The 71,005-nt window shown below is 37.5% G+C and overlaps 2 protein-coding genes across 2 annotated transcripts; both read right to left on the bottom strand.

Moving 5' to 3' along the window:
• Positions 1–31,468: 31,468 nt before the first annotated feature.
• On the bottom strand, positions 31,469–43,000 carry LOC121374750 (acid-sensing ion channel 1B-like). Its single transcript, XM_041501858.1, has 5 exons — positions 42,747–43,000; positions 39,449–39,616; positions 32,764–32,976; positions 31,790–31,905; positions 31,469–31,509 (listed from the first exon to the last, which is right to left on the bottom strand). Exons 1-5 carry the CDS (start codon positions 42,998–43,000, stop codon positions 31,469–31,471), a joined length of 792 nt encoding a protein of 263 aa, XP_041357792.1.
• A 6,989-nt stretch (positions 43,001–49,989) lies between these two features.
• LOC121376262 lies at positions 49,990–67,232 on the bottom strand. Its single transcript, XM_041504090.1, has 6 exons — positions 67,048–67,232; positions 60,565–60,923; positions 54,440–54,568; positions 52,967–53,041; positions 51,956–52,094; positions 49,990–50,520 (listed from the first exon to the last, which is right to left on the bottom strand). The coding sequence occupies exons 1-6, from the start codon at positions 67,201–67,203 to the stop codon at positions 50,224–50,226; spliced, it is 1,155 nt and encodes a 384-aa protein (XP_041360024.1). The 5' UTR covers positions 67,204–67,232; the 3' UTR covers positions 49,990–50,223.
• Between the last annotated feature and the right edge of the window lie 3,773 nt (positions 67,233–71,005).

The following is a 71,005-nucleotide window of genomic DNA, read 5'->3' as shown; positions in this document are numbered from 1 at the left end:
TTACCCATGTACCAAAAACAAACATAAAATGCTGAATTAGTGGAAGCTGTATGCAATTCAGAATAAGTGAGATTGGTACAAAACCAGCTTATTAGGATTTCTGTTGATGAATGGAATTTCACTTTGATATATAATTTATATTTAAAGTGGTGCATAATACAAAACGTAATGTTAAAAGGAACTATTAAGACGTTGGTTGATTTGGTTAACATTTGCATAATCTATAGACAGAAGGATGTTTTCGAAACACCTGAATCTAAAGCTATACACACCACTCAAAATAGATTACAGAAAGACTTACCTCCGATGTATAGAAACCTCGGACCCCAATACATATTTAAAGCCTGAAATTCCAATATTGTTAGCAACATATTCTGTACTTCGCATGCTTTGTTGGACGTATACACACTTCAACAGGCAGGAAAACGTTTAACCAATTCCTGGGGCGTGTCTGCGGTTTGTTTTGTGGTTGCCGTGTTATATACTTGTTAAATGATAGCACTAGACAAAAACAAGTAAAATTAGACAGAAGATGTTTTGATTATTAATTTAGTATAAAATAACACAAAAATATGGAAACAATTGATGTCGTGAAAAGAAAATCTGAAGTGAGTCAGTTGGATTCTGCAGACCTGAAATTTTATCCCTGGCAGACAACTAAGATGTGTGTTCAGGATTTACTTGGCTATCGAGTTAACAACTTCAACAGATTTGGAAGTAATTTAGACCTGTAAAATCGTTAATGGTCCTCTTCTGACAAACGATCAGCAGCAAGCGTTGCGTCGAACGATGGAAAGCTACGTGTGCACTTGCGTAGCATCCTCTATTGTGAACTAAACAAACAAACAAGTCACCCCAGCTGCCAAACCCAATAACCCAGTTAAGTCACCAAGGTCATGATGCTTTTCTCGGACAGCTACCAAAAGCCATTAACCTAGTTAGTACTTACGCCACCCTTAGATGTCAGCGTCCCCAAGCCGTGACATCATTAAGCCACGCCTCTACGCTTAGAGGTCAGCCAATCAGAGCGGTCTCTTGTCCTAGCTATTTTGCATACATGATGCACAAGTGACCAACCTACTACTAGTAGATTGGTAGGTAGATCGGTGAGTGTATTTTGGATGGTGGATGAGTGGATGAATGGATGAATGTCTAGATGGATGGATACATGCTTATGCAGGAGGGATGTAAGTGGAAAATGAGAGAGAAATAGAGTGAATGACATAAAGAGAAAGACAGAAGCGGAGACATTTTTCTTTTTTAAATAACGAATTATTTTAATCAAATGTTCTAGTTATGTTTGCTTGTTACATTTCATTTTCGAGGGACTCCCCTGCGTGTGCTGTAACCTCACCGTGGTGCAGGGGTGTAACATTCTCTTTGAGAATGGCCAATACAGCACAAAATTGAAGTTTTGAGTAAAATTCAGTATCTGTAAAATTCTGTGATATTTGTGTTTTTGCACAGTTCTTTACACTGTTTTTGTCTGTCTTGAATTTTTATATTGATGTTGATCATCACCTTATTTATTTGCATTACCATAGTTTGACACCCAATAGCCGATGTATTTTTCGTGCTGGGGTATCGTTAAACATTCATTCATTCATTCATTCATTCATTTTCGAGGGACTCAGGAAAAAATAACGTTTGCCAAATTGTTTATCCAAATTAAGAAATAATGTATGATTATTATTATTGTTGTTGTGTGTTGTTGTTATTTATTGTTGTTATTATTATTATTAATGTTGTTGTTTTTGTTGTGTTGTTGTTGTTAATAATATTAATATAATTATCATTTCACTTTCATAGTCGTTCACAAATTCATAATCTACAAACAGGATGTTTTGGAGACCCCTAAATCAGCTATACACACAACACAAAATAGATTACAGAAAGACTTACCTCCAAAGTATAGAGACCTCTGACCCCGATCGCAATTAAAATAAAAACTTGTGGAAAAGTAATATTTTTTACACAAACACTGGAAACCATAATATTTTTTTTTCTGAAGAAACCTTGGAAATCATAAACAAATAGTCTACTATTAAATTGATCTTTCTCCAAAAACAGTGGACACCATAGAAAATAAAGCATAACAACAATGTGTGGTCTTTATATTATAAATTTATTAAATATGATTTCACTAGCTAGTAACATTATTACAAATAACTAACAACAAACATAGACATACATACAAACACAAACATAGACATACATACAAACACAAACATAGACATACATACAAACACAAACATAGACATACATACAAACACAAACATAGACATACATACAAATACAAACATACGTACATACATATTGGAAGACTGAGGAAAATAGTTTTGCGAAATATCTATTTATATTATATTATTGTTATCAGGCGATTTAAGAATTCACAATACTATTGTAATAGTACTATCACTATTGCAATACTATCACAATAGTCGATATATCGAAGTCGATATAGGTGAGATGGTTATCATCTATAGTCCGTCCCATCCTTCTACAAAAGTGTTTTTTGTTAACAATTTCAGTTTGGTTTGACGTAAAAAGAAAAGTTAAAGTGGTTTGAAAAAAAACCAGAAAAGAAAAGTAAAGAAGAAGACCCCCCCCCCCCCCCACACACACACACAAACACCCCCACTATTTTTGTGTTGAAGTTACAAAACAGTCGACTCAGAAATAAATAACTTGTAATAAATCCTAAAAGAATCCTCCATCATGTCGAGGGGTTAGTGCCAGAACCCATTATATGGTGAATTATACAAAAATGAGTTAATCACCATGTCAGTATCATAGGAATGTGTACTATCATTTCACAATGTCTCATTCAAATCAACCATTTATTTATGCTTTTATACACCAGAACCCAAACACATTATCTTTTATGTCCATTTCCACAAAAGGCCAAAACCATGTTTTCAGCACTACCTTATTCGCCTCTCTAGAATTTTGTAGTATCACCCATAGCTGACAGACATAACACGTTAGCTTATAACACTGAATTGTGGTAGGCTGTACACTGTCTGAGAAGATTGAATCCCAAGTGCCATAACACATGACTTGCTAATGACACGTACTAGCTCTAAGTGTTTCCATCCAGCGATGGTGTTTTATGTAAACTATCTCTGGCTGGGTGTTTTGACTTACAAAGAAATAACAACTCTGGCAGATGTAGCTAGAATTAATTGTTTACGCATCACCATGACCGGTCCGTTGGTGATAATCTGAGATGGACTGCAGACAATGGTGGTGGGGGGGGGGGGGGGGGGGGGGGCTGGAAGTGTGTAGTGCTTAGACATCTGGAATGTGGTAAAATGTGTGTGTTGTTAACTAGTTGCTGAATAAATGCCAGTTATGTAAATGATTTAATCAGAGAACATAGAGAAAGTAGTTAAAAAGGAAAGTTATTTTCCCTTATTTTAGTTTGAATAGTGTATTTGATAAAAAATAACATAACTAAATTAATTTGCTGGGGGCAGGACGTAGCCCAGTAATAAAGTGCTGGCCTGATGTACAGTCAGTCTAGGATGTCAGTGGAATCATTGGACTATTGGTCGTTCCAGCCAGTGCTTCACAACTGGTGTTACAGACTATGATATGTACTATCCTGTCTGTGTGATGATGCATATATTAAAGATCCCTTAGCGCTAATAAAAAAAATAGTTGGCCATAGTTTCCTCTCTAAAATATATTTGTGGTCATTAACCACATGTCTGACACTACATAACTGTAGTTGTGTTGAGTGTGTCATTAAATATAAAATTCCTTCCTATATTTATTTATTTATTTATTTATTTATTTATTTAAACATGGCTCCCATATGCAACAACCTTAGTTAAACATTATGAACTAGCTATGTCTGTATTGTATAGACAACTTGAATATTATATAAAAAAATAAAGGTAAGTTGCAATTTAAAATGAAAATGCCTGGGATTGTTTATTGTAGTAAGGATGCCGGCCCAAAGATAAATGTTTTAGACCATTCGCAATAAAATATATTAATTTACTTAGCATAGAGGGGAATTAGTTTATATTATTTCGAAGGCATCATCACAGGATTGTAACTTTTCTAGTCATTGTATATTTTATAGATATTATATAATATTTGACATATAGTTGGAAACGAATTAGCAAATTAAGGTCAAGCATTCCGTTCATGGTAGTTCATATTATAACTAATTGATTAGAAGAAGCGACCCCTTTATGTAAATGACATAAAATCAATATTCATACTAATAACAAATATTGTTTATTGTTGTAGTTGAAATGTGTGCACATTCATATTTTCTGGGCTAAAATATCTAGATATTACTACACTAACTGGAATAATTGTAACATTCCAGATGTTCCAATGATGAGGGATCTCTGATAATTATAACAAAGTGGAAACCCTTACTTGCCCAAGCTTAAAAGAAATTGAAATGTTCAAAAATTGCGAAATCTCCCGTGATCTCTTGTTGGGGAATTCTATACTTGTGATAAGCCAATGAAAACCGAGATCGGTACGAGCCCGTCAAAGGTGTCCCACTTTCAAAATACTGGCTTTGTTTTTGACCTGGAGAAGCCAGCGTAGTGAAATCAATGCGTAGTGCGGCGTCATATATGCACCAAACGTAATTGGATTTTCTGTTCTATATGCTTAAATAATAAAACTATTCCGGATATAGCCGCTTTAACAGCATTTACTGTTACCATTATCATAACATCAATCTATTAAATATTTTAATCAACAATCTTTATTCATTGAACAAATTAAAATGTTTTCAAAACATTGACAATCAAAACATGTAACTATACCTGAAAATGAGTCTTATTTTTAATCTACAGTCACCGCAATGTATTTATAATTTATATATGATAAGACTAGTAGAGTAGTTCATTCCTGTACACACATACAGTATATCAACCATGTCAGCATAGTTCAGTGGTACGGGTAGATGCGATAAGATATATGTTTGATTGCCCTTAGTGGACCCATCGGCTTGTATGTACTTTTCTGTCAGTCAATGGGGAAGTGCATATAAATTATACCTTATCGCTGTTTTGTTGGAGTAGCCACTATGCTGATAACAATTTTCCTTTTGCATTTTTACAGAAGAAGTGTCGAAATACCTCACAAAGAGGACATATGATAACCATGGTTTAAAAATATCATGTGCTGGCCTGCCATTAAATATTTCTTTGCCATCCATGCCAATATCCAACTAGTCAACAAACCTTAACGGCGCATATATATATATATATATATATATATATATATATATATATATATATATATATATATATATATATATAGGGTAGCCAGGATATTATATTCGGGGGTGGAGTGGGGATAGAGGGCACTGCTTTTACACGTTATGGGGCGACATGTATTATAAAAGTTGGTGTTGTGAAAAAAGTGGTATATTTGAGAAGGCAAGGTCCTCTTGTGACAAACCCCTGGCTACCCGGATACACCAGTACATATCTGTGCAATTTAAAGTATATCAATCAGTAGATTTTGCTTTCAACACAGTTACCTTTAGTAGTATTACTTGCATATTTAAAATGTACTCAACAAAATGAATTAACGACCAGTAGAATTGTGGTAATTATTTGCTAATGTCATATTATTTTAGTAAGTTTTAATCACAGATAACTTCTAAACATTGTTTCAGTAACATCTGACCCATGTTACATGCAAACATCTTGCACATGATGGATCTTTTGTGAATTTTTTTTGTAAAGCCTACGAAAATGCGCATTCTGCTAGGAATCATTACACGTTGATTGTAAATATATTTGTCATTTTATTTTCTCTAAATTGCTGTTTAAATCATTAAGTTGAAGGATATTTGTTTTAGAACATGCCAAAACGTAGACACATTACAACGGATGAAAACCTTTAAGGAAAAAATGCCGTATATAGTTACTGGTTCTGTATTCATTTTGTTTCGTTAAATTACTGTGTATTAAAAATTTTCATTTTAACTTATCTTAACTGTTGAATTAACAATATTAGTTCAGTCAGTATCTCAACACTACAGATATGGTGCAGTTTACTCTGATAGCTTACATTTTGTGTTTAATTAGTGTAGTAAATATATCTGTAAATATTTCATGTAATAATTAGTGTAACACATATATATATATATATATGTTATAATTGGTTTTAAGGCTTTGCTTTCTTTGACAAATAGTTTTTCTAAAGTTGTTAATTGCTTCTAGCAACCTGCTACAATGCCAGGGAGCCTGATTCATAATCTCAGTGTAGGATAAGGTTATTGTGCACACAGCCGTGGTCTAAATACCCATCTAGGTTTGGTCCTGTTCGATATGGATGTCATGAACTACACATGATACGAGTGAAATAACCGTGTTCTGTTTGTTAAAAAGTATGATTGATAGTGATGGATAATAATGAGTGAATTAATGCATGGATGAACGAACGAACGAACGACGGAATGAACGAACGAACGAACGAACGAACGAATGAATGTTGGCAATTGGTTGTCAAACAAAATACTAAAATGATCGTAGAAAGTGTGGTTTCTTTGTACGTCCGAATATTGTTACATACCCTATATATATATAGCTGGTATTCAAAACTTGTGACACCATGGTTCAACCGTTTCTCAACCGAAATATGCAACAAATGGACACACAAACCAAAAATGTATAATCTATCGTACTCACTAAATCCCAATTGAAGTACTTGCATCATTATCAACAAAATACATTTTCTAACGACAACATACAAAATTTGTCCGCCATTTTAAATTTACTAAACAGAGGGAAGCAAATCGCCCTGCATATTAAGAAAAGTATTAACATAATGTGCGCCTTGCACTAAGATGATATGTGGAAGCAACTAACCAGGAAAATCTTAATATTAAAAAGAAGGTAAAGAAATGTTTTATTATATCTAAATCTTGGTTGGAAAAATAAATCAGGAAACCTGTGGATTCGATCTGGAATGGAGACTTACGGAATTAAAACCCCCAGACTATGAAGGAAGGTGTTAGAAGCCACTTTATATGTCAAGAAATAAAATGTTCACAAGCTATATTAGTGATGTTTCCAGTGATCGATTATAATAACAAATGGATGGGTTTGGCTCCACTGATTATGTAATGGAGAATGTAAGAGGAGAGGTGAGGATTGATTATACAAATCCATAATCAATTGTGTGGAAAACTGTTAACTGTGGGCGGGACATAGCCCAGTGGTAAAGCGCTCGCTCGATGCGCGGTCTGTCTGGGATCGATCCCCGTCGGTAAGCCCACTGGGCTATTTCTCGTTCCAGCCAGTGCACCACGACTGGTATATCAAATGCCGTGGTATGTACTACCCTGTCTGTGGAATGGTGTCTATAAAATAACCTTGCTGCTAATCGAAAAGAGTAGCCCATGAAGAGGCGACAGCGGGTTTCCTCTCTCAATATCTGTGTGGTCCTTAACCATTTGTCTGACGCCGTATAACCGTAAATAAAATGTCTTTAGTGCGTCGTTAAATAAATCATTTCTTTCTTTCTTTCTGTTAACTGTAACTGTTCTTCCAGTTTAGGTGGTGGGAATGATGTGAATATGTTCGGGTTCGTGTTTGTTTTCTAGTGTACATACATTTTTTATTTGTTTAAATTGTATCGTCCTTATATTTCAAATCGTTCTTATGGCTATTAAAAAGTGCATATACAAGTTCTCCTGCTGCTGCTTTTATATGTAGTACAATGTAGTAGCCTAAGAGGCGGCGGCGGGTTTCATCCCGTCCTTAGCAAAATGGACAAATGCGAATTAAAGTTGCATTTGGCGAATATGTTTCTATTTTAATTTGCAAAAAAGAAGAAGAAAAAAAGATTGATACGAAATTGTTTTTATATATAGATCTGTTTATTTTGTCTACACATTTGTTTTGTTTGACTAATTGAAACTGGCACTTATCTGAATACTTTTTGACCAAATTCTCCAAGTACATGTCTGCATGTATGCAATAATACTTAGGTAAATAATGTTTCACGTCAATGCAAATACCTATGTGAATAAATCAGCACAGAGAACGGATATGCATGCACTGTAGGCCCATTGATATAGTATATTTACATCCATATAGTTTTACACTGTGTGTATTGTGTGTTATGTGGACGCGCAGGAAGGTGTAACACTGTGACATGATACCAGATGTTGCCAGATAGCGTCGATATGCTATTGGCAGGTTTCCACTATTTAGAAGTAAAAACCTATTTTGTTTAACGACACGAATATAGCACTTTGATTTAATTAGCATCGTTATTGGATGTCAAACAATCAGTAATTTTGACATATAGTCTTAGTTAGAGAGGAAACCCGCTACATTTTCCATTACTAGCAAGTGATCTTTTATATGAAGCATCCCTCAGACAGGATGACACATAACACGGCCTTTGATATACCAGTCGTGGTGCACTAGCTGGAACGAAAATAGCACATTGTGCCCTTCGACGGAGTTCGATCCATTTTCCCCACTAAAAATCAATAAATGCGTTATGTTCATCTGCTATGGAGGGTGTGTGAACATCCAATACCATCGAGGGTAGTTCCTACGATTAAATTAATACAATGAACTGAACTGAATTTACCTCGCGAACATTTCTTGCATAGTCTTACTAGTACACATTAGCGTTGCCGGTGTGTGGGAGTGTGTGTGTGTGTGTGTGTGTGTGTGTGTGTGTGTGCGTGTGTGTGTGTGTGTGTCTTCTTCTGTCACATCGCTCCCTCGCCCGTCCAATGTGGGTGGCCCCTCAATATAAAATCATAAGTCGACATTGTTTGCCGGAGATCGATGACGCAAAGCAAAGTTTCTAGGGGGTTCAGTGGTATGCTCCCCCGTAAAATTTTGAAAACTAGATGTCCTGAAATACAATATCCTGCATTCTACATGTAAATTTGATCTCTGCCTTAAGATTTACTACCAATAATATTTTTGATTGAGAATTATGGGGATGGGTGGGGGTAGTCTAGACCCCCCTCAGCCCCCCTGCTCCGCCGTGCATGGTAAGCACCTCCAGCTTTGACTTCAACGGTGCTGATAAACAAACAATCGAACAGTCATTGAACACTTACCTCTATTCATGTAGACTATTATCCACTCAGCACTTGTAGAAACCATTGCAACAGAACAGCACAGTAGTTAGCTGTCGACATTAGATCCAGTAGTATTAGATCCATGCACAGGTATTTTACATTTATACACAGGCCTACTTAAATAAATATGATAATAAATGTCAAAACGTGATTCTGTTCGAACATTTCTATATCCAGAAGAATGTACGTAGTATTATGATGGCTGGGAAAGGACATCACATCAAATTATTTTTCTCGATCGATCGATTTAATATCTCGATAAATCGACTTACTATCTCGATCGATCGACTTAGTATCTCGATCGATTGCGATAGTAAGTCAATCGAACTTTCGAACTCGAGGCTTTGCGACTGGGATACCGTTATAGGTTATACTATACCATATAAAATCCCATAAGCAACAACGTTAACGGTTGTGGTTAAAAACACTATATGCAATACATCAACAAAACTATAACATTCATCCATCACATAAATACAAGCCACCACATTTTTCCTTTCTCAAATTGGAGAAGAACTAATCCCCATTCCCTTTGCCCTACCAATTTGGTCGGGATGAGGTGAGGAGGTATGTATACACTGTACTAAAAGCCACCCACGTTCACATCTCTCAAGTACACCCACTGTTGCAATAGCTAAGGCAACTACATCTGTATCTGTAGCAGATAGCATGATCCATATGTAGCTTTGCTGATATGCATCGAATATGGAGGGTCATGTTGAAGCCCAAAATGTCCCAAATGGGATATCTTGGGCAGTGCTCGGCCCAATATGTCCTTGGGACATCTTCTTGGGCCAAGAGATGCCATATACTTTTGTTACATTTGCTTAAATCGTTCAACTTGTTTTTTGTTTAACGACACCTCTAGAGCACATTAATGAATTAATAATCGGCTATTGGATGTCAAACATTTGGCAATTCTAACATGTAGTCTTGAGAGGCAACCTGTCACATTTTGCCATTAGCAGCAAAAGGACGGCACGTACAAAATAGACGTGGGGCTCTGGTTACACCATTTAAAGGCATGTGGACATTTTGAAGCTGTGCCTGCCCAAACGAGTGGGATTTTCGCTCGGTTGCAATCCGTCCGTTTGAAATAGAATACAATGAAGTGTCGATTATCCGGGTGAAGCTATTGAGTTTTCCTATTCGAACCAGTGATTCATGAATGCCATATCATAGAAAATAGTATGAAAAATATGCTGTGTAAATATGTATATATTTTGTATGTACATGTATGTGTGTGCGTGTATCTACTATCTATGTATATGCATGTATGTATGGATGAATGGATGTAGGCAGGCAGGTGGGTGGTTGGTACGTAGTAACGTACGTATGTAGGATGTATACTACCAAATCAAATCCCATAGACGACAATAGTAACATATGTGGCTAAAACTCCTACCTGCAGCGTATCAATCAACATAAACGCCACGGATATAAATACTACCACCCCTCACACTTAAAGTGAATCAGAAAAAATTGGGGGGTCAAGCTGCTCATTTCTGAGATAACGGGTAGCGTCTATGACTACCCTAGTTCCGCACAAAATTCGAGTACTCTTTTTTACAGGCACCCCATACATGTTTCAAGCACATGGCTACTTGACACATTGGCACTAGATGAAATAAAATTGCATATTTGTTTTACCCAGATGAAACTATTATTTTTTATAACCAACACACTCACATTTATAACCAATCACAGGACTTGTGGTGTTCACTTCTCTATCAAAAGTTGGGTGCACCTCGAACTTTGACCCAGCCGGAAGTTATTTGGTTTAGTACTACCTGTATGGATGGGTCGATGGATGGTTTAAAGTTTGTTTTGTTTAACGACACCACAAGAACATATTAATTTATTTATTAATCATCGGCTAGAGTTTTAGAGAGGAAACCCGCTACATTTTTAGTAGCAAAGGATCTTTTGTATGCACTATCCCATAGACTGGATAACACATACCACGGTCTTTGATATACAACTCGTGACGCACTGGCTGGAACGATAAATAGTACAATGGGTCCACCGACTGGGATCGATCCTAGACAGACCGCGTATGAGGCGAACTATTTACCACTGGACTATGTCCTGTCTCGGATGGATGGATGGATGCATGCATATTTGTGTGTTCATGCGTGCCTGTATGTGTATCTGGTTATGTAAATGTGTTTGCGTGTGAATATTTAGCTATGTCCCAGTTATGGCGCTTTATTAATGTTGACTTTCACTTATATTTATAAGTCGTACTTAATTAATTAATAAAGGAATTACAGCTCTATTCCTAACGGGTTAATTTTTAATTAACCCTAACTACTCATTCAGTAACCTTGTGACACAGAATTAATATTGGTACCTATCACAATAAAGACAATAACCTACAGTGTACCTAGGTCCTCTAGGATGACTGGCTAAGCTTTATATTACCAAATACTCATATACTGTTAGAACAAAAAGTCTACGATTTACTTCGTCAGATGACCGAAGACACTGTCTAAAGAATATTGGTATAATACAGTATTAAAATATTTAAAGTCACATCAATCACATCAAGGTTATACACAGAGCAGAAATGATATTTACCAAGGTCCAAACGGACTAACGTTCCCTCGGAGCCTTCCTATTCGTTCTCCTCGATATCTCTAAAACACTAGCTATTTATTATAAATCAGGATTTTGCCTGGGGGTACAAGGCGGTACCTCACGTATCATCTCATATTCTACCTCTACTAGAGTCGGTATATTTCTCTCTGATCGTCAGTCTGGTTGTCGCCAACCGCGAGCAATCTCCTGGCCATAAACAGCACTACCGGAGATATTACGTAACTACTAGCCACATGGCCTCCACACCTGGACTAAGTGCATATTGGAATGCCCGATCGCGCGAAGTATTACGTAACAAGTTGCCCACCTGGGCTACGGGCAATGAAACTGCACACGGTCCTCTAACACAATTAAAATCGCCACAGGCGAAACAAATTTAAGAGCATGTACCGTCACAGTCATGTACAGTCGACATTTAAGGCTTTGCTCAATAACCATTCACACACCCCTTTTCAAAAGTCTGTCTCGTCACAGGCATGCTGGTAACCTAATATAACTAGTTTGTATAAACCAGGAAGTTGCCCGACAGACTAGGTAGCTGTGATAAGCGATACGGCTGACGGACAATTATAGCTGGGAGTACAATGAGCACTCAGTTTCCATCTATATTTACTCGTATTCATGTCTTGCTCGTCTACGTTTGGTGACTCCACTGTCCAACGGAAACCAAGCGAGACCTAACTGAAAGAAAGAAGAACTGTTTTCTTTAACGACGCACACAACACATTCTATTGGGGGTTATATGGCGTCGCAAATGATGAAAGAGAAAACTCGCCGACATCACGCCTTGAGCTATTCTTTTCGATTAGCAGCAAGGGACCATTCATACAGACAACATCCTACATATAGGATAGCACATACCACGGCCTTTGTCACACCAGTTGTGGATCACTGGCTGGAAAGAAATAGCCCAATGGGCCCACCGACATAAAAAATATGTCACCTCATAATAGTTTTAATCTACCTGCAACAAAACAAGGTGTCACATGGTATTTATGATTTAAAGAGTTTTTATGTTATAACCTTCATATGAAATGTAGACATCGGGGGGGGGGGGGGGGGGGGGGGGGTGATTGAGTAGACATAAAAGTATATTAACTTAGTGGGAATAGATAATAGTACAAATAATTAGTGTCGCATGTTACTACCAATTAGACCTGCATTTTTGTAAGACAATGTCTTTGTCTCTATGTTAAATGTTTGTGGCATTTTTTTTGTCACAAATGTAGGAATTTACACAATAGAAACAAACGAACAAACAAACAAACACAAAATAAAACAAAACAAACAGAAAACAATACAACCGCAATTTAGTGTAAAAGAATTTTTGATTCATTGAAACGGTAAACATTTCATATCATGTAATTCAATTACATTTTTGTTTTTACTCCAAAGATGTATACTAATTATATTTAGTTGGATAATAAACCAAATTTAATATCAATGTGTGTGTGTGTGTGTGTGTGTGTGTGTGTGTGTGTGTGTGTGTGTGTATGTGTGTGTGTGTGTGTGTGTGCTCGCGCGTTTGTGTATAATAGGTATACACCAATGAAGCGTGAATAATATGTAATTTATAACTTCCCTTAAAGATATTATGCCAATTATAATAAACATAATATTTGGCTTGATTGGTTTCTTTTTGAAGCGATATTAGTCAATTCGTTTACACCTTTGGCATATTATAACAGTACACAATTACATACACTATTTTTTAAAGTGCTAAACGAAGTAACTAACGGGTTATTCGTTATATAAAATGTGCAAACCAATATAACTATTAACAATAAAGTTTAATATTGTGTGCCTTATTATTATTCAAAATTACAGACAGCAACAAAATATACAGTCATCCACGTAAAACAGAGATGCGTTCAGCGACAACGAACAGCACCAACGTTCAATAACTATTTAACTGGTTCTCGATTCTGTTTAAATTCAAGCTCAACATAAAGTCTGTGATGTTTGTAATTAATTAAGAGGCCATGTAAGTTGAATAAACTGATTGTTGCTAGCAACCGGCCTCAGTGGCGCAATGGTTAAGCTATCAGACTACAGGCTGGTAGGTACAGGGTTTACAGCCCGGTACCGGCTCCAACCCAGAGCGAGTTCTTAAGGTCTCAATGGGTAGGTGTAAGGCCACACCCTCTTCTCTCTCACCAACCACTAACAAACCGTTGACGTCATCTCAAAGGAATATTTCTAGGTTCCAGCCATTTTCGTTACTTTAAGGAAAATGTCAAAATACCATTGAAATGCGCAGCCCAACACCCTTCCCTTGCATGCCCGTAGGAGCCGGGGGAGTGAGGGCGAGGGGACTGTGCACCCATAATCCAAGACAAAAGTACACGTTTTTTTTGTCCTATCCTATATAAATAAAGATACAAATCTGGCTTGTGCTTCCCCCCTCCCGACACAAAAAAAAGAGGAAAAGAACAAACTTTGCCTCCTCCACTACAGTGTACCCCTATTCACATGTTGTCCATACTGGCTTGCCTTGACGCGCACCTGACATGGAAGAAAGGTAGCGCAGAACATGTACAGTAACAATCTATTGTCCGTCAACGGCAGGATCGATGATGCAAAAAGTATAAGGTGGATTAAATAAATATCCATGCCTTGTGCAGTTTTTATGTCAAATTCAAAATATAGTCACCTCTTAAAGGCGTTCAATCACGGATGATTGACATAATTGTTGACCCAACAAAGTATTATATGACAATATATACATTTGATTTGTACCTAAAAGTACTTTATTAAATCATTTACATAATCACCTATCCCACTTATTCTTAATAGTTTATAAAAATAATTGAATTATGTCGACGGTCCATAATTCAGAGAAAAAAATAACGGCTATTTGGAGAGCAGAGGTGTGACGTATTATTTTGAGTCACGTGATGGACATTCCCCGAATAACCACAGTGTCAAAACGATTTACCAAACTCGTGTAACGAGAACGCTTGACCGTCCTCTGCGACGTAGGGTAAATAGAAAAAACAATAATGAAAATAAGTTATTAAAAATTAATAAAAACATGTACTGAATAATAATAAGCTTATACATTAATTTATTTTTGTAAAAGAAGCATGCTAAACGTCGACAATCTCGACTAATTAGGCTTTTACATCTATAGGTACACTAGAGTTTCGAGCATGTCCGTCCCGGGGTCTGTCTCTGGATAGCCAGGGGCTTGTACCGGTACAGACTTTTAATGTTGGGTTTTGTTTTTGGAATATTTTTTTCTCCGTTATTTCTACTATTTTATTAGTAAGTTTAGAAGTGGCGTCGTCGATGTTTAGGTTATCCTCTAGCGTTATTGCCTTACAGTCGCTGGTGAAACCAGCCCAGTCAGCTTTAGAAAATTTAAAGTTTGGAATAAAAATTTCATCTTCAGAGAAGTTAGCGTTACATTTATAACTGGTTAGAATAGGAAAATGGTTGCTATTAAGGGTATCCATTGATTCCCATTGAACATTTGCTCCTATATTTACTGAGGTTAAAATGAGGTCGACGGCAGAAGTACTGTTGTTTATATCAGATATAGAAGTGATACTACCGTCGTTAAGGCATACTAAGTTATTATTATGTGTTATGGCAGTTAAAATCACCGACTAAAATTAGATTATTGTTTTTATTTATGAGATTATTATAGTTCTGAATGGTTAGGCTACTCTAAACAGTTCCAGGAGTGCTATAAACATTAATAACGACAATTGGCATAGTATTATGTTGGAAGTGAGTCCTAAAACTTCTACGTTATTAGTAGGTTGATATTTAATTTCCAAGTGTGGTATATTGTTCTTGATTAATGTAGCTAGTCCACCTCTAGTACTATTTTTCCTATGGGCGTAGTAACTGGTATAACCAGGAATTTTAAATGTTTTGCTAGTTTTAGTTTTATTTGTTTTAGTGTTATCGCCAGCGCCTAGCCAAGGTTTTGAATGCAAATGATATCTGGCTTGTTGTTACTGGTGCTTATCAGTTGGTTGAGCTCAGCACCATGCCCCATTGAATGGAGGCCTCTATCGTTCCATTGGAGAACGCTAAGGCCCTTATTTCCTATGTTAGATTTATTAGTGGGGGCGTATGGAGACTTATCTCCCATGTCACGGTCCCGTAGTTATTTTTAGGTTTACTGTAGGAATTAATTTATATAGTTTTTTGAAAGTCCTACATTATTTTTGATAGTTGAAATGTCTTGAACTAATGATTCAATGAGAGATTTAAGTTCTCTAACTTGGGTTTGATCTGAAGTTTTAAGTTTATCCGCATAGGTTACTGTTTGTGTTACCATAGTTGGTTTATTAAATATAGGCCTAGCTTCTTTGATTTGTTTTTCTTGAGTTTTTTGCTATTGTTTAGTTGCCGAAGCGCTTTCTGATAGTGACGACACTTGGTATCATGTGCCATATGATTGCTCAGACAGTTGGGGCATTGGATCCGGTCAGTACAAGGAGAGTTGCGAGAGCTTCTCGCGTGCCTTTTGCCGCAACGATGGCATGTGGGCGGGTCTCTATGGTTGCGGCACTTGGCAGCGCCGTGCCCTCACTGTTGGTAGTAGTGGCACTTACTGGGCTTCCGTTCAAATGGAAGGAAGGGATACCGGCGACCTTGGAACAATGATGTGATGGTCGTCGGTGGTGTTGATGGTAACTAATATGTACCCGTTAGACAAAGTGGTGGTGTCTCTGATGAGGGTTGTTGGTTTTAAAAGTAGGGGGTGGGGGAGGGGTGGAGTGTTTGGTTGTGGATTTGCGGCTGTTTGTTCAAGTTTCCAGCGGCTTTAATGGGGACCTCTTTGTAGAATGGGGGTGGGTGTGGTAGTGGGGGTAGGAGTAGAGGTAGTTGGAGGAACAGGAGTAAGAGTGGGGGTGGTGATAGAGGTGTGTTGGTTGAAGTAGGCTTGGAGGTAGAGAAAGAAGTAGAAACAGTGGTGTTGGAGCTTTTCAATTTTTTAGGCGCTTCGGCGGGTTTCTTATCTGTTTTAGATTTCTTTGTTGGCTGTACTACTTTTTTGGTTTTATTTTTTATAAAACGTGCTGCTGTTGGGTATTTGATAGTTTTAATAGGGCTCCTGACTTTCCGTTTGTTTGCTCGTTTGTTGACTACTGTTTTGCAGGGTGTAAGGACAGTAGTTTTATTGCCAAAGGTGGTTACAGCTCGTATCCCTAGTCTGTTGAGACAATTTTGCACTTACCGAAGTACTGGTGCCTGATATTTGGCTGTCAGATTTGTCTTAGTAACTAGTTTAACGTGTCCATATACCACTAGGGTTTCGAACACACCCATCCCGAGTCCGGCCTCCGATACGATCGAGGGAGGGGGGGGGGGGGGGGGGGGGGGGGGTCTGACTCGGGATAGGGATAACCTAACAAATACGGTCAATTTTAAAATTTTGAATATTAACACCAAAAGTATAAGAAACGGGACAATTTGGGTTAATAAATTTTGACTGCGCCCTTAAAGAAAAATATTAACATTCCTATCCTATATAAATTATTAATATAATATAATTTCGTCGCAAATTTAGATGGGCTGATCTAAAATTAATAATAATTATTTAACAGTATTCATTAGCTCATGGGAAGTTAGGAGCAAAAGCTATAAAATTGGCACAAGTATGAAAAAAAAAAAAAAAAAATTTGGAAAAGGGGCTGCCAATCATATTCTAAACATTGGTGTGACCAGGTGAGGGTCGGGAGGGAGGGAGTCCGGCTCTACACAAAACCTAAGGCCAAACCGCCTACGGCTATGGCCCCAAAGAGTGCCCTAACTTCCGACATCCCATACCTCCCCCCCCCCTCCCCCCCTCCACCGTGTCCAACCGCAGTTCAGTCCAAATCCTGGCAGCCTAGTGGTTGTTTAAGAAGTTAGTAGAACTTCCTAAACCGGCGTCACTAGGAGAGTGACACTAAAGGGTTATGAATTTCATCGTTCGTGCCACTGGGAGAGTGACGCAAAAGATCCAGCAATGGTTAATTTAGTGGGAAAGAGGCACTATTCATGGGCGTACATGGGGGGGGGGGGGGGGGGGGGGGTCGATGGGTTCGACCGAACCCCCCCCCCCCCCTGAAATCGCTTTTTTTATAATTTAATATATCTGACATTGATATCTGACATTATTATATTTACTCAACATAGAAATATATGCCCAATATCTCTGCAATCTATTTTGGAACCCCCCTTTTCAAAATCCTATGTATTGCAACCCCCCTTTTCAAAATCCTATGTACGCCCATGCTATTAAAGGTACAAACCAGACACCTGCCCTGTTAAATTACATTAGTTTTTTTTTTTAATTAAAAATATAAAAATAATGATTAAAATATGGATAAAATACCAAACCAAAATTAAACGACACATATATTTATAATATGCAATTTTCAGATTTGACAGGTGGCTTCGCGGCGGACGTTGTGCCTTCGGTGGGGTCCGCCGCAGCCATCAGCTTGATAATTTTTACCACCAATCCTATCAGAAGCCGGACTCGGGATAGGCGTGTTCGAAACCCTAGTGGTATATGGACACGTTAAACTAATTACCAAGCTAAGATAATTTTTAGATAGATAGATAATTTTTGCTGATGACATTGCGGCGGACGTTGTGCCTTCGGTTGGGTCCTTTGTTGACTGGTGCGTGACTATCAGTTTGTACCCATGTGTGTGCTGTAACCTCACCGTGGTGCAGGGGTGTAACATTCTCTTTGAGAATGGACAATACAGCACAAAATTGAAGTTTTGTGTAAAATTCAGTATCCGTAAAATTCTGTGATATTTGTGTTTTTGCACAGTTCTTTACACTGATTTTGTTTAAGTCTTGACTTTTTATATTGATGTTGATCATCACTTTATTTGTTTGCATTACCATAGTTTGACACCCAATAGCCGATGTATTGTTCGTGCTGGGGTGTCGTTAAACATTCATTCATTCATTCATTCATCAGTTTGTACCGACTGATCTAAGAAACACTGCTTTTTTTTGGCATGGTGTTGCTTTTGGTAATTTGGCCTTAATGGCGGTGTGGAGATGTTTGCTAGCATCTATGTTTTTTTTTAATGTACTGGCGTTGGTTGTTACCTTAGCTGGGATGGCTCTTGGTTCTGCCAGCATATTCAACGTTCCTGGATGTACCGTAACCGGTAGAAGCTGTACTATGGAGCTATGGTCAGAGTTTGGATCAGCGTTGAGTTGGAATAAAATGTCTAGAGCTTCCTAGCTATGACTTCGCTGCGAGTAGACGTCGCCGAAGTTGCTCTGCAATTCCCCCCCCCCCCCTCCCCCGCCACACACACCCACACCTGGGGGGACTTATGCAGTCCTATGGAATGGTGCTCGAGTATCGCGTCACGTACACCAGGTCACGGGCAACCGTGACTTTGGTGTACAGTGACGCGGTTCCGCAGACAAGAGGAGGAAGAGGAAGGAGGAAGAGGAAACGCGCGCCAGGGGCGGTACAGGGGGAGTAAAGCTGGTGGCTCAACTGCCAGTGGCGGTCCCTTCTGCGTCGCCGCCCCCGCCGACCACTCAGAAAAGGACAACAGAGCCGAAGGCCCAAGAGTCTCCGGAAACGACCTACTCGGTCCTGGATACAGCGATGTACCAGAGGAAGAGGAGGAAGCCACCGACTTCTACTCCGAGGATTGCGTCTCCGGCGCGGCGGTCAACTTTATCGACCGCCCTCGTTGAGTCGCCTGTTGTTGCTGCTGCAGGCAAGAGGAAGGCTACTTCGCCTACCCACCAGCCTGACAAGGCACCGCCGCAATATCCGTCTACCCTCCAGCAGAACCGGCAGGAGACTGGCACTTAGCCATGGATAAGATCAAGCCACAGTACCAGAAACTTCTGCAGGGGGACACTTCTGATCCGAAGAAGCTGAGAGGGAAGTTCCTCAACATGACATGGACCAAGCTGCCCGACGACACGCATTTTGAACTTCACAGCAATAGGTTGGAAGGAGAACCAGGACTTGTGGTCACACAGCGCCGTCAAGACGTCTACAGACAGGCGATACTCATCCCGGAAATGGATAGCCACACCATACACCGGATGGTCAAGGCAGTCTGCGGCGACACTGTGTACCTGCACGTGATACGGACCCTGCTTCACAAGAAACATCTGCTCCCCATCCTGGACAAGGCTGCCCCTCTCAGCCCTTCGTAGACACCAACCTTCCAAGGGCTTAGTCGGACTTTAAAATTTGTGGCCCACATTCAAAATTTTATGTTTATTATTTTTTTGTAAACAGTCCGACGCAGTTTATTTTGGCAGCCCGTCTAAATTACTCAAATCACCTTAAAACCTTTTCGGTCGAGCAGTCTAATTTTTTTTGTTGGGACTTAAATTTGTGTAGCTCAGTCTTCGACCTAACTACTAAATTCGTATTCCAAATTCCGCCCACCTCAAACTTACCCCCACCCCTCCTGCCCGGACCATATAGATCGGACTTTAAACGTTTAGACCTTCGTTCAAAATTTTATGTCGAAATTACTTCTTTTTAAAAATATTATTAAATAGTCCGATCCTCTCTTCTTTCTCTTATTTATTTTTGGACTGTCCTTCTAAAATGCTCCAAATTATATAAATATTCGGCCTAGCAGTCAATTCATTTTATTTTTGGCTTGTAACTTTTTTCCTTTTTTTTTAAATCCTACTAATTTCTTTTACTAATTGCTATTTTTAAAATTCTGTCCATTTTCACCCACACCCCACACCCATCCCAAGTCAGGCCACCGATCGTATCGGAGGTCGGATTCGGGATGGGCGTCTGAAACTTGTTATCTAATTTCTTTTTGACCGCCCGATCTAATCTAGCGACCAAATTTAATGTGTATAATTTTCTTTATTAATTATATTAATTAGAGATGCGCATCAAAATTTTAAAGGCCCACTATTTATATTTTTTGGATATAAATTTCAAAATTGCCCCCTTAATTGTTGTTTTTTCTGTCCAGGAGCAAGTCACTGGCTATCCAGAGACAGGCCCCGGGACGGACATGCTCGAAACTCTAGTGGTATATGAGCATGTTAACATTTTTCGCACTCGCACTCGCATTTTGTGGCATAGGGTTGCTTTTGGTAATTTGGCCTTAATGGCGGTGTGGAGATGTTTGCTATCATCTATGGTTTGTTTGAATGTACTGGCGTTGGTTGTTACTTTAGCTGGGATGGCTCTTGGCTCTGCCAGCATATTCAACGTTGCCCTAATCTGTGTGTTTGTGGAAATGAACTCTACATCCGGGTCGATGTTTAGGTCGTTACCTGGTCCTATAACCGGCACCTTTGAAACGGCGCCACGCGGGTCGGTGGTCTTTACTGCCGCTGCAGTGTTGTTAATGTGAGATGGAGGGGTGGGTGGGAGAGGAGGGGGGGGGGGGGGTGAGGGTGATCTAGGGGAGTCCGTCACTATCCTATCGGTCGCTATCACTGTTTTTATCTCAACTCTAATTTCGGCTATACTCTCTGGTGTGGTCTTTCCTTTCCTGCCTCCCTCCCTCCCCCCTCTCTAACTGATTAATAGATCAATGTGCTCGTTTAAAAACGTATCTAACTCGTTTTCTCTCGTTAGATACGTTTAAAACAAACCCGTAAGAAAAATGGTATATGAAGGCCATTCTTGTTGTATTCTCCATTTATTACCTGTCCGTAAAAATTGTTTCTACATTCTCCTACTTTACCGATAGCTGTACAAATCAATACAGCCATTTAATTAATGATGTCAAAGTACCCACCGAAACGGTGATATTACATTTAGTCATGTCTTCGCATAGACAGTCCCCCGTTTTATTTCATTCCAAATTTATTTGCTTGCTGTTATCCACTTACGTTTCTCAGCACACAGTGAACAGTTATATCTGTCCTGGACAGGTTAATGGGTGGTTTTTATTGGTTAATGAGCGAAAACCCAGTATTGTAGCATTATATATTGAAGAACAATGGAAACGCAAGTATTAAAGGGAAATTCCTGAGTTTGCTGCAATTTTTAAGATGTTATCGACTTTTTAACGATTGTAATTACATATCAAATATATTTTTCTGAATAAAATATTAGTGGATGTATATTAAACGTGTTTCTGATCGTTCTAATATTTGTACTTGGTTAAATTTAATTTTATTTCCTAAAATATATTTTTGGGCTTATTACAAATATTAAGACGACCAGACACACATTGAATATACAGACACTGATATTCTAAACAAGAAAATATATTTAATATGTAAGTCTAATCGTAGAACTATTTTATTAGTCGGAAATGTCGTACAATGCAGCAAACTCAGGAATGTCCCTTTAATTTAGGCCTAGTTTTATTTAATTTATTTTAAATTATTAATTTGGGATCCTATAGGTTTTTGTGTCTATTAAAATTATCATTGTCTTTGGGCCTATATACCTAATTAATTTTATCATCAAAAGGACTATATAGAGGCTCTTTCATGTTTTTTTTCGAATACGATTTTTATTTCATTGAGTGATGTGTGAAAAGCATATTTTCACGAAATGTCTTAATTTTTGACAATATAAAATTATTTTTCTTTTTGTTAATATCTTTCGCTTTTACTATCGAAAACACGTAACCCCATGATATATTTCTTCCGATGGATTTTTTTTCAGAACATTTACTTGACCATAGACTTTTCAAAAGTAATTTGAATAAAAGTTATGTTTATTTAATTATTAAATTAACATTTATTTAGTAATACTGCGGTGCAAACATACCTGACAAAATGATCCTCCCCCCCCCAACCCCCCCCCCCAAAAAAAACCACACCAAAAAACCCCGAACGCCGTTAAATGTTGACTTACACTCAATGACAAGACATTGTTTCATCATTATTTAGCTTCGTATTCAATTCGTTTTAAATATTTTATCGTCATTGCACTTCATGTCCCTTTTTTGTAGGTACAGTTCTGTAAATTACATTGGGGTTTTTTCAAATACGACCAGGTGCATTGGTAATAATCAAACTTAAATAAGAAAAAAAACAAATTAAAAGAAAATAATTTAATCCTGAACGTTTACAAAAAAAGTACATACGATTACTATATTTTCACTGTAGCTAAAATACTTTTATGGTTTCTGTAGATCTATATATTTCATTGCTATGTATATAATAAATTAAAATATTTGCGTTTCTTTTATTATTCAGTATGCATCTCCACTGAGCCACTAAAAGTCACTCTGGCGGGGTTAAGACAGTGTTAGTGCCGGTTACCGGCCTCGGTGGCGTCGTGATTAAGCCATCGGACATAGGGCTGGTAGGTACAGGGTTCGCAGCCCGGTACCGGCTCCAACCCAGAGCGAGTTTTAACGACTCAGTGGGTAGGTTTAAGACCACTGCACTTCTCTCACTAACCACTAACAAACTCAGTGTGAAATTGTTATTGAAATTGTTTTATTTGATGACTATGAATGCATACGTCAATTAGTCAGATAAATTATTAATTAAGGAGTCATTTCAAACTTCCAACACATTGCACTGTACGAACAATGTTCGTGGATGGGATCCGATGTGGGACGAAATATCAGTACCGTTTACGTTTGGATCTTGATAATAATTTGTTAGTTTGAAAAAGTCATGTCTAAACATACTAATTTCAAAGGAATATTCGCTATTGTAACAACATTGGCTAACAATAACAACGATTGTAAGCCGCTATGCTGTATAATCGCGAAGATTATTTTAATTATTGGAATCAGTCAACCGAATTCAATTACAAAACCTTTTATTTCAGAGTGTATTATAAAATGTAAGAAGTTTGAAACATTAATTTACAAGAACGACTGATATAACTTTAAAAAGTATCCCAGTACACACAATACATTTGTATACGGTCCCTAAACAAACATAACCAGTTGCAAACAACCGTTACGTCATTATCATTATGCCTTATATATTTAACATGTTCTTGGTAGTTAACGACGACCTTCAAAATTTAACAATGTCAAAAACATGGATCGCGAAATTACGCGATACGTTTTAGAATTGGGTCGTGATCTCCGAGTCTTGCATAGCGATTCGCCACACGACACTGAACAAAATGTTCCATACAAGAACATGACAATGCTGCCACCAATATCTCCTGATAAACAGAAAACAACATGATATACAGATCATGGTATGGAATCAAACTGTGTAAGAATACTACCACCAAGAACATGCCAACGATGCCACCAATGTCACCTGATAAACAGAAAAACAACCTCAGACACAAAACAGATCATGTTATAGAATCTAACAATGTTAGAATAGTGTATCCAAAACACGGGTTGTATTCTCGACAAAATCTCCTAATACGGAAGTAAACGGTATTATACATTCAAGCTGTGATGGAAACGTTTGCTCTATCCTTCTTTTTTGTGTATCTACAACCGAATAGTTAAATTATTTAACGATTGATACCCTCTCTTTGTTTTTACTCCAGAATATAGCATACACATCTCAGGGTTTAATTTGTATAGTGTTTCATTTGTTTATAAAATGTCATGACGTCATTTTGCGACGTCGAAGTGTTACCTTCCACTTGGCATTCTAGTGGGACGTATCACTTTGATATGTACGAAGATATTTTTAATCATATGGGTAATAAAAACATTTATCCTATAACTTACCCATGATGTTCATGTCATAAACCCATGTTATAATTTAATATATTAACCTGGTTAATAATGGTATGCACATTTGCAAGGTCTCTAGAAAATATGTTGCTGTGGATAGATCATTTGTTTACAAACCAACAAGACCTGTATACATGAGCGTAACGTTTTCAAAGATTTAATTAAAATATGTGACGTCAAACTAATTTGTGCTAATCGTGATGACGTCATATTACCAATGGCGACGACTGTAGTACTGTGATTTACTAAAAATTGAATTAAAATGTTATTTTAGAAGTGCTATTAATCTTCTTATCTGGTTTCTAAACCTATGTTTTCAAGAATCTAGTTTTTAAAACCTGGATGAATTTATGAAAAGGTTATAGTGAGAAATTTCACATTTTCTGCCGGTGGTTTATTCTATCTTGCTGTTGCGGTTATATCGCTGGTAAGCTCTCTGCAATCTTAGTGTTCTTACAACATTAAACACGAATTTAATTACATTTAACACGAATGATAATTATGTTCTACTCACACACCAGTCCTTCAACAGAATACGCCAACGATTTCTTTGATTCTTGTACTGCAAGATCTTAGAAGTACATTTCCAGCTTCAACAAATTAGCACTGCAATAATGTATCAACAGTCATACTAGCAACTATTAATCTTGAACATAATATTTAACTTTCCTCGGGACACAAATTAACGATACAAGTGTGTTTCAAAGCATAAGTTGAAGTGGTTCGCGATATACCTTATTGTAAAGGGATTGTTTCAGGTGTGATGGATCACAGATTCGATCACTAGGGTCGACCTGACAGGTATTTATCCAATCCGAACTATGGCTCACACTGGTACTTGAAGGTTGCTTCCTATAACAACATGCATGCCTTCTGAAATATTCCTTTCTTCTTAATTTTGCATATAATATACACATAAGAAAAATAAAATGTAAGCAAAGAAGCAACTGACACGATGTTACAAAGTTGATATTACGAGGGGATGTGTTGTATGTCTTTATATGCACACACAAACTACAAAATATGTTACAGACTTTATGATGCCAGACAAAATTAGAGAAGACCTGTCGTATAGGAAAGAAACGTTACCTGTTAAAACCAGGAGTGATTGCCTCTATCATTTCGTTTCTTATTTGCCAAACAGTAGCCATGTCGGAAGTATACTGGACGCTTAGGGTCGTCAACTTTTCTTTAACATCCTCATTAAATAGTCTTATATCAGAAACCAGATTGCGTATGTCATTGATTAGTGATGCACCATTCCCAGACTGCCGAAATGCGTCCAGTTATCAGAGAATCATTCACTGTAGAAAAATTCAGACTTTGTATTTGGGCAGTAGCAATGGATGAGAAGTTGAAAAACGTTGGATAGAATTCGTTGTATTTCGTACTCAAAGATTCAAGGTCTTCGACTATTTCTGTTTTTACCCAGTCGTAGCTGCGCATGAGTACACTTTTATTGGCCACGATGTACTCCATGTTCTCAACATTTGTGAGTTGATTCAGTTTGATGAGGCTTTTATGGGCCTTTCTTAATCGGATATTTATTATCTTCATATAAAAAACAATTTTGCCCCAGGTAAAATGAGCGTCCTTTTTCGATTTCATTTCAGTTATCACACGAGTAATTAAGTTGTGTTCAGTAACAAAGTCCATCAAATATTGCACTTCATCACAATACTTCATATTGGCAGACAGCACTCTCTCCCACCGAGTTTTGTAGTCTATCAGCATAAGACCCAAGTCTGCCAGACTCTCTGTTATACTTGCGTTCACAGTGTTCAGCAGACCCCAGACTTGGATCTTGAGTGCAGTTTGGACGGTAGTGATGGGGACCAGACTGTCGGACAAGACAAGACTCTGTTTGAATGAGTCGGAGAACTGGACGAGGGAGAGCGAGGTCATGTAGCTGGTGGAGTGACATGGAGAGCTGCAGTCACAAGTCCTGATTTCATTACTTCTGTAAAACAACTCTGAAACATGGACATATTCTTGATGATTTAATTAAACGTAAACCAAATATTTAAAATGTCTGTGGAGGACATGAAAAACAATTCCGCAATTAGATTTGATCCCTTAGTCTTGATTGTATTTTGAACATTTGTAGACATTTTTAAAATGTTTGATAATGAGATTTAGTGGCCTTTGAGTGAAAATGGCCACGTATCAATGTTTTTAACGAGTTGTTGAATTAGACTCGCGAGCTGTTCACGTGTTCTTATCTTGGTGGGCAGACTTGCTTTGCCTTTAAAGGAGAAAACAGGAATCTTTCAGTTTTCAATAATTGCCCATACGTACATAAATATACATCTTCAAAGTACTTGTGGTACCTTCATTTGGTCTCACACCCAGTAATTGCCCATATGTACATACAGATACATCTTCAAAGTACTCGTCTTAACTTCATTGGGTCTCACACATTGCAGGTTTTCTAACAAGGTGCAGTACCGCACGTCCTTTCCTACAAATCAACCAGTTAATATATCAATCCAATATTGACAAACGAATAAACGTCTTCTTCGTTCATAAATATATACAAAGTAACCACTTTAGAAGAATGTAGGTAATTCTATGAGAAGCTCTCCTCAATTATATTATCTTTTATGATAAGTTTAGAAGGGTGTTGCCACCAGATTCAGATCTTGTAAACGTTTCTTGTACATCTCGATTAAGAATTTAATGAAAATTCATAAGCGTATGAGACGTGGTGTCGAGGGGCAACTGCTCGCCCACCCCCACCATCAACCCACCCCATCTCCACCTATAGATAATCCTTGTATTTCAATAAAACAAGGAAGAGGTTGAGGTAAAACGAGTTGGCCTAAAAACTTTTCACCAACTATTTTCATCATTCTACACACTTATTAGTTGTATTCTGTGTAAAAGTGCGTACTGATTCTTTAACACTATATATAAAGACAAACTTTATTAATGAATCATCGGCTATTGGATGTCAAACTTTTGGTAATTGGTAATGTGATAAACATAATGGGGTGGCAGGTGTAAACAGATTGAATGTAATAGTCATAATGGGGTGTCAGGTGTAAACAAGTTGAATGTAATACACGTAATGGGGCGTCAGGTGTAAACAGGTTGAATGTGATAGACACAATGGGGCGTCAGGTGTAAACAGGTTGAATGTAATAGTCATAATGGGGTGTCAGGTGTAAACAGGTTGAATGTGATAGACATAATGGGGCGTCAGGTGTAAACAGGTTGAATGAGATAGACATAATGGGGCGTCAGGTGTAAACAGGTTGAATGTGATAGACATAATGGGGCGTCAGGTGTAAACAGGTTGAATGTAACTTATAGGATGAGGGGCGGGACATAGCCCAGTGGTAAAGTGCTCGCTCGATGCGCAGTCGATCTGGGATCAATCCCCGTCGGTAGGCCTATTGGGCTATTTTTCGCTCCAGCCAGTGCACCACGACTGGTACATCAAAGGTCGTGGTAAGTGCTATCCTGTCTGGGATGGTGCATATAAAATATCCCTTCCTGCTAGTCAAAGGAGTAGCCCATGAAGTCGCGACAGCGGGTTTCCTCTCTCAATATATGTGTGGTCCTTAACCATATGTCCGAAACGATATAACCATAAACACCACTAGACCACATTGATTTATTAATCATCAGCTATTAGATGTCAAACATTTGGCAATTTTGACATATAGTCTTTGAGAGGAAACCCACTCCCATTTTTCACTAGTAGCAAGAGGTCTTTTATATGACCATCCCACAGACAGGATAGCACATACCACGGTCATGGTACACTGGACGGAACGAGAAATAGCCTAATGGGCCCATTGACGGGATCGATCCCCTACAGACCGCGCATAAAGCGAGCGCTTTACTATTGGGCTACGTCCACTCTATATAGTTGTTTGATAGTGATGGAAATACCACCCTTACGCCCACGCACCCACCTCAACCACGAAAGCCAGTATCCCAATAGGACAATCAATGAATCTTTAGAGGTGGATCCTGTTTACGTTGTTTATTATAGTGTTTTGTGATATTATAAACATGTTACAACTACATTCGTATGGCTTTGATTCAATCAATAATTTGTATAGACAGTGAAAGCTCTCTAAACCGGACATCCACAGTACCAAGTATTTTGTCTGATTTTAGAGATGTCCGGTTTCCTGGGGCTTGCACTGATACAAAAGCTTTTGTTGTACTCTGTCGTTTGTTTCCACTGATACCTATTATATATATATATATATATATATATATATATATATATATATATATATATATATATATATATATATATATATATAATTAGTTATTACAAGAATGTTTTTCGATATCGTCTTTATCAATATAATCTCAAGCTTAGTACAACGTGCTTTTGTAAACTGTACACTCAACTTTAATTCCAGTCCGCCATTACAAGATATTCAAATGACGTAAGAAATGTGGCGCGTGTCTTTGTGAATGGAAATGACGCCAAACTCAAATGACGTCATTTTGGATGTCCTTACATGAAAACAAACTACTGCATAACGTTTTTTCTTTTTCGAACGTTGGACAGCTTTCATTGTGAAATTGCTATTGAAATATTTTTGTTTGATGACTATGAATGCATACGTCAATTAGTCAGTTATGAAGTGTCACCCTAGTACGTTTGCTTAAATGTCAATAAACCTAGTGCCGAGACCTCGATTAATTTACGTCTAATTTGCAAAGTTATCAAAAACGTTATGAAAAATATCACATACTTTGACTGCACTCAAAATGTAAGATATTATATGATACATATAGATAGATAGATATGATGTGATGTGATGTGATGTGATATCTATCTATCACATATCCATGTAGTAATATAGTAATAAGTGTAAAATATATATACTCGCGGAAAAAGGTTCCTGTGCACCAAATAATTGCATATAGAATATAACTGACTTGAAATCTGGTCATACACATTTCGGTAAATGAATGTGTAACCACTCACTTCGATATTCCACAGGAGTCCTGTCAATTGCACGAGCCATTCATGCTTTGTGATCACAGGTTGCATTGCTAGCATTCTTGGTCACATGCTCCTGTTTGACGTTATTTTTCTTATCATTGGACTCTAAAACTTTTGTATGGATTCTCATCACTCAGAAAAATACTTGTGTTGGTATCTCATCAGTGTGATGCCACGCCTCCAAGACAATGATTTTCTTCGAACGATGGGTATTATTGAGGTTAGAATGACACAAACGTTGTTGCTAATCATTTTGGTGTTCATGAGAACACTATGCAGTGTCTGTGTAGATGTTCTCGACAGTTTAGGGATATTAGGGATCTTCCATATGTAAGGAGTCAACACCTAAAGTCACGTTACTAAATTGTCAATATTAAGCGGGTTTACATATGGAATCATTTGGAAATAACAAGTTTAACATCGAAATACATCCCTGAGTTAAGGCCAGATAAATAGTACATCTATGTAAAACGCAATATTTTTAAATTTTAAAAGATAAGTCTCACTGAAATTGTAATGATGCACAGGAACTTTTTTCCGTAAGTAATATATTACCAGGCATATAGACGGTCACACAGCCACACTTCCTCTTGATGAATGACGTCAGACAGTTGAGATGACATTTCTGGTAGGTGTAGGGGACGTCACCAGGGTAGTTTTCCAACTCACTAATTCCACATGAGCCATACGGATAGGGCAGTTCGGTGACCTAAACACAAACACCAACTATAGAAATGTTAAAAAGTAGCAATGATGGTAAAACGCAATCAGACAGGTCAACTATTTACAACTTCAAAAACGTATGTGCACCTGTTTAACATACAACATGATAGGATATTACATATATATTACAACATGAGCTGTAATTAGATACCACATGTATTACAGATCATTTCCAAACGAGCGAAGGCCAGTTGGACACGTTTGTAAACAGTGGGTTACAAGATGGCATTCTATGCCTTACCTATCATCAAAAATATGGTTTAAAACAAGTGTAAATGCCTTTCCCAAAGGAAAACGTATACACCACAGAGCAGTCAGTTTCAGGTTACCGTATGTCACAAAACAAACAGTTTCGATCGTGCTTATTCCATTAAGTGGTATGGTTGTTACTAACGGGTGATCAATCACTTGCTTGGATAAGCCAATCGCATATGTTTAAGTTAATAACATACGTGTGCTATTGCCATGTGATGTCATAAAAAGCATGACGTCCACACCAACGTATGTGTACGAAAGTGTGATACTTAATTAAAATGTGCGAACAAATCTTAATGGAACGTGCCAGTTATTTAAAACAGTTAAATAAAGGTAGTACCCCACAACAAAACAAAAACAGGAGAAAAAAACATGGCTTAATAATAACATTTTTGTTACAGATTTTGTGTCCAAGAAAGCAGGTTCTGTGACATTAACCGACATGAATACAGTTCATAACACCTTTTTCTCGAAAGCACCATAGAGAAGCTAAATGCTGGAGCAGAAACAATATAGTGACCGACTTCACAGCTGTTGTGGCAGTACTCATAATGGGTGCCACCGGGTGGGGAAAGATATGCTGAACTTTCTTCGTGAACACCTGATATCATCACTGTTATGACAGTGATTCACGGGTGCATGTCATCACAGCTGTACATATTCTAATTAGCTCTGATTTAGTAAACTAATTTTAGATTGGCAGACCTCTTTATGGCAGACCTCTTTGTGGCGAAGCAAAAGGGATCAAATATCCAGTAAAGGATCTGTTTGGCCGTGGCTGTCATTTTATAGACGAGTCACTGGATAAATATTTACGGAATCATCTACTATTTTGCCAAATGCCCATTCAACGCTGCACTGTGCGGTTATACGGCCCTGATCATGTGTTACAAGGTTTTGTCGTTGAGAGTTATATTTTACACTGACTCGTTTTGGTTGTTTTTTTCATGAGATATGGACAAAATAATACATAGAGATTGCTGACAAAAAGAAAGGCACTAGATACACACAGACATATTAAAAAAAAAGCAGACAGCAATATGTGTTACGTACTTCACTCTTTTGAAGACCAATAGAAACAGACTGACCGACGTTCACCCCAATGCCCTGTTCCTTTGCTAAAGCCTCGGTTTCGCTTTGGTCAGTGATGACGACAAGAGCCCCAACTGAGGTCTGAGGACCCCGCATGTAGTCATACTAATCAACAAACAGCATCAGGTCTAATCCGCCATCTTTATCTGAAAGACAGAACAGTTCATTAAATCCTTATTCCAGCATCATCTTTTGAAGTGTAGTGCCGGTTGTGTGGCACAGTTGTCAATGGAGGGGACTAGGGAGCCCTCTCTACCCGTAAAACAATTGAAGTGTCCCTTTTTGTAACAATTTGTTCACATTTTCATTGAAGTATTCTTTTCAGGGAGTTGGTCCAGGTGTACGTTTGCCCTTGGTCCCATGAACTATTTCCTGGATCCGCTCTGAGTATGTTCCTGTTTGTAATAAATTCTTAATACTGCTTACTTGCTTTGTCTACGACCATGTCATCTGTACTTGTATTGAACTGGTAACAAACTCCCATGTTAGTGAAAACCTCTATGAAATGTTCTGGACCACACTTTCGACCTTTCCACATGCATCTAAAAATATATCAAGCAGACAGGATATGAGAAATCTCTAGTAATGATGTGGTTCATCTCGGTTACACGTCGTATACCCGATTCCCTCTTCCCTGTCTCGCAATATTAAAACTAATTAAATCTAAAAATATGATTATTAACACAATAAAGATATACTCTAACTGTGAATAATATAATAAATCATCAACATATATGCTGCCTATATCACAGATCTATGAATAGTGAAATAAAACATTGTGACATACATACGAACGAACGAACCATTAGTGGAGTGGGTTAGGGGAATGATCGTGACTTGCTGACCCAAAGCATAAAATTTGGCATAGTTGTACTTGACGACAGTACTAACCTTTTAGATGGGCTACCCAATTTTAGAGGTCACGGTCAAGATCAGGTGAACGTCAAAGGTCAAATTTAGATTTAGACATCCAGAAAAGCTGTTTAAAAGCAGTATATTAGGCATATATTTACCCTAAACATGTAGAAAACTTTTAAGAGGTGCCTCCCCATTTAGACGTCAAGGTCAGGTCACGGTCAAAGGTCAAAATAAAATGGCAATCAGGAAATTTAAACTAGTACTTTGTTTGCCAAACTTTCAATGAGTTTTTTTGTGTGTTTTTGGATGTTTAGAAGATGTTAATTGAAGATTCAGAAAGTACAAAGTTGGCACCCGTGAAAATTTTGAAATATCCAAGATGGCGCCCAAGAAGCCTGTAAAAACAGAACTGGCAATATATATGATATTTTATTACCTATGACAAACTGGTTGATGTCTAGGACCGGCTTTTAGGGGGTCAAGGAATTAATACAACGCACACACATACATACACGCACCAATGCACCAACGCACAAACAAACCTGTTAATGAACGTATTCTTTTGGTGAGCCACACGTCTGTAGAACTCCCTGACGTTCTTATCTGACAGAAGTTCTCCATATCTCTCAATAAATTTCTGTCTCGCAGACTGGTGTCCAGTGTCGTCTTGTAGGACCTGCATGTACCGGTCTATTGCCTCATACAGCGAGGCAGACGTCCGCGGTCCAGTCGTCTCGTTGTACACTTTACTGGATCTGAAAGTGAACCCGTTTGGATTTTTAACGACGCCACTAGAGCACGTTGACTAATGTATCATAGACCATTGGAGGTCAAACATTTTTGTTATTTTGACATATAGTCTTAGAAAGGAAACCCGCTAATTTTGTTCATTAGTAGCAAGGGATCGTTTGTATGCACTATCCCATAGACAGGATATCATATACCACGGCCTTTGATATACCAGTCGTGGTGCACTGGTTAAAGCGAGAAGTAGCCTAATGGGCCCACCGACAGGGATTGATCCTAGACCGACAGCGCATCAAGCGAGCACTTTACCACTGGTAGTGCTGCAACGATAAACCGGTATACCGGTATACCGCGATAATTGATCAGCTCGATACGAACCGCGGTACAGTTTTGCGTACCGCGATTTTTTTTCCTTGTAACTTATTTGAGTTGAAATAGGCAAACAAACAAACAAAAACCACATCATTTTATTAATTGGTGATGACAGGAAATGTAACAATCACGTCAAGCGTAGTCGGCTTACTTGTTGGCATACGAAGTGATAGGTCGGTTATACTTGGTTCTAACTTCTAAACAAAACGTGTCAAAAGTCCAGTGAAAATAACCAGTTAACGATAATTACAAATAAATGTTTTGTTACTTACACATTATCATTCGTTGTTCATTAACGTTGGAATACGGCTACGGCTACGGCTACGGCTATCATCTTCAAAGAAATAAACCAACAAATGAGAATCACACTTCGCTGTTTTTCACTGAACTCGGAATATTTCGGCCGATCGTTCAAAATACCTCGGCTAATAACCGCGGCTCTGGTTCGGTCGATCTGGCGAAACATTGTGACTCAATACGTACATTTCCATGTTAAGCGAGCAGCAACGGAAAAGCCCGATAGTAAGGATTTCCGAATGTGACAATTTATGAATAGTTTGACCATTCACAGTCTGGAGCTCCACGCGGTAAGACGTGTTTGTTTCGCTTGTGCACACTGCGCGTGCTTTCGTGTGCTCGACTTGGGGGGGTCCCTCATTTCGTTGTTTTTGTCAGCGAAATGAAGTTTTCTACTGGAATGTATGCGGCCATTGGAACTGATTGAACGCTGGAACGCTTCTCATTTCGACAGCCTGCACCATCAGGTTGGATTCTTTTTTAGCGAGATTCCTTGCTTTCACGTCATTTCTCCGTCTGACTGTCGACAGGTTTTTTTCGTGACTCGTATGACGGCCATTCTGCAGAACGCCACGGTTGTTCGCGTTTAGTCTCTACATGTCCGAGCCTGTCCTAGCAGTACTGGAAGATTGACCGCCCCACTCTAAGAAGAAATAGGAAGCGGGGTCGGCCCCTACTACTCTTTTTCTAGACTTTACCTTGCTTTATAGTGATACCATCTCGTATCCTCCGGAGTCGGGCCCGTCCGCACCACTATACCAACCCATGACGACTGGACTATAACCTAGTCTGATACTCTCTCTCGTTCAGACAGATCCGGCTTCTCAAGATCTGTATTTCAGCACAGCAGTACACCTTCAACGTCTATCGACTGTCAATCTAGGGGTTTTCTTGACGGGATGCAACCTATCTCGTCCCTTTAAGCTGTGCACCCAAACGGCCTTAACGAGGCCACTCGCGTGGACATATCGATCGGACTTTAAACTTTTAGATCTGCGTTCAAAATTTTATGTCGAAATTACTTTCTTTTTTTTTTAAATATTATTAAATAGTCCAATCCTCTCTTCTTTCTCTTATTTAATTTTGGACTTTCCTTCTAAAATGCTCCAAATTATATAAATATTCGGCCGAGCAGTCAATTCTTTTTTATTTTTGGATTGTAACCTTTTTTTCTTTCTTTTTTTATTCTATTAACTTTTTTACTAATTGCTATTTTCAAAATTCTGCCCATTTTCATCCCCCCCCCCCCCCCCCCCCTCCATCCCGAGTCAGGCCACCGATCTTATCGGAGGTCGGACTCGGGATGGGCGTGTTCGAAACCCTAGTGGTATATGGACACGTTAAATTAGTTATCATCATCATCATCATCATCATCAATAGTTTGACACCGTCACGCCAGTGTTATAGTAGACTAGTATTGTGTTAAAAAATAAAAATATGGCCTAAAACATTTAGCCTGACAGCTGAAACTAATAAAGATCATTAAAAAGTTATGCCTTCTATTTTCATTAAAAAAAAAAAAACCCCATAAATAATATCAATTATATTGCAATACATATTGCAATACAGTTTCTTATATCGCAATATATCGCAATACGGTTTTGACCGTATCGTTGCACCCCTAACCACTGGGCTACGTCCCGCCCTCCTTACACTGATGGAAAGAAATAATGAATGATACCAACATTAACAGAAGGCTATGTACAGAATTCAATCTAGTTGACGTCTGGAGGGAACTTAATATTGAGAAAAAAGAATTCACATGGAGAACTTATAATGGTAATAAACAAGGACGGTTAGATTTTATTCTTGTAACAGATACCTTTCTAACACAAATAGGAGAAGCTTATATTGAAACAGGTTATAGGACTGACCATTCAATGGTTGTTTTTAAACTTATACACTCAAAACCAAATAAAAGAAAAACATTTTGGAAATTTAATAACTCATTATTGAAGGATAAAGAATATGTACAAACTGTAAAACAAGTAATAGAAAATGTCAAAACACAATATACTGTAACAAAAATTGATCAAGACGCTAATACAACTAATACCGACTTGCCAGGTTTATCTATCAATGATCAACTTTTTTTAGAAGTGCTACTTATGGAAATACGAGGCAAAACTATTTCTTACTCTAGCTATATGAAAAAGCTAACAGATAAAACAGAAAGCGAACTAATAGAAGAAATAACAAAATTAGAAAAAGAGCATAACATAGACAGAATTATTTTAGAAGAAAAACGTACTGAACTTAGAAAGATTAGAGACAAAAAGCTACAGGGGCAAATAATAAGATCTCGTAGTAAATAGATAGATGAAGGAGAAAAACCGACAAAATATTTTTGTAATATGGAAAATCGTAACTATATAAGTAAAACTATGCCAAATGTATTCAAATCAAATGGTCTATTAACTAAAACTGAAACTGAAATTACGAAGGAAGTAAAGCTATTTTTTGAAAATCTTTATAAATCCAGACCTATTAATGATGTTAATTTAGAAGAAATATTGAACTTTTCACATGTACCAAAACTTACTGAACAACAAAAGAATAACCTGGAAGGGTTGCTTAAAGAAGATGAAATACTATCTTGTTTAAAAAAACATGACAAATAATAAAAGTCCAGGGTCCGATGGGTTCACAGCAGAATTCTTTTTTTTTTAAATTGGACAGATATAGGTACGTATCTTACTAAAGCAATAAATTATAGTTATCATATAGGTGAACTCTCATCAACTCAAAAAGAAGGCGTTATAACATGTATTCCCAAAAAGGACAAAAATAAACAATATTTTTAAAAATTGGAGACCTATATCTTTGCTAAATGTCTCATATAAAATAGCATCAGGTTGCATAGCCAACAGAATTAAAACTGTTTTACCTTGCTTAATAAATGAAGACCAAACATTAGAAAAACATTAGAAATCTCTATGACTTATTTCATTATACAGAAAAGAATAAAATTCCAGGTCTTCTTTTGTTAATTGATTTTGAGAAAGCATTTGATTCTGTTGCCTGGCCTTTCATTCGAAAGACTTTTGATTTTTTTAAATTTCGGAGATTCTATTAAAAAATGGATAGAAACGTTTTATTTTAATATTAAATCCTGTGTAATTGTAAATGGACAAACAACTGAATGGTTCAAAATATCTAGAGGATGTAGACAAGGAGACCCATTGTCACCATATATTTTCGTACTCGTGCAGAAATTTTAGCTTTGTTAATAAGAACAAATAATCATATTAAAGGGATTTCAATTGGAAATCAAGAGTTTCTTATATCACAATATGCAGATGACACAACAATTACCCTAGATGCAACAGAACAGTATTTACGATATTGCCTTCAAATTTTAAAATTCTATGCAAATGCCTCCGGCCTTCATGCAAACATAGATAAAACTAAGATTATATGGTTTGCTAGTCGGAAAAATAGCAACGAAATACTCTGTCCAGATTTAAAATTGACTTGGGATAAAGGAATGTTCAACTTACTGGGAGTTGATTTTTCTACTAGTCTTACAGATATGGTAACTGTCAATTACAATAAGAAAATAAGAAAATAAAAAACTTATTAATACAGTGGTCTAAAAGACTATTAACTCCATTTGGTAGAATAGTAGTTGTAAATTTAGCAATGGCCAAAATTAACCATTAATTTTAACATTGCCTAACCCGACATATCAAACTATCAACGAACTAAACAATTTATTTTTAAAGTTTATTTGGAATGGTTCAATTGATAGAATAAAGAGTAACATAATAATTAAACAATATGAAGAAGGAGGACTCAAGATGTTTAAAATACATTATTTTATAAATGCATTAAAAGTGTCATGGTTTCGGAGATATATACATAAAGAATCAAAATGGACATATCTTTTAAAACTGACATATCCAAATGTGCATAACTTCGTTAATTTTGGAACGGAATTTGTAAAACAAAAATTAAGAATATTGGATAATATATTTTGGCATGACACATTTCAGGCATGGGCTATCTTTTAAAATAAAATACAAATAACGTCATGGATAGATATTTTACATCAACCTATATGGTATAACGAAGGTGTGAAGGTCGGAGGCAAACACATACTCTATAAAAAATGGTTTGAAAAAGGAATTGTCTTCATATATGATCTAATTGATAATGAAGGTAAGATACAAAAGGTAGACTACATACACAATATACTACAGGACACAAATGTTATAGAAATACAAGGACTTTTAAATGCAGTAAGGGACTTAATAAATAAATATGTTTTCAATAAGTATAACTGTAATATACAAAGACCACCAATACCTATCCCGACAAAAATTCTGTTACAAGACAAGAAAGGTTGTCAGAGAATTTATAACATTCTTTCAAAAAACAACTGCAAACCAATCTCACAAAAGAAATGGATTAATGAACTTTTTCTTACAAATTCGTTTAACTGAAAAAAAAGCATATAGTCTTTACCATAAAATAACTAAGGACACGAATTTGAAGTGGTTGCAGTATAGATTAGAACACCGAATACTATCTACAAACTCATTTCTCTGTAAAATAAAAATTCAACAAGATGACAAATGTTCATTCTGTAAATCTGTTCCAGAAACTCTTATTCATTTATTTTGGTTCTGTCCATTAATACAAACATTTTGGCAAAACCTACAGGGATTGCTAAAAAAAGAATGTACTCATATTACACATCTCCATTTCACTGTTACAGATATAATATTTCAAATACATGATAATCATAGGGCAGATGATATATTAAATTTAATTATATTACTTGCAAAGCAGTATATATACAGGAGGAAGTGTATTGGGGTAGTACCAAATGTACAATCGTTTAAAAAAAAAAAAACTTTTAATTACATTTCGCAATTGTGACTGGACCAAATTTGATCAACGGTGGTCGATCTACAAACATTTCATTAAATAGTTCGTGCTTTGGGTTAAAAAGACGAGACTGGGTTCATATTTTTTAATATATCAAACAAGAATCAACTAAAGTCTTGCATTAATGCAGAGGAAATGCTTTCATTATTTACAAATCTCTCTCTCTCTCTCTCTCTCTCTCTCTCTCTCTCTCTCTCTCTCTCTCTCTCTCTCTCTCTCTCTCTCTCTCTCTCTAGAAACATTAACAGAAGAGAGTGACTGCAACACATTCCCTCATCCATTGTGTCAAGACTTCAGATAACCGCGTTACTGGTATTAAATATCACAGTACTGGTATTCAATCCCATATTACATATTTGTACTTTATACGATGTTAATAGTGATTGCAATGCAGGGCCGTAGCTAGCGGGGAGGGTGTGTGGTGGGATGTCAAGGGACCAGCCCCCCCAAAAAGCTATCTGGTAAAAATAGGAGAAAATCCTCTTCTTAACCGTTTGAGGAGTTACAGTATGCGCAGAATTCGTCTGCCCCCCCCCCCCCCCCCCCCCACCTTCCAAAGAGAAAATCCTAGTTACAGCCCTAGAATGTGGTTTACAATACAAGGTGTATTTCTTTTTCTCGGTTCAAATACGTTCGTGTGTACACACAATCATAGACACATAAACACACAAAACAGCACAGTAATACAACACTAATACTCTAGTCTATTTACTACTATAGTTATAGTTATAGTTGCGTTTATATGTTGATGATTGTAAAAGAAATGTTTGGCAGAAATAACCTGTGGTACTGTTAACGATATGGATGTATAGAGTTTGAGAGAATTAAGCAGTCTACTAATGTCTTACAAACCGTAACGTTATGTGCCACCCACCCCATCAACATCTTGGGTTCAAATCCATAGACATTCTACTTTACCTGAAAGTGTTTTGGTTGCATATCGTGACTTTAGGGAATACCATTTTGTCCTTGAACTTCATTTCTGTTGTGACGGCAGTCGGGCGAGAGAGGAAGTAGATGACACGTCCCTGGATGTTCCAGATCATCCACGTACATGTCAGGAGAATGACAAGAAGCCAGATGAGTCTGTTAGAAAATGATGGCAAGATTGTCCACGATGTATTGTGAACAACCGTGAACCGGGCTACCCCATAAACCGGTATATTTACATTTGACTTATTTTTAAGGAATCTGGATGCGACTGAACCCTGACATAAATATAGTTTTGTTGAATTAAGAAAATCGTCTTCAAAACAAAGTGCACAAATGAGGAAAAGATAAGCAGACATCCACAATACTTTTATACATAGCCAACTGTATACACGACCGCCATTTTGCACTGTGCGCATGTATTAAACGGCGTGTAATATTAAACAAACCTAAATAAACAGTTCCACACCGCTGTTATTGTCAAAGTTTTGGTGACGTCGCATGACACGGGTCACTCTTGAAAAACAATAGCCCGGTTTACGGGAGTAGCTGAAGAATGTCAACATTAGACCACGACATGCTTTTAATCTCTTCACAACAAAAAATGGCATGGATATTAATATTTGTTGGTTGATTTTAACAATAAAGTGAACACGGTAAAACATTATTTTATCAAATCGATCGTACATTACAATGGGCGTGTGCAGAAATCATTTCCCGTTAATAGGCCGGTTAACGGTTACTGGGGGATATACAGCGTAAACGTCTTAGAAGGTTGACGAAATCAATATGAAGCGAAAGGTATATTCTGTACAGAGGAATGTCCGAGTAACTCTCTATTCCTGAAATATAATGGAGACGAGACCCGCTAGGACCGAGTCTCATTATTTTTCAGGAATGGAGAGTTACGAGAATATTCCCCTACTTAAATTACACCAATAAAAATTATTATGTATCAAATATGTAAGTATAGATTTTATTGTTAGTGGTTCTGGAGGGGTAATAAACTTGGTTTTTTTATCCATTACTGAAAGGAAATGCACAGATTTTCAACGGTTTAACAGTGCAGGTCTATTTTAATTACAAATAAGCTTACGTAATAAAGAAAGTAAAGGCGACCTCACACCGCGATAGTTGATGGGTACGACAAACAATACGATGTCCTTCTTTGTTATGCAATCGGTTATTCCCGTGGATATATTCTCGTACGAGGAGCTCGTATCGTGTGGCGTCGCCTTAACCAAGGAATTTGAAAAATCAGGACTGTAGTTAAAAGCGAAATCTGGCTTAAAGTCAACCAAACTAACGCGCGCATGTTTACATATTGGTGAATCTTATTCATGTACCAAACAAAATGTACTATGCTGAATAGTGGAAGATGTATGCAATTCAGAATAAATTAGATTGGTACAAAACCAGCTTATCAGGTTTTCTGATGATAAATGGAATTTCACTTTGATATATAATTTACATTTAAAGTAGTGCATGATACAAAACGAAATGTTAAAAGGAACTATTCAGCATCCACTGAAGGTACTGAAACGATGGTCGGTTTGGTCCATCATTTTCTACCACAGATCAGAAGTTTTTATGTCAAGATAAAATATGCTTCCTTAATTTTCTGTCAATTTTGAAACCATTTCCAGGCTTCTATTTCAAATTCTACTGTAAACGTGTTCGAGAGTAAACGACGTCCTGTAGAAAGTCACAATCATATTGAACAGCCCGTTGAAGAGTTGTAGACATGGAACTTTGAAAGGTTATCTCAAAATGTTGATAACACAACTCAAACAGTGCATGTTTAGCAGCTTGTCGGTGGTATGACATATTTAGCATTACATTCTGTATTATGCACCAGTTTAAAAGAATAGCATGTGTTAAAAATGATAATTCACCCACAGGTATACAACACATTAAACAGTCTATTTCAATGTCCTGTTCTGCATTTGTTTTTCTGCTATTCAACTTCAATATGTTGGATGTTTTTTATTACTTAATCACCGGATATTAGAAGCGCGATTTTTAAACGTAAGGGCGCAACATAGAGAGAGGTAGGTCGGTAGGTAGATAGGTAGGTGAGTTAGTGCATTTTGATTCGTGGCTGAATGAATGGATGTATATATAGATGGATAGATGGATGGATGGATATTATTATTGTTATTAATATAATTGTTCTTGCACTTTGATAGTCGTTAACATTTTCATAATCTATAGGATATTTTCGAAACACCTGAATCTAAAGCTATACACACAACTCAAAATAGATTACAGAAATACTTACCTCCGATGTATAGAAACCTCAGACCCCAATACATATTTAAAGCCTGAAATTCCAATATTGTTAGCAACATATTCTGTACTTCGCATGGCTAGTTGGACGTATACATACTTCAACAGGCAGGAAAATGTATAACCAATTCCTGGGGCGTGTCTGCGGTCTGTTTTGTGGTTGTTGCTTTATATACTTCTTAAATTAATTTAGTATAAAATAACAAAAATATGGAAGTAATTGATGTCTATAAGATTGATGATGTATAATTTTACTGTTTTGTAAACAATTAAAAAGAAATTTGAGTGACAAATTGTTGAATTCAAATATAAAATAAATATGAACAGTGTTTCTTGAGTACAACTGCCTTCACACCGATGTTTAAATTGTCTTGTTTTGTTTTGTATTTCAGAGATGTCAGAAACTGATAATTCTCTTGGCATTATTACTGGATTTCTATTCAGGTCATGTGTTGACACTCACAGAAATCTGGTATAAGAACTCGTGAAAAGAAAATCTGAAGTGAGTTAGTTGGATTCTACAGACCTGATATTTTATCCTTGACAAATAGCTGAGATGTGTGTTCAGGATAACCTGGCTATCGAGATAACAACTTCAATAGATTGGGAAGTAATTTAGACCTATATAATCGTTAAGAGTCCTCATCTGGAAAAAAAATCAGCAGCGAGCGTTGCGTGGAACAGTGGAAAGGTACACATGCACTTGTCATGTCATGTCATGTCATAGGGTTTTACGTGCACATTCAGAACAAGCTGTTGTAGCGCACGCCCATGACAGGAAAGGGGGTGGGGGTGGTGGTGGTGCTATGGAATTGTATGGAGCAGTTAAATGCCAAAGAGAAAAGGGTGCACAATTTTGATTGAGGGAATTTGGCGCAATTTTGAACGGTCGGTCGAAAGGTAAATGGCCGAGCTAATATAGGTTTTGATATTAGTGAATCGAGAGTAGCTCGTTACATGCACTTGTCTTAGCATCGTCTGTTGTAACTAAACAAACAAGGTCATCCCAGCTGCCAAATCCATTAACCCAGTTAGGTCGCCGAGGTCATGCTGCTTTCCTCGGACAGCTGCCAAATCCATTAACCCAGTTAGGTCGCCGAGGTCATGCTGCTTTCCTCGGACAGCCGCCAAATCCATTAACCCAGTTAGGTCGCCGAGGTCACGATGCTTTCCTCGGACAGCTGCCAAAGCCATTAACCCAGTTAGGTCACCGAGGTCATGATGCTTTCCTCTAACAGCTGCCAAAGCCATTAACCTGGTTAGCACCTACACCACCCTTAGAGGTTAGCATCCCTACGCCGTGACGTTATTAGGCCAGGCCCCCACGGTTAAATGTCAGCCAATCGCAAGCGGTCACGTGACCTAGTTCATTTGTATACATGTTGCTCAAGTGACCCACCTATTACTGGTAGTTTGGTAGGTAGATCGGTTAGTGTATTTTCGGTTGAGGATAAATGGATGAATGTATAGATGGATGTATAGATGGATGTATAGATGTGTATGCAGGAGGGATAAAGATGGACAGTGAGAGAGAAATAGATTGAACGACAAAAAGAGAAAGACAGAAAGGGAAACATTAAAAAAACTAATTATTTGAATCAAATGTTCTAATTATGTTTGCTTGTTACATTTCCTATTCGAGGGACTCAGGAAAAAGTAACGTGTGTCAAGTGTTATCCAAATTAAAGGCACAGACCCTAGTTTTAACCCGTAAAAAGTTTAGTTAATTTACATATCTTTCACTCAATTTGAATAAAGTTAAAATAGAGTTAATGAAGAATCTGTGACGTTAAATGTGGGTGTGGGTAATTTTTGGCATGCTTCCACCAGCACGCATATCGTGGGAACAACCTCTGACTTCGCTAGAGTGCTCTGTCCATGACAGGCATGGAGGGGGATTTCGAGCTATGGCTTTAAATTTTGTTTAGTATTAGCAAACTGTATATATATATATATATATATATATATATATATATATATATATATATATATATATAATATATATATATACATACATACATACATACATACATACATACATACATACATACATACATACATACATACATACATACATACATACATACATACATACATACATACATAGATATATATATATATATATATATGTATATGTCACACATAGTTGTTCTCTGCACTAGTTTTACAAGAGTGTTTGATAAGAATAAAGGACTACGGACGTCTCCCACAGTGTACGAGGCTGTAGACCGGTACCTTCATGTCTTACAGAACAATAACGGTAGCCAGTGGTAGAAGCAGAATGTTGTAGAAAACTATGGAACCATCTGATGAGAATGTCACAGAGTTCTACAAGAGAGCTGGTCATCCAGAAACGACCATCGTTCAAAGGTATTCATTTGGTGTCCCCATTTCTCGTTCCAACCAGTGCTCCACAGCTGGTGTAACAAAGGTCGTGGTATGTACTATCCTGTCTGTTGGATGGTGCATATAAAAGATCCCTGTTGCTAATCGAAAAGAGTAGCCCATGAAGTGGCGACAGCGGGTTCCCTCTCTCAATATCTGTGTGGTCCTTAGCCATATGTCTGACGCCATATAACCGTAAATAAAATGTGTTGTGTGCATCGTTAAACAAAACATTTCCTTCCTTCATTTGATGCCCTGTACTATGTTAAATATGTTATGCAAACCTATTAGAGTTTGATCTTAGAATGTTAAAGAAAGGTGGCACAACCACTGGTATTGTCTGGTATAACATTAAAAATCCGCCCTCGAAACTGCATGCTAAATATCATTTTATTGGGGGTGTAAAAAGTTGAAGAAAATAATATAATTGGGAATTAATTTTTGGAATATTTATATAAGTTTATATTATAATTATATTCCTCCTTTTTTGTTTGTCCTTTATTAAAGAGAATACAAACAAAGGTAAACTTTTGCGCATTTTTAACAAAAATGTATATATTTTTAACATAATCCCAAAATATTTTTTTTTATAACTGATCAAATAAAGACTATTTTTAATTGTTTTTCATTAAAAACAATAAATTATTTAGTTATTTCGATGACTAGCAGGGGCAGATCCAGGGGGGGGGTGTAAGGGAAGGGGTGGGGCGCCGGACATGGTAAGAGGTGTTTGAATAGGCTTTTTTATGACGGCCACTCCCGAGATCCTTTACTGAATATTTATATCATGATTTTTCCCGCAATAAAGAGCACTGCTACTTCCAGACTAGTTTGCTAAATCGAACTTCGCACAGGACAGAGCTCATTGGAATAGATACAGCTTTGATGACATGCACTCATGAATCACTGTCAAACAGTCATTAACCACTAACAATTAATAACTAATCCACTGTCCTGGACAGACAGCCCAGTTAGCTGAGGTGTGTGCCCAGGACAGCGTGTTTTAACCTTAATTAGATATAAACACGAAAATAAGTTGAAATCAAATCAATCATTATGTCAACCTCGAAATTATCTCGGAAGAGTTCGAGCCTAATTTTGGAGAACAGAAAGTATATACGAGGTGAATAAACACCACTGAATTTTATTCGGTTCATTCAACAGCAGTATAACCAACAAAGGAAATAATTTTAATATATATATATACTGAAATTCGCCATTGTGGTTTCCTTAGGGCTAATTTAAACTTGTTTTAACTTGTTAAAATTTAATAAGAATTAAAAAATTCATAAATACCTCTCTATTAATTATTTAGCGTTAATTTACGATCGCAGTATTGCAGCCTAAAATAGGTAGAGACTTATTGTAAATATTGATTTTAACTTACGACGGTTGTAAGATAAGATCGCTAAACCTATTGTACATATTGATTGTGACTTACAACAATTGTAAGCTAATGTGGATTAGTAAAAGAGGTTGCCGATCGTAGAAAAACGTTACGAGGGCTTAGGCCCAAAACACACCGAAACTGGGTCTGGGTCTGAGTCTGGGTCTGGTGAGTATGGTTCCAGTCAAAAATGAAGCATACTGAACTGAATGTCACAAAACACCGCGTCTGTGCTGGTGCGAAATACAGATCTAGCAACAGATGACATAAAACATAGAGCCTGTGCAAGTCGTATTTTATTATTATTTTTTAATATTAAAAACACAACAGGAAAGATATAGCTTAATCAATGTATAATTCTCGTAATTATTGTTGGTGTTTATAAAAAATATATATATGTGCGCAATCGATCTAGGATCGATTCCCGTCGGTGATCCCATTGGGCTATTTCTCGTTCCAGCTAGTGCTCCACAACTGGTTAACAACGGCCGTGGTATGTACTGTCACGTATGTGGGTTTGTGCATATAAAATATCATTTGTTGCTAATCGAAAAGAGTAGCGACAGCGAGTTTCCTCTCTCAATATATGTGTGGTTCTTAACCATATGTCCGACGCCATATATCCGTAAATAAAATGTGTTGAGTGCGTCGTTAAATAAAACATTCCATTCCAATGTACTTTTCAGTTTTAAAAGAATGACGTTCGTCCGAACATGCAGCTTTAGGAGGGGGTAATGATCAAACGTACCGAAGGCAGTGGCGGGTCCAGAAAATCCATTTGGGGGGGGGGGGGGGGCAATGACATGAGGCAGAATGCCAAGGGAACTTTGAGGGAGGTTTGGAGAGGGATCGTAAAACAAATTAAAATTATTATTTAATAAAATTATAACTCGCATAATACAATTTTTATTCCTAATATATATTGACGATACCGAAAAACACACTGGTAACAACCTAGAGAGAGAGAGAGAGAGAGAGAGAGAGAGAGAGAGAGAGAGAGAGAGAGAGAGAGAGAGAGAGAGAGAGAGAGAGAGGGGAGAGAGAGGGGGGGGGGGAGAGGGAGGGGAGGGAGGGAGAGAGAGGGACGGAAGGAAGGAGGGACGGAAGGAGGGAGGGACAGACAGACAGACAGAGGATGAAACAGAAGGGGAGAAACGGAGAGAATGAACAATATAAAATAGACAGACAAACATACAAGCTTATTACCAGAGTGTTTTTCGGTATCATCAATATCATATATTTAATATTAGGAATAAAAATTGTATTATAGGAGCCTCTGGCGAGCATAATACATTATTTTTATTCCTGATATATGATATTGACGATACCGAAATACACGAGGGTAATAATCTCTTTATCATATAATCTCAAGCTTAATACAACGTGTTTTTGTAAACTGTACACGCAATTTTAATTCCAGTCCGCCATTACTAGATATTCAAATGACGTAAGAATATGTGGCGCGGTGTATTTTTTAATGGAAATGACGTCAAACTCGAATGACGTCATTTTGGATGTCCTTACATCAAAACAAACTAGGGCTTAACGTGGGGTGTGTTTTTTTCTGAACGCTGGACAGCTTTCAATGTCAAATTGCCATTGAAATGTTTTTATTCGATGACTATGAATGCATACGTCAATTATGGAGTGTCACACAAATACGTTTGCTTAAATGTCAATAAACCTCGTGCCGTGACCTCGATTAATTTACATCTAATTTGCAAAGTTATCAAATTCTTAAAATATGTGATCTTAAAAATATTACATATTTTGATCTTTGATTGCACTGAAAATGTAAGATATTATATGATATATATATATATATATATATATATATACTGTATATATATATATATATATATATATATATATATATATGTATATTTGAATTATCGTCTTAGAGAGAAAACCTGTTGCATGTTTCCGTTAGTAACAAGATATATTTTATATGCACCATCCTACAGACAGGATAGCACATACCACGGTCTTCGATATACCAGTCGTGATGCACTGGATGGAACGAGAAATAGCCTACTTCACCACTGGACGACAACCTGCCCCTATATTATGTATGCAATTATTGGGCTGGGGTTTTTTTTCTAGTCCGAGGCCGACCGGAAAGACACCGAATATACAAACATTGGTATTGTTCTAAAGGCTCTATCACTTAGAAACATGTTATCATGACAAATATTGCAACCAGATAATTTCGTTTTCTTGCAGAAAAGAGCAGATATTTTATTATATTGTTAACTCTCCAATAATCAACTGTAATATTTATAATAATAATTAGCAGTATTGCTATCAAACTCAACCTTTGTTAATCAAACATTTGGAAACAAAATAAGTAACTGACCAAATAATTTAACAAAACATTATCGATAACAACAGCAGGTACTGAAGATGCTGTGAAAACGTCATTCAAAGGTAAGGACAGTCTTGTTTTGTGCTTTTAAAAATAAATAAGTATTTATTAAGTTCTCTGAAAATTTGCATTGATACCAAAAAAAAACGCATTAAATTTTGTTATTATTATATTTTTAACTTCGCACCATTAATTGATTTGTTTACGAAGTAGTTTGAAACAAAACGTTCGTTTTGTTTGACGACACCACTAGAGTACATTGATCCATCGGCTATTGGATGTCAAGCATTCGGTAATTTTGACATATAGTCTTAGAGAGGAAACACGCTACATTTTTCCGTTAGTTGCAAAGGATCTTTTATATACACCATCCCAAAAATAATTATAGCACATCCCACGGCCTTTGATATACCAGTCGTGGTGCACTTGCTTGAACGAGAAATAACCCAAATGGATCCGTAATCAACAGCAAGAGCTTTACCACTAGGCGACATCCCGCTCCTTGTAGTCTAAAAGGTCAACATTCCGTTGCTGGTCATAACTGGGGTAAAAATAGTTCAGTTCCCCAAAAATCTATATTTTTGGTCAGTGACCGAAAATATACAAATTTGTCTAATCATCAACATCATCGTACGATAATATTATCATTATTTTTTATATTGTTTATTTCAATATTTTATTTTTGACACAATGTTACCAATATACAAGTATGCAAACATTCATTTCATGAAACTGACTTATACGTAATGCATATTTCATTTTTTCTCTCATGTTTTTTTTGTGTGTTTTTTTGGTTAAACACAAAACGTCCATAATAGTATGTTCTTTTTCGCTCTTATCCATTGCATTCGTATATTATGTTCAGGACGGAAGGTGTTCGATTCTACTACGTATTCCCACCTGTTGTATGCACAACAACCTTTTCATCCTGTTGCGACATAAATTATGAAGTGGGTATTTTAATTAGTTTGGATCTCGTATGAGGGTCATGGGCGTTTGAAGAAAGTTTGGGAAAAGTGTGGGAGGGAGGTCATGTTCACGAATACATGTATGTTATCGACTTGTGCGTGTACGTGCGTGCGTTGTTTTTTCATACATACATATACGATTAATTAATTTATTTATTTAATATTGCATTGTGTGTGCATTTCGTTTACTTGATCTTAATATTATTTCGCTAGCATAATAATTTTTGTTTTTGAAATGTATCGCTTTTATTCTTATTAAAATACCTTATTTTCTGCTAAGTTTTGTTTTCTGTTGGTTATGTTAATATAGTGTGTGTTCCCCAAAACTACGCGGTTCAGGTTTCTAGGTCCAATTTCGAGCTATTGCATCTGTCTGCTAGTGTACTCGCTGACTTATACAACATGTTTTGTTTCACAAGTATAAAGACGAAGCCTCCAAACACACGCACGCACGCACACACAAACACGCACGCACGCACGCACACACGCACGCACACCTTAGAAAAAGAAAGAAAGAAAAAGAAAGAAAGAAAGAAAAAGAAAGAAAGAAAAAGAGTTATAAGCTTGAGGCATGCTCAGGAAATCGAGCGCTTACTCGCTAGACTGGATTTCAGTTCTCAGTGCGAAGGGACAGTACAACCTTGACACCAGTCTATGCTCTGTCTACAGCATTTCACACAGATAATGTTGTGTTAGAGGCCGTTAGATAATATCTATCTTACAACTAGTTGGTTCAAAACATATCTAACAAGTAAAATGTTGTTGTTGTTTTTTGCTGTAATGAAGCACCAGGTTTCACTTTCAAAAAGTAAAAGTTGTTTGAGACCAATTTGGATAATTTTAAAAACAAGTTGATTCTGGAAAAATCTAAATTTGTATTCACAGATATTTTTTTTTAAAGATGTTATAAACATGATTTCAATAAATATATGCGACATAACCACCAATTCCCGCTTAATTTGTAACGTGAGAACATTGTCAAAATTGTGATAAAAATTATAGATTTTGGGAACATATATTTTTAAATTTTGGGGCACATTATCGTGAAATTAACAAAAGTGAGGCAAATAACAAAAGATTCAAAATTACATTAATTTTAATTTGAAATAAACTAAAACGCCAAAACAAAAATCTGTGTTTTTTATCTTTATACATAATATGCAGTTATTTTAACCAAATTCGATGTAATATATACAAGAAGCATATGTCTATGGTCCATAGTGGATTTGCATAGTATGATAATATAATAGCTACCCTTATAATTGAACAGAAGACATAGATGACGTCACCAATATCACCAACAGTGGATCTAGTATTCATAAATAGTTCGCTCAAAGACAACTTTGTTTTACCATCTTGGATAATTGTTTTATGAATATACGGGAATTCTAAGAAATAAAATCTCTATTTCTGTTGACATCATCTCGTGTAGTCTAGTTGAAAATGTTTCTTTCCTTTCAAAAATGTTGGCAATCCGGAAATTCATGGAGTACATGATCTCAAACATTATCAAGCGTTCCCTGTAGTTTTCCGGAGACGGTTCTGTCGTCGCGTGCATTGCCAATAGCAGCTGCGTCACGTGATTTAGGGCACCACTCTGAACAACTTCCGGTAACGCTTGCCACTCCCATTTATCCAAATCTATTTTTAGTATGTCAATTGTTTTCTGAAACAGACAAGATATTTTGAAATATGGCAGATAAGTTAAAGTTTGTTTGTTTTACGACACCACTAGAGCAGATTGATTTATTCATAATCGGTTACTGGATGTCAAACATTTGGTAATTTTGACATATGGTCTTAGAGAGGAAACACGCTACACTTTTTCATTAGTAGCAAGGGATCTTTTATATGCACCATTTCACAGACAAGATAGCACATACCACGGCCTTTGATAGTGCACTTGCTAGAACGAGAAATAGTCCAACGAGATTATGCACGCATGTTCATTATTTGATAGGGGCGGAACGTAACCCCGTGGTAAAGCGCTCGCCTGATGCGCGGTCGGTTTGGGATCAATCCCCGTCGGTGGGCCCATTGGCTATTTCTCGTTCCAGCCAGTGCACCTCGACTGGTATATCAAAGGCCGTGGTATATGCTATCCTATCTGTGGGATGGTGCATATAAAAGATCCCTTGTTACTAATGAAAAAATGTAGCGGGTTTCCTCATTATGACTATGTGTCAAAATTACCAAATGTTCGACATCCAATAGCCATTTATTAATAAATCAATGTGTTCTAGTGGTTTCGTTAAACAAGAGTAACTTTTTTACTTTCATTGTTTGATAATGAAACTCGTGGATACAATTTCATCCTCTCAAAACTCCTATGACACCCAAAGCCTCAACATGAAAAGTGGAATATGGCGACGATCACATTTTTTAAAATGTATTTATTTACTGTTGCATCTCAAGCGCACACCCAGCCACACTCAACCATAATCCAGTTATAAAATCTTAGAAGTTTTCTTTACCAGAGCTAACGAAGCCATTGATACCTCGTAGCAAGATGACCTTTCACTCAACCAATCAAAACACTGCTGACATAAACCAGACAGCAGCTAAAATAAAGAAGCTGAAGTCTTGATTAAAGAAGAAACACAGGTCTACCCAGAAGCGGATCCAGGGGAGAGACCAGGGGACCTGCTCCCCCAAATATATTCAAGTGACTCTTTTTTCATGTGCCCTTTCCCACCTTAGTTCCATAATTTTTACTGGATCCGCCCCTGCTACCTGGGAAAATATAGTACAAGGTATAATATTATAGCATGGCCTTATGTGTACGGAATCAGCAATGGTGCACTGCTTGGTAAAGGGTAGGTGGGTGCGGGGGTGGGGGTGGGGGTGGGGTGGATGAGTCCATCACGGGCGATCTATCTCGCAACACATCGCTTTTCTAGTTCTAGCCTTATTCTGTTTATATACTAAATGTTCTTTCATATAAAGTGAATACGGCTAGAGGACACTCGATATATTAGCTTCCTCTGATTCCTCATCGAAAAATATTGGTGTGAAATCAGATTTCAAAGAGACCTCTTTGCTACAACTGCATAAATTATGATGATGAGATTGCAGACTATTTAAAACGAAAGTAATCTTACGTTTTGGTGTCCCATTTCCTGAATGATTGTGTTGAGGGTGCGCACCCGCCACCCGTGTTCTGTCCTTCCGTTCTGAGAAGCCAGTCCGAAAGCGTGGACTTGGACACCAAAAACATATTCAGGCTGGTTTTGTTCAACACTGCACACACATAAAAAAGAATATACAACATTAAAGGCAAAATATGTACATCACTGACTGCTAATAGTAGGAAGGGATATTTAAGTTAACTCCGCACATTTGAATTACGTTTTTATGGCGTCGGACATATGGTAAGCGGCGTTCTCATTGTGCGATTAGTCGCACCGACTTGTCGCATACGATTGAATCGCATAGTGAGAACACCTAAATCGGAACGACAAGTCGTGTCGGAGTCGTACTATTTATTATCCACGACAAATCGCATATGACAAGTCGGTGCGACTAATCGCATATGACAAGTCGGTGCGACTAATCGCATAATGAAAACGCTGCTTTAAGAACCACAGAAAAATAAACAATAATATACAATATTAAAGGGAATACTGTATTTTTTTTTCACATTGAAAATATGCATATCACTCGCTGCTAAAATTTAGCACATTTGAATTATGGTTATATGGCGTAAGATGTATAGTAATATGCATTATTTACCTTTTCGCAATCTACGACCAAATAGAAAGAAAGAAATGTTTTATTTATCGATGCACTCAACACAATGTATTTACGGTTATATGGCGTCAGACATATGGTTAAGAACCACACAGTATTTGAGAGGAAACCCGCTGTCGCCACTACATGGGTTACTCTTTCCGATTAGCAGCAAGGGATCGAAAAGAAAATAATATCGCTAGACAAACATGCACTTTAAGATTAAAAAGGAACGTTCTGTATGAATAACCAATAACTATGTAGGCACCCCGCCACACCATCTCCCGACCTTCCGCAATTGGTTTTGGACCTGTATTCAAAATATATAGTTCATCACATGTGCATGCTTTAAAAAAAATAAAAATAAAAATCTAGCTACTTACTTGGGTTGGAAATAGTGAACTTCACACTGCATAGTTGATGCCAAATACTTCTCAACTGGTGTGACATTGGTTAGTCTGAAACATGTTTATTGATGTAGTCTGAAACATGTTTATTGTTTAGTCTGAACATGTTTATTGTTTAGTCTGAAAAATATTTATTGACAAGTCTGAAACATGTTTAATGTTTAGTTTGGAAAATGGTTTATTGTTTAGTCTGAAACATTGTTATTGTTTGGTCTGGATCATGGATCATGTTTATTGTTTAGCCTGAAACATTTTTATTGGTTAAACTGAAAAGTGTTTATTGTTAAGTCTAAAACATGCTTATTGGTGGTCTAAAACATGTTTATTTGTTAGTCTGGAAGAAGTTTATTGGTTAGTCTGAAAGTTCTTTACTGATATACAAAATGTACTTTAAAGGTACATGTACTTAGTCTTGTTCCAACTTTGTAAGGAATTTCTAACTAGAGCATAGATTCTTGCTTGAAGTGATTAAAAGAATTGTAGTATTGTGAAATTCATTTCTGAGTGTAGATAAAGTCGTCTGGTCTGCATGCCTAGGTTCACAGGGTCTGACGATTCTGTAGGATGCGGTTCTAAAGAGTTCCAACGCCTTCAGAATTCGGGTACGTGCCAACCGAGCACACCAAAAACGCTGGTTTTAAATTCTATCAAGACAGTCAAGACCATACCAGAGATACAGAAATAAGTATTATAATCAAGACACCAATGAAAACGCACCAGTCAAATTTGTAGTTGTAAAACAAGAATAAAAGATGAAATAATAATAAAACACTATAACTGGATGTTTTCTGGTAGGTAATAACTATCTCAAAAATTGTACACAATGTTTAGACTTATTGTGTCTTTTATAACAACCTCATATATGCGAAATCAAAAACAACAGAAAATTGGGTGATGCGTTTTCATTGGAGTTTAGTCTATTATACAATGTTTTGAGGACCACGTGCCTTTAGCAAGGCTCACTACATATAGTTAAAGTTTGTTTTGTTTAACGACACCAGTAGAGCACATTCAGTTATTAATCATCGGCTGTTGGACGGCAAATATTTGGTAATTTTTCACTTATAGTTCTAGAGAGGAAACCCGTTCCATTTTTCAGTTAGCAAGAGATCATTTATATGCACCATCCCACAGACAGGATAGCACTTTCCACGGTCTTTGATATACCAACCGACGTACACTGGCTGGAACGAGTCATAGCTCAATGAGCCACCGACGGGGATCGATCCTAGTCTGACCGCGCATCAAGCGAACGCTTTCTTACTGAGCTACGTCCCGCTCCTTGCCCACTAAATCGACGTCTCACCCAATGACCGCCAATAACCCTTTACCTGAACAGACAGCCAAGATAGCCGACGTTTGTGTCCAGGACAGCGTGCTTGAACCTTAATTAGATATAAGAACGAAAATAAAATTGAAACGAATGAACAATAATGAGCTGATTCGTACCCAAAGGAGTAGACGAGGCAGCGTTGTCCGGGCTGGAAGGGTTCGTCCTTACATATCACCCACGTGTCGTTGACAGCAACCGACATCCGTGCCAAATTCATACACTTGTACTGCAGCCGTGTCGTGTATCTTCAACAAATAAGCAAATTACTTAATTAATAACTAACGACCTAACGAACGAACGAACGAACTAGGTAACAAACTAACTAACTAACTAACTAACTAATTAACTGCCTAACCAACCAACCAACCAACCAACCAACCAACCACCTGCCTACCTAACTATCTACCTACCTAACTAACTAACCAACTACATGATTAATTAATTAATTAATTAAAAATATGTTTTAAATACAGAATAAGTAAATAAATAAAAAATATATAAACATTTAATGTGAATTAATATATAATAAAATAAATAATGTGAATTAATTTAATAAATAAACATTTGTAAATAAAAAAAATCAAATCAAATAAATAATAAAAAAAAGAGTTTGTTTTGTTTAGCGACACCACTAGAGCACATTGATTAATTAATCATCGGCTATTGGTTGTGAAACATTTGGTAATTATGACTCGTAGTCATCAGAGGAAACCCGCTACATTTTTTCCTAATGCAACAAGGGATCTTTTATATGCACCATCCCACAGACAGGATAGCACATACCACGGCCTTTGATATACCAGTCGTGGTGCACTGGCTGGGACGAGAAATAGCCCAATGGGCCTACCGACGGGAATCGATCCTAAACCGACCGCGCATCAAGCGAGCTCTTTACCACTGGGCTGCGTCTCGCCCAAATAGATAAATAAATAAATAAATAAATACATACCGGTACATAAATAATCAACGCTCTAACCTTTATTTTTTGTTTTAAATATTAACATTTGTTTTTTAAACTTTCATAATACCTTAATTTGATCCCTTCTAATCAAAATCATATCTCTGCACAAATCAGAATCTAAACGAGATTTTGACAAGATTGTGATCGCCGGGTGCTTCGTCTGTATATAGGAAAGACAGACACTCCCCAGACTCATACACCCTTTCTACTTCATCGTTATAGTCCGTTTGCGTTAAAAAGGAACCGATAAACAAGTGGGGCCTAATTCGCTAAACCCTCGCAACTTTGCGATCTCGCAGTGCAATGCTAAAAGACATGCAAGGAGCATGCTTTGTTGTCTAGCAGATCCTAAGAGAGCTTTGTGAATTAGGCCCCACTGGTTTGTAACTATAGACTAAATAATACAACCAAATTAAAAACAACAACGTATATAACAAGACATTATTAAGTTTTGAACCAATCTGGTCTGACCTACGGCACTAACTAACGACCGCCGGAAGTAGGTGAGCATAGTAGGTGGTTACAAGTGCCTCTTAACAATGCCAAAAGTAACTACTGAACACTCTCCGAAGTGGTCAGACAATGCCGACAGCTAAAAGCTGATGGGATGTGGCAGGTGTGTAGCACAGATAGCCACAACAGAAAAGTGCCTGTTGCGGTTGGAGAGGCAATGACTGGGATGTGGAGGTGGACAACGAAAAGAAAGGAGGAGCTGGCAGATCGGGAAAAAATGAGGTGGAATTCAAAGGAGAGAAAGGAAAGGGGGCAGTGGGATAAACAAAAAGAAAAAGAAAAGGTTTTGAACCAATACCAACTCTCATAACACTTTACAAAAATGTGTAAATATAGCAGTATCGATATAAAGTGCTCCTAATTGTAACAGCTAGTGTGAATTCGAAGTTGCTAAGTTGGTAGAGCGCTGGAATCGCATACAGAGGATCCGAGGTTCGAATTACCTCGGTGGATCTTTGTGTGTCTGTTATATTTGGAACCGACGTAGGGACTTGTGTCTTCTTAACACAAGACCGGCCTCGGTGGCGTAGTGGTTAGGCCATCGGTCTACAGGATGGTAAGTACTGGGTTCGGATCCCAGTCGAGGCATGGGATTTTTAAACCAGATACCGACTCCAAACCCTGAGTGAGTGCTCCACAATGCTCAGTGGGTAGGTGTAAACCACTTGCACCTACCAGTGATCCATAACTGGTTCAACAAAGGCCATGGTTTGTGCTATCCTGCCTGTGGGAAGCGCAAATAAAAGATCCCTTGCTTCTAATCGGAAAGAGTAGCCCATGTAGTGGCGACAGCGGGTTTCCTCTCAAAATCTCTCATATAACCGTAAATAAAATGTGTTGAGTGCGTCGTTAAATAAAACATTTCTTTTTTCTTAACTCAAGAGTGCGGGCGGGACGTAGCCCAGTGGTAAAGCGTTCGCATGATGCGCGGTCGATCTGGGATCGATCCCCGTCGGTGGGCCCATTGGGCTAGTAGTATTAGCTCAATTTATAGGACGCTGACCAAAATGGTCGGTGGTCCGAATTCCCTTTGTGGAGGTTGATTCATTTGTCACACAATTAAATGTATTCAAGGCTTCTAGATTATGGTAGCCCCACTCCCATGGCTAGTGATTTTCAATGTTGGGTTAGTAAATAACTACTATTGCCATGCTCGACGGCTAGTGAAAAACAAAATTGTCAAATGCTGGGGTTAAGTCTATTTTGTAAATATGTATACCCTGCCCCCACTACCACCACGAAATGTTATTGTTTTTAAGCTCTATCTCCTTCTTTAGGTGACATATCTGATTATTACTATTAATTAGTAAAATTACATTAACTTAAAGTAAAGTAGGGCTAGTGAATTTGTAACCGTGGCTAGTAAATTTGTTTAAATCACTGATCCCAAGGCTAGTGGATTTTATAAACATTCTAGAAGCCCTGCTATTGTTAAAAGGTTTCTTAACAAATGACCAAGATATTGTATAGATTAAACTTCACTTTTAGTTCAGGCATAAAGGTTTCTTAACAAATGACCAAGATATTGTATAGATTAAACTTCACTTTTAGTTCAGGCATAAAGGTTTCTTAACAAATGACCAAGATATTGTATAGATTAAACTTCACTTTTAGTTCAGGCATAAAGGTTTCTTAACAAATGACCAAGATATTGTATAGATTAAACTTCACTTTTAGTTCAGGCATAAAGGTTTCTTAACAAATGACCAAGATATTGTATAGATTAAACTTCACTTTTAGTTCAGGCATAAAGGTTTCTTAACAAATGACCAAGATATTGTATAGATTAAACTTCACTTTTAGTTCAGGCATAAAGGTTTCTTAACAAATGACCAAGATATTGTATAGATTAAACTTCACTTTTAGTTCAGGCATAAAGGTTTCTTAACAAATGACCAAGATATTGTATAGATTAAACTTCACTTTTAGTTCAGGCATAAAGGTTTCTTAACAAATGACCAAGATATTGTATAGATTAAACTACACTTTTAGTTCAGGCATAAAGGTTTCTTAACAAATGACCAAGATATTGTATAGATTAAACTTCACTTTTAGTTCAGGCATAAAGGTTTCTTACCAAATGACCAAGATATTGTATAGATTAAACTTCACTTTTAGTTCAGGCATAAAGGTTTCTTAACAAATGACCAAGATATTGTATAGATTAAACTTCACTTTTAGTTCAGGCATAAAGGCAAACACTGACATTGCCAAGGTTGACAGTTACACCTGAATTGTTATTAGTAATCAATATGCAGTATCCTGAAGTTATAAAGTTTGTTTTGTTTAACGACACCACTAGAACACATTGATTAATTAATCACCGGCTGATGGATGTCAAACATTTGGTAATTCTGACACGTAGTCGTCAGACGAAACCTATTACTACATCTGTCCTAATGCAGCAAGGGATCTTATATATGCACTTTCCCACATTCATTCATTAAATTTTTTTACATGCTCCTATACCACGAAGGTTTCAGGCATGACCCCCCCGGGCTCGATCACTGGATGCCAGTAACCCAGCCCGGGGTGATAAAATTATTTGGGGTAATTTTGATATTACAGCCAATCAAAAGGGGGGACCTTATTGTATTTAATTTTGATTGCGTCTTTCCCAACACAAATTTACCTATAAAATCATATAATAAAATTTTAGACGCCATTTTAGAACGGGTTTTCCGAAAAGAAATAAACCATTTAGAGCATTCATTTAACCCTTAGTTTGTGTAGGTTTCAAGGAGGTTGGGCCCAGGCCACAGGAAAGTTATCCATTAAGGGGGAAATTCAACAGACACACCGATCCTATCGGGAACTTCAGCGTGGCCGAAGCCGGGGGAGGGTCGCCCGGGAGCCGCGGACAGGCCCCCAGACACACCTAACTCCCCCTACGGCCAAAACCACCTACGCCTACCGCTTAACCTATTTCTGGTGGCATGTCCCCCGTCTCCCACAGACAGAAAAGCACATACCACGGCCTTTGACCAGTTGTAATGCACTGGTTGGAACGAGGAAAAATCGAGGTGCTACGATCCTGCGACGCAAGCACCCTCCAATTAGCACTTAAACGACTGGACTAAATCCCGCCACCAAGAGGTTAAAGGCACAACTGAATCAGTTAACTTGATGGTAATATTTAAAAACCAACAATACTTTTTTCTTACATTGTCGATATGCCAGTCATGGTGCACTGGTTGAGATGGATGGGTTAGTGGTGGTGTTGGTGGACATTATGTGCACTGAAGGCGATCGATCCTACGATCCGACGCACACCAGTTGAACGTTCTAATACAGCTATATCCCACTCATGCTATTCGAAAAGATGATCATCGTCTTAAACTAAAGGTGACGCCACACGATACGAGTACCTCATGCGCTACAAGACGATTGCACAGCAAACGAGGAAATCGTAATGTTGTCTAGTCACAATCAGCTATTCTCGTACGAGGCACTCGTATTGTGTTTCGTCACCATCAAGCCACGAGAATAGCCGATTAACAAAACAAGCTATAGCAATCGGCTATTCTCGTGGGTTTTGTCGTACGAGGCCCTCGTATCGTGTTTCGTCACCTTCAAGCCACGAGAATAGCCGATTAACAAAACAAGCTATAACAATCGGCTATTCTCGTAGGTTTTCTCGTACGAGGAACTCGTATTGTGTTCGTCACCTTCAAGCCACGGGAATAGCGGATTAACAAAACAAGCTATAGCAATCGGCTATTCTCGTGGGTTTTGTCGTATGAGGCACTCGTATCGTGTTTCGTCACCTTCAAGCCACGAGAATAGCCGATTAACAAAACAAGCTATAGCAATCGGCTATTCTCGTGGGTTTTGTCGTACGAGGCCCTCGTATCGTGTTTCGTCACCTTCAAGCCACGAGAATAGCCGATTAACAAAACAAGCTATAATAATCGGCTATTCTCGTGGGTTTTCTCGTACGAGGAACTCGTATTGTGTTCGTCACCTTCAAGCCACGGGAATAGCGGATTAACAAAACAAGCTATAGCAATCGGCTATTCTCGTGGGTTTTGTCGTATGAGGCACTCGTATCGTGTTTCGTCACCTTCAAGCCACGAGAATAGCCGATTAACAAAACAAGCTATAGCAATCGGCTATTCTCGTGGGTTTTGTCGTACGAGGCCCTCGTATCGTGTTTCGTCACCTTCAAGCCACGAGAATAGCCGATTAACAAAACAAGCTATAACAATCGGCTATTCTCGTGGGTTTTCTCGTACGAGGAACTCGTATTGTGTTTCGTCACCTTCAAGCCACGGGAATAGCCGATTAACAAAACAAGCTATAGCAATCGGCTATTCTCGTGGGTTTTGTCGTACGAGGCCCTCGTACCATGTTTCGTCACCTTCAAGCCATGATAATAGCCGATTAACAAAACAAGCTATAACAATCGGCTATTCTCGTGGGTTTTCTCGTACGAGGAACTCGTATTGTGTTTCGTCACCTTCAAGCCACGGGAATAGCCGATTAACAAAACAAGCTATAGCAATCGGCTATTCTCGTGGGTTTTGTCGTACGAGGCCCTCGTGTCGTGTTTCGTCACCTTCAAGCCACGAGAATAGCCGATTAACAAAACAAGCTATAACAATCGGCTATTCGTGGGTTTTCTCGTACGGGGAACTCGTATTGTGTTTCGTCACCTTCAAGCCACGGGAATAGCCGATTATCAAAACAAGCTATAGCAATCGGCTATTCTCGTGGGTTTTGTCGTACGAGGTACTCGTATTGTGTAGCGTCGTCTTTAATACACACCTGTAAAACATAAACGCCAGTTGGTCATCACTCCACGTCTTTATCTTGTCAGCCATTGGTAGAATGTCGAAGTCCTCAAGCTTACTGCTCTGTTTAGGATAATCTTTATCTTCAGGATTGACGTCATCATGGTGATGTTCATCCACGTGTCCGTCACCTTCGTTCGCGTGTTCCTCACCTCCGTGCGCGTGGCCGTCACCTTCATTCGCGTGCCCCTCGTGATCACCTGCGTGTACGCCAACGTCTTCTACGTGCCCGTCATTGACGTTCACCTGTCCCTCATCGCCATCTTCATTTTTATCCTTGCCTTGCTTAAAGAACACACGGAATTTATTATCGATGGCTCCTTGAATATCAGACTGTAAATGAAAAGGAAATAATGACATTTAATGATAATTAGTACATAATGAAAATATATTTGTATTCTTATTGATCAAAAACCAGTCACATGACCTTCCGTAAATAATGATATTGCCCTGAGACGGTCCCACCGGTCCGATCAAAAGTGATATTGCCCTGGGAGATTTAACCAATGAAAATAAATATGAGACAAAATTCTGTCCAATTAATGAGTAGGTAACGTAACGCAACGTCAGTTGCTAATTCTAATGTAAACAACCACAAACTTGTGACAAACGCTTTACTGTCCTTTAACAAAACGTTAACACATTTATTCATACTGAGACAAATACGACAAAGACAAGGTCAATAATCGTCAAATTATGTAAGGAATATCTCGCAGATTTAGAAACGTACATGATACATCAAAACCCAGTTGGAATCGGCACTCGCAGGATTTAATGTTACAAATAAAAAATGCATTTAGAGGTAATCAGTAGTGTTTAGTATAAATTTATGTATGTCCAGATTTATATTATTATTTATATTATTTTTATTATCACATTTTGTGTTTTATTTTGGTATTAATATGATTTTGACACTCTTGCTGGTTATAATGTCTCGAATTTAATTTTTGTTTTGGTAATGTTTCAACTGTTTATTTCAGCATTCCTTTGCTTGTCTTACAACGTCACAGGATTACGTGACGTCACTAAATCCCATCGGTTTTAACGCATTACGGGAAATTTTAAGCATTGACATATTTCGATTCCGATAAACAAAGCAGGAATGTACGAGTCTTATGAATAACATTATGTAATAAAACAATCATTGACCACATTTCGGGCAATATTAATAAAATCTATCACCGTTGTGAGGTATAGATAAGGCAATTCCAATCCGAGGGACAAAATGTTTTTTGTGAGGGCCAAGCTTTACCAAGGCCCTTACAAAAACATTTTGTCCCGAAGGTTGAAATTGCCTTATCTATATTTCACAACGGTGATTGATTTTTTTTCTTGCCCATTTAATTACAGTAACAAAATATATATATATTTTTTTTGTAAGCTACCTACGGTTTGTTTATTGTTCAACAATTCGTAAACATTTCACCAACAAACAATGAAACTCATTTAATCATACGCTGAAAAATATCGTCCAACTTATGCAACGACATAAAAATGCAACAACTTAATAAATATAAAGTTGAAAATATTAATTTGTTTAAATATTTTTAAAACAATGATACAACGTGAAATGGCAAAGAGAATTTTTAAAACTATGAGTTATGACGTCAATCGTCGTAAAACATGAGTTATGACGTCACGCGTATGTAGAAATCGTCTAGCCCTCGGGTCAGACTTAGAGAATAACTAACGAGCTATAAGGAATTACGGATTATCTGTCCCGAGTAAATTAATATTGTAAACCCGAGCCACTCCGTGAATGTTCGTATTGTAACAAAATATATATAGTTTATAGTAATAGTTTGACAGATGAATGAAAGCATGAATGAACAAAAAGTAGTCCCGGCAGTATGCAATTGCCAATCAAATCTTGTCTTTATAAAGCCAGCCAATCAGTGGACTGTAGAAGCAATCTGCACACTGTGCACAGATCGAAAAATATTACCCCGTATATTTGAACCCATATGGGTAATAAAGATTTATCTAGCCCTAGGGTCAGACCGAATTTTCTAGCACCGTGCAAAAGCTGGATAACCCTGTCCAGTGGGCAAGAACATGTTTTATGAACGGAAGAAATTGATATCAATATCAATTTCTTCGGTCCATAAAACATGATATTGCTCTCAATGACGGTCAATAAATGATAATGACACACGACAACACTCCCCTTCAAAAGAAACATCGATATTTGTCGTCAAAGTCGAGACAAAAGAGTTATGCCATATATAATTAGACTGAAAATCTGCGGAACTGGAGAAGGAGAAGGCGGAAGTAAATGTGGGTTTTTTATATGATTGATATATTTCTGTTTATTTTCAATGTCGATACTTTGTATTTTAGGAGCGGGGTTTAGCTCAGTGGGTTGTGTGCTCGTCTGAGGTGCTTGCGTCGCAGGATCAAATCATCTCAGTGGATCCATTCAACTGATTGGGTGTTTTCTCGTTCCAACCAGTGCACCACAACTGGTCACAAAGGCCGTGGTATGCGCTTTCCTGTCTGTGGGAAAGTGCATATAAAATATCCCTTGCTGTGCATTAGGAAAAATGTAGCGCGTTTCCTCTGATGATTTCGAGTCAGAATTACCAAATGCTTTACATCCAATAGCCGATGATTAATTAATCAATATACTCCAGTGGTGTCGTTTAAAAACACAAAAACGTTTTTTTAAATTTTTTTTATTACGTCCCCCCTAAATTTTGCGATTATATAATTTTATTACATATTAATTTTCTTTTCTTTTTTACGATCCCCTCCAAGCCTACCCCAAAGTTCCCTTAGCATTCCACCTCATGTCACTGCCCCCCCCCCCCCCCCCCCAATGGATTTACTTGATCCGCCACTGTCTATCCCTATTTTTAAACTACAATGGGAACATTTTCAATTTTGTTTCAAGAGTCCAACGCCTTTGACTAGCTATGGCCCTGTTTCACCGAGTGTTAGTATCGTATTTACAGAATCACCCTACTGTGTTTTCCCATTTACCAACATAATAACATTATACTGGTGATTTTACTGTCGAACATTTAGTGTTATTTTATTGGCGACGCGTTAACTTGACTAAAGGCGACAGACAACACACGATACGAGTGCATAGCTACACATTAAATCGTCATGTTTATCTTGTCACAATCAGCTGGTCTCACACGAGGCTCTCATGTCGTGTGTCGTGGCTTTTAATCGCCTATAAGTTTCTTAAGTTTCAAACCTCAGTCAAATGGTTCTCTTGCCCCCCACCCCCTCCCCACTTAATTAGCCATGAATAGCCACAAGTGGTTAAGCTACGACCATCAAATACTAAATGTAAATTTGTTTCCACTTCAAGAGATAAAAGCCAGGCGTACCAAAAAGGTAACAGCTGTATACATGTATTGTGATACCCTATTGTTATCGAAGTGGAGTAAAACTGGAATTTATGTCTCATCATTATATCTTTCATGTCTTGTATAATGCATATGAATGGCTGTGGTATGTTATTAAAGTACTAATAAAAGTGATACCCAACGGTGGTTTGCTTATTACACACGATGGATGAAAATGAGTCTTAATAACAAGCTAGCCACTATTACATTCCTGTCCTGGACACCTGCGCCCATGACAGGCATGTGCAACAATAGCTTGTTCTGAACGTGCACGTTAATTATGTAACCATGGAAAGTATGATTACGACTGCCAGACATAATAAAACATTCAGGCTGTTAGTTGCAATCGATTCTAGGTGATCTGCTTCATATGTTCTGTATTAATATGGTAGTTTTTACAGAAAATAAAAATCTTTCATGATCTAAACAGGGGGGGGGGGGGGGGGGGGCAACCTTTTTGTTTATTGACTTAATAATAAAAATGAAGTTTTGGGGGTCATTCAACAATTATGTAATGCACATTTTAGCATCTGAGCACTCGATTCTCGTCGTATACAATCCTATAACGGTTCTGTTTCTTCTTTTGTTTTAAATGTTACGACTGTACCAAGCTGACTGACATAATAACAATGTGTATGTGTAGAATTATAGAAACTGAAAGAAAATTATCTTCTTGACCGTTTAAAGAGTTTTAGACTATTAACTACGCAGTTACCCCCCTCCTCCAAACAAAAAAATCCTAACTACGGTCCTGCAAGGAAACAAATACTACTAGTATATAAACTAGTTCTGTTACTTTCCAAGGTGGGTCTGTTTATAAATAAATCATAATGCTGAATTGTCAACAAATATATCAAATATCAACAATAGTAAAATGCGCAACATTTTTTTCTGGTAATGTAACAAATTAATACATACGAAGTTCTTTTAAAGAAATCTCTAAATTTCTTGTGTTTGTTGCATTGGAATGTTATTCTGCATATTATATATACTTTATTTAGTAAACCTTATTTTGCCAAGCAACACAAATTGGTTATTATTAAAAGTTCTCTAAAATGTTTATTATATCTTAATGTGACCCTGACATTATCAGGAATCGTCTCCAACTGAATTTCAAATTATTAACTTTACTATTAATTATAATTTTAATATATTATTCTTACCCAATTCTAACTGGAAAAGCCTAATCCTGTGGTTTTAATGTATTGGTAATTTTTGCGTTTATGCTAATTTTATGAACACGTGACATGCTTAAAACATTGCAAACCCATCATATATCAACCTTAGCATGTAGAAAACATTGGAATACCCACTAATATCATGAATGTATCCCAGTTAGAAGCCGAGATATTGCACTTCCTATTTCAGTAGGTTTATGGTGGCCATCTTGGATTTCTATGTAATATTTCATAGAACCAAGGTAAAAGTTATCTTCATCCAAGGAAACAGAGCAGCTGAAATAATAATGTTTTGTAGAATTTTCTTGAGTGTGTTGGTTATATCGACATATTGAATTTATTTTATATATAACTAACTTAAACAAAGGCAATATACTATCAATTCTTATACATATAAAACATATCAATTCATATTGCCGATAATGTTAACGTGTATTAATAAAACTGATATAAGCAGCGTATCGACACACCAAGGAAGTACATCAATAAAAAGTGTGGCACCTCACATCTAATCTACCTGCAAGAAAATGGGGGTTCACATACCATTTAAGAGATTTAATTACTGTTTTTATTAGCAACCGTCAATGTTGCTGAAAATTGCAGTTCCATTTTTTGGGGTACCCTGCATTAGTTTCAACCTCTAGTATATACTGCATAACAACTGTATAACAAATTAAAGTGTATTTATTTATTGTCAATGGATAATAGTATTTGCACAAATAATCAATGTCACATGTTACTACCAATCACAGCCACAGCTGTTTTTACTCCGTAAATATTTGAACTTTGACCTTGAACTTTGACACGGAACTCTCTTCTTTGGTACTATGCAACCTATACGTCTAGACATTACATTTAATGTTTTAGTATATATTTAGTATGTTTTAGTATATATTGTGGTGGCCATCTTGAATTGTTAAGGATAAATAATGGATAATGGAAATATTAGTTAGTAACATTTGTTTTAATCAGCATCCTCAAATTATGTAATGTCAATTAAACTGACACTTTAGACTCGCTTGAGGTTGTAGGGTCGCCCCCCCCCCCCTCCCCCGCCCACGTGTAGACAGACCCTTTTTGATGTTTTCTACTCTCGAGTGCCTAATAAACATAGGGGCTGAATAAGCATAGGGTCTGGAAAATGTTCTAAAATGAATTAAAAGTAGGGTGTGGAATTAGCATAGGGTGTGGAAATTTTTAAAAACCCAATAAGAGTAGAGTGCGGAATTAGCACAGGGTCTGGAAATTTAGCTAAAATTGACTAGTAATGAAAACAGAATAAAACAGTAGTAAGATCTTGAAAGTATGTATATGTAACTCTGCCTAAGTTTTCTCGCTAATTTCTAATAGAGACTATATGTAAGCATTTGATAAATTAAGAATTGTAATAAGTGTTGGGTGCCGAATTAACGTAGGGGATTACATTTTTTTCAGATGTAATTAAAAGTAGGGTGCTGAATAAACGTAGATACCGACATTTTTTCACAAATTTAATAAATGTAGGTGTATGTTTATTTGGCACTCGAGAGTAGCTATGTATTGTGCTCGTAAACTAGTGTAATATGCTGTTGTGTCTGTGAGTAAACAGACAGAACATACTCTTTGTTGCGAGGCTGTAAAAAGTAGCCTAGGAGGCGGCAATGTGTTTCTTGATCGGTAAGAGTAACACACGTGGCAGCTGCAGCTATTCTTAAGCATTAAGCGTAGCTTAAATGTGAAGGCAGCGTGTTTCTTCCTTAACTTTTTAGACCAATAGGTCGCAAGTAAATCTTATGTTTGTTTAAAATGCTTCTGGGATTGCGCACCTCACATTTTATACCTCTGCATTTTGATGACAGATTTAACATTTCAGTGTATTGTATATCGACTATTCAACAACCGTCACTGCGCAACTGCTCTGCTCTGCGCATGACAACTTACCGGAAGTTTGGCTTTTACGGCGTCTGAGAATGACGTCACTGACGATCCATCTTGCAGGAGATACAAAAGAACAACCAAAATGACCACTGTGGGGATGATACACGTCTTCTTCCTCCAAAGGACAGTGCAAACAGAAGACATCATATGAGTTGACATCAGTATCCGGAGGTAATACGTGGAGCCGTCACAGTGAGACAGATGGTCTGTATTGACCAGCCAGTCGCGCCACGACCATCGATCACAAATTAAAGAGACCCGGCCTCGTGCACTCAAAATTATAGCCTGCACTCAAAATTATTGTCTGAACTCAAGGTGTGGAGTTTAAACTGGCTCAGATCTTATCTATAACTATAGTCTGCACTCAGTGTGTTTCATAAAGTCTCTACCCATATAAACAACCTATAATTAATTATATGGTCTGCACTTTAAATTGGTTTCATTATGTTAATGATAATCAGACACATGGTCTTGTGACTGGGTTTTAAAGTGGCTCCGATTTTATAGTCTGCACTCAGTGTGTGTGTGTGTGTGTGTGTGTGTGTGTGTGTGTTTCGCTCCATATAAACGGTCTGTAGTTAATTATAGAGTCTGCACTTTAAACTAGTTTCATGATGTTAAAACTATAATATTATAGACCCGGGGTCTTGAGTCTGGATTTTAAACTGACTCCGATCTTATCTAAACCTATAGTCTGCACTTTAAATAAACATGATGTTAAAACTATAATATTATGATCCCAAGGACTTGAGTCTGGATTTTAAACTGTTATTTAGATTAGGACATTTTCGTTTATGTCGGGCAAAAACCTAGCCTGTAGCCCTTCAAAAATGGGAGCTCATACGCATGTGCCGTCCTATCCTGGACGGAGGAGCAGGCATGGGACGACACCTGCGCCCATGGCGGTAGTACTATACCAAATAAAATCCCATAGGCGACCATGTTAACGTTTGTGTTTAAAAACACTATATATGCAATATATCAGCCAAACTATGACCCATAAATATCAGTACTACAACCCCTACCTCAAAGTATTAAATGAAGAAAATGGTACCTTTCATTTCATTTCAACTTATTTTCGTGCTTATATTTAATTAAAGTTCAAGCATGCTGTCCTGGGTACACACCTCAGCTATATGGGATGTATGTCCAGAATAGTAGGTTAGTTGTTAGTTGGTTAGTGGTTAGTGAGAGAGAAGAGGGTGTAGTGGCCTTACAATTACCCATTGAGCCCTTAAGAACTCGCTCTGGGTTGGAACCGTTACCGGGCTGCGAACCCTGTACCTACCAGCCTGTAGTCCGATGGCTTAATCACTGCGCCACCAAGGCCGGTGTACCTTTCATGGCTCATTTTCAGTATAACCAGATGCTTTTACAACATCCCTAGTTTCGCACAAAATTTTAGTACTTTTTTTTTAACAGGTATCCCATACATGTTTCAAGCACAAGGCTACTTCACACAGTGGTACTAGATGTAATAAAATTGCATATGTTTTTATTTGCCCAGATGAAACTTTTTTTTTCTTTTTTTTTTACAACCAACACAATCACAGAACATGTGGTGTTAACATCTCTATCAAAAGTCGGTACACCTCGAACTTTGACCCAGTCGGCAGTTATTTGGTTTAGTACTACCTAAAGAAACCAAACGTTTAACCTTTAGCATTTCGATTGCTAATAACAATTCAGGTGTAACTGCTAACCTTGGCAATGTCAGTGTTTGCCTTCATGGCTGAATTAGAAATGGGGTTTAATCAATACAATATTTTAAACAAATGTTACGAAACTTTTTAACAATATATTTAATTATGTAACAAATAGATCAACCTCCATAAAGGGAATTCTGACCACCGACCATTTTGCCTAGCGAGAATCCAATATTAAAAATGGTTGGTTTTCAAAAACAAACTGAATGTACACGTTAAAGTTACATTCTCTGGATACCATATTATAACATCATGTACAAATGTGAAATACAAGCTCAAATGCACTTTTAAAAAATTCGTGTGTGTTCGCTATGAACGGATATCGTCAAACGTATACGCTTGATTCGTCGCCTGTGCCGCCATAGCTCGGAAAAGCACAAACGACAGCCTGTTGTTAGTTTCAGTCAACACGTGCGTTTGCCGATTTCAAATTGTAGGGTTCGTCACAAAAAATTAAAAGAGAAATCTTGCGCTGTACGAAGAACGTTCAGTTGAGGATACGGTACTAGAGTCTTTAGTTAAAACCGGTTTGATCTTGACAACGTATTATCGACAGTCGTACCTTCCTATTTCAGAATTGATATTTTACAGGGATGCACAAATCGGTTGTCCGCGCGCCCGGGACAACCAAAATATGTTGCTGGCAACCATTCTTTGTCAAACAGTTGCACGACGGGCAACCAAGTATATCATAAAACAAGTAAAATGAAAAACTAAACTTCACGACACCCGGACAGTCACGGGCAATTCAAAAGTATCGAAACTGATAACTTGACTGACAGGCAATATAAATATCCACCCTAACGCTGCCATCCACTCAGCGTCCACCGTTTCAGAATGGTGGCTATTAGCAAAGGGCACAAGACATGTGAAAGGCCACAAACTACACCAACAACCATCCAGTTCTGAGCTAACCATTTGGCTAAGCCATTTTCTATCTTCCGATGTGAACAATCGGTTACATAATCTATCCGACACCTAACATAATAATAATAATACCAAATATTAACAGGGATCTCGCGACTGGTAACGAGAAGCGGTGTCATCAAGAATTCAGCATAACAATGTTTGCTTATTTTAATAATCACAGTTATTAATTTTAACGGCAATATGTATGCAAGAAAAGTCTGAAAAATATGTAGCGTATTATTTTAACTCTGTAAAGTCTTTGAGCCAAAGTCATGAAAACGGACCGAAATTGCGTGTCAGTTTCAATACACATGCTAGTTTAGGGCCAAAGACAAGTAGGCTAGGGCCGAGTTCAGCTAGACCGAGCAAAACAAAAATGTCAGCTAAACTGGTTTATGCGCTTCACGTTAAACCCAATGTCCACGTCGGGAACCAATCACATAGTTCGCGAACGTTTGAAAAACGTTCGTTGGCTGTCCTCTGTGTGCAAATAGGTCACGCTTGACAGTCAGCCGAGACTGTTGCACGTGTCAAAAGACATTGTTGCAGACATTAAACAATACGATTACACGCAAGTAAATCTTGATGTAAATTTGTGAGAAAAAAAAACACACCACCAAATAGTTGTTCTCATCAAGGAAGGGACAATCAAGGCATTTGACCTGGTATGCATATTCAACGATATATAATGCACATTATGGCTTAATATCAACAAGTATAATCGTATAGTTAATTAATAAAACGGTTAAATGTGACTGCTATTATATATAACGGGCGCAGCCATTTTGTACCATCCCAGTGAATACGTCCTCTGGCGAGCTGGTGGTTACGTAATACCTAACGTGTCACATCAGGAATTAGTCTTCGAAATGAAGAAACAAAACATACCTGATTTTTGCGGATGCATCGCAATTTTCTGTAATAATAGCCATCCCAGTAAGCCAGTAACAATTATATATTATTTTTCAATACAAAATAAACCACCATTGTCAAAGTGTTGAAATAACTGTGTTATGTTTTCTACATAAATTAGCCCATGTACTGAAATAATAATCGGAGTGTTTTCTTGGTCAATTGGTCTTTTCTTTCCGTGGCCTGTACCTGTGATTCCTGATTGGCAGGTGTATATTTAGACGGTCCCCAGACACTGTGTCTAGACACACTAAAAATATGTGCCTTTTTTAAGATCACAGGGTATTGTGTTATAACCGCACGGATAACCCTCTATTCGTAATGGACATTACCAGCCGCACTGCGTTATTACTGAAAGTAATTCTGTAAAACCCTTGCTTAAGTAGACTTTCCCATCTAAAATCACAAAAATGACCAATTACGTAGTCCCAAAG

This window comes from Gigantopelta aegis, chromosome 6 (genome assembly GCF_016097555.1).
Source record: "Gigantopelta aegis isolate Gae_Host chromosome 6, Gae_host_genome, whole genome shotgun sequence".
Taxonomy (NCBI): Eukaryota; Metazoa; Mollusca; class Gastropoda; order Neomphalida; family Peltospiridae; genus Gigantopelta; species Gigantopelta aegis.
Note: the sequence above shows the minus strand (reverse complement) of the source record. Positions and strands in the feature narration are given on the sequence as shown.

Bases quoted from the DNA above. Each gene is read 5' to 3' on its own strand.
- LOC121374750 (XM_041501858.1), bottom strand. From the start codon at position 43,000: ATGGCTTTGGCAGCTGTTAGAGGAAAGCATCATGACCTCGGTGACCTA. The intron at 32,977-39,448 runs GTAAAGTAGAAT...GTTCACTTTCAG, and splicing joins TGCAACCAAAACACTTTCAG to ATCCAGTAAAGTGTACAACG. The intron at 31,510-31,789 runs GTAAGCAGTATT...TCTGTCTTTCAG, and splicing joins CATGGTCGTAGACAAAGCAA to ATAAAGATGGCGGATTAGAC.
- LOC121376262 (XM_041504090.1), bottom strand. From the start codon at position 67,203: ATGTCAACTCATATGATGTCTTCTGTTTGCACTGTCCTTTGGAGGAAG. The intron at 54,569-60,564 runs GTGTGTATTAAA...TATTTGTTGAAG, and splicing joins CTGGCGTTTATGTTTTACAG to ATACACGACACGGCTGCAGT. The intron at 50,521-51,955 runs GTAAGATTACTT...TGTCTGTTTCAG, and splicing joins AGGAAATGGGACACCAAAAC to AAAACAATTGACATACTAAA.